The sequence below is a fragment of the Strongylocentrotus purpuratus genome, unplaced genomic scaffold (genome assembly GCF_000002235.5).
Source record: "Strongylocentrotus purpuratus isolate Spur 01 unplaced genomic scaffold, Spur_5.0 spur5_scaffold_10, whole genome shotgun sequence".
Taxonomy (NCBI): Eukaryota; Metazoa; Echinodermata; class Echinoidea; order Camarodonta; family Strongylocentrotidae; genus Strongylocentrotus; species Strongylocentrotus purpuratus.
In genome coordinates this window covers 21,262,678-21,323,447 of record NW_022145595.1, presented here as the reverse complement: position 1 = coordinate 21,323,447, position 60,770 = coordinate 21,262,678, and the positions used below count along the sequence as shown (strand labels likewise).

General features: G+C 37.9%; 1 protein-coding gene across 1 annotated transcript; it reads left to right on the top strand.

Moving 5' to 3' along the window:
* Nucleotides 1-3,476: 3,476 nt before the first annotated feature.
* Nucleotides 3,477-48,644, top strand: LOC581979 (calcium uniporter protein, mitochondrial). Its single transcript, XM_781956.5, has 8 exons — nucleotides 3,477-3,626; nucleotides 7,013-7,079; nucleotides 25,124-25,297; nucleotides 27,116-27,220; nucleotides 41,847-42,007; nucleotides 42,961-43,164; nucleotides 44,539-44,655; nucleotides 47,270-48,644. Exons 1-8 carry the CDS (start codon nucleotides 3,540-3,542, stop codon nucleotides 47,363-47,365), a joined length of 1,011 nt encoding a protein of 336 aa, XP_787049.3. The 5' UTR covers nucleotides 3,477-3,539; the 3' UTR covers nucleotides 47,366-48,644.
* Nucleotides 48,645-60,770: the final 12,126 nt, after the last annotated feature.

Below are 60,770 nucleotides of genomic sequence, written 5' to 3'. Positions count from 1 at the left end.
AAAATGACAAATTCCTAAATTTACAGCCAGGCAAGAAATATGATTCTTGAGATTCCTACATGTCAGTGCCCGAGGTACGGCGGGGATCGGGAGCACCGAGCTCCCCCCCCCCCCCCCCACACCCACTTTTTTGAAAAAGTATATTAAAGAGAAATAATATAGAATAAGAGCAAGAATGAAAGAATAGTTAACTGCCAGTGTTAAAAAATAATGAGGCATCAAAATATGCCCATCTGACCGTGATTAATGCCTAAAACCCCTAAGCCTCCGGGGGCTCTGCCCCCTGGATTCCACCTAGGGCCCTACGGCGGGCCCTTAGATGATCATCTGACGGTAATTTAATGCCTCAAATCCCTGATTTTTGGCGGCTCCGCCCCCTGGACCCCACGCCAAATAGTGACCTGCCAGTGTCACAAAATAATAAGGTATACAAAAAAAATGCTCATCTGACCTTAATTAAACGCCTAAAACCCCTGAGCTTCCAGTGCCGGCTCCGCCGCCTCGACCCCACCAGGGGCCCTAAGACGGGCCCCTGAATGCTTATCTGACCGCTTGCGGGGTTAGACAAAGTATCAAAATGTGTTTATCTAACCGCAGACGCGTAGCCAGGGGGGGGGGGGGAGGGGGGGGGGGGCGGTCCCCCCAAATCGGAAGAGGACGTAGGAAGAAAAAGGAGCAGACAAAGAACATCTTTGAAATTCAGACAAGGATTAACAGTATAGAGAACGGTACAACGCATCGGCTTCTTTCTCTAATAATTTAATGAAACGTCACAGCGTCGCGCAGGAGGGGAGGGGGGGGGGGGGACTGAATTCAGACAAGGATTAAAAATCGAGAACGGTACAACGAATCATCTTCTTTCTCTCATAATCTTATGAAACGCCAAAGCTTCCGCGCTTCGCGCGGGAGGGGGGAACCTGAATTCAGACGAGGATTCAGAGGCGAGAACGGTAATACGAATCTTAAATGGCTTAATGAAACGTAAAAGCTTCCGTGCTTCGCGCGGGGTGGAGGGGGAACTAAATTCCGATGAGGATTATTTTCGAGAACGGTACAACGAATCGTCTTCTTTCTGTAATGATTTAATGAAAATTAAAAGCTTCCGCGCTTCGCGCGAGAGGGGGGAACCTGAATCTAGACGAGAATTAAGAGTCGAGAACTGAACAATGAATCGTCTTCTTTCTTTAATAGTTTAATGAAGCGTCAAAGCTTCCGCGCTTCGCGCAAGAGGGGGAGGGGGGAGACTGAATTAAGACAAGGATTAAGAGTCGAGAACGGTACAACGAATCGTCTTCTTTCTCTAATGATTTAATGAATCGTAAAAGCTTCCACGCTTCGCGCAGAAGGGGGAAAACTGAATTCAGACGAGGATTAAGAGTCGAGAACTGTACAACGAATCGTCTTGTTTTTCTAATGATTTAATGAAACTTAAAAGCTTCCGCGCTTTGCGCGGGAGGAGGGGGGAGGGAGAATCTAAATTCAGATGAGGATTATTTTCGAAAACGGTACAACGAATCGTCTTCTTTCTCTAATGATTTAAGGAAATTTAAAAGCTTCCGCGCTTCGCGCGGGAGGGGGGGGGGGGGGGGGGGGGGGGGGGGGGGGGGAGGGGAAACCCAAATTCAGACGAGGATTAAGAGGCGAGAACGGTAATACGAATCTTTAATGGCTTAATGAAACGTAAAAGCTTCCGCGCTTCGCGCGGGATGGAGGGGGAACTAAATTCCGATGAGAATTATTTTCGAGAACGGTACAACGAATCGTCTTCTTTCTCTAATGATTTAAGGAAATTTAAAAGCTTCCGCGCTTCGCGCGGGAAGGGGGGGGGGGGGACCTAAATTTAGACGAGGATTAAGAGGCGAGAACGGTAATACGAATCTTTAATGGCTTAATGAAACGTAAAAGCTTCCGCGCTTCGCGCAAGAGGGGGAGGCGGGAGACTGAATTTAGACAAGGATTAAGAGTCGAGAACGGTACAACGAATCGTCTTCTTTCTCTAATGATTTAATGAATCGTAAAAGCTTCCACGCTTCACGAGGAAGGGGAAAAATTAAATTCAGACGAGAATTATTTTCGATAATGGTACAACGAATCGTCTTCTTTCTCTAATAATTTAATAAAACGTCAAAGCTTCCGCGTTTCGCGGAGGAGGGAGGGGGGAATCGCCCCTCCCTGCACCGACCCCCCCCCCCGCATTACGTCACTGTTGGTCACTATTACGTACCAATATTTGGCTCGCATAATTTCAAATTTGGGCCCCCCCCCCTAAGAAATCCTGGATCCGCGCCTGGAAGGAAGCGGGTAGATATGGAAAAGAATGAGAGAGGAAGTGAAAGAAAGTAAGAAAGAAAGAATATAAATAAGTTACAGTCATGCAGAAAAGGGAAGGAAGGGGATATATAGAGAGGAAGGATGAAAAATATAGCAGAAGGAGGTAGACTTCAAAAGCATGATATCCAGGAGCAGGTGGACGCCGTTTATTTAGAAATATTTGGCTTGATTATATTTGGGTGAAAACTGTAATAGAGAGCAGACAAACAGACATGAATCTCGGATCGGGGGGGGGGGGGGGGGGGGGAGGGATTCCCCTTCCCCTGCAACTTGAAACTTTGAATGTTAATTGCTCGACGGCTCTGCATTTTCATGACATGGCGTCATACATGTTTGGGCTGAGGGTATATTAGGTCGTGTTTTCAGTTGAAACAGTAATAGGCCTATACAGAAATCTATAGAGTGCCGACCTATTCATTAGAAAGCTGAATATATCGTTTGTACATTTCAAAATTCAAACTGTATTGAATATCATATTACTTTAAAGGGTAATGCAAAGTTTTGGGAAATTTTGAAAATTGAATGGATAGTAATTATTAATTTTTTGATATATTTGGATGTCTCTGTGGATGTATTATAAGCACTAAAAAAAATTTCCCTCTAAAACACTTCTGCTTTCGAGAAATTGAATAATCCAAAATTTACTGGTGCTCCCGGTAATTTTCAAATATTTCAAATAGCACCTTAGGTCATTCCATGGTAGCTGCGACCATGAAAATCTCGGAATATGCAGTTCTGATAATTTCTAAACGGGAATAGCAAATCGGTCTATTGATTTACAGCAAGTTAATTTCAAAATTATCATTTCATATAATTTTACGTTTTTTGTTTGTTTTTTGTATTTTTTATTAATTGTATAAACACCACTTTTAGGGTTAAAAAATCTGTGGCTTCAACCATGAATCTAATGCTTCAACCAAGGTCTCCTCGTCTTTCTTCATTCTACATTGTACTGTTATGATTAAATACTCTAGTCTATTATTTCATGAAGATATATAAAACTCGAAACTTATAAAAGTTTTTCATTCTTTATCTGACTTTTCGGCGACACCATAATTAGGTTATGCTTTTGTCATTAAATTGTGATGCGATGAAATTGGCAACAATAGTCAAATTTGACTAATAGCCATTATAATACCAAACGAACAACAACAACATCTGATATTTTGGCAAGGCTCCGACGACGCGACCAAAATTGTGTCAGAGAAATGGCGTTCAGAAGTTTAATTCGAGTGCAATTATGTCAGCATCAGAGAGGGATTTTACTCAGAGGAAAGGAATTTGGATCACAGAAGGTATTTATAATGTTTACTAATTATTGATGCCTGTTGATAAGCAGTATCAACGTAAAAAATAGGCCCTTTGTGTGGTCGGTCGGAAGTTGGGCGGAGTGGGAGCGGCAACGGCGGCAGCGGCTCTAGCCCTGCCCCAGAGCGGCTGCGTCCAGCGAGCCAGCTTATCTTGCCGGGCTCCGGCCCCGTCGTCTGTCTGCGACTCGCGCTCGGCGATCTTGCTTTGGTGGACGTGGGCGAGGCATTGAAACATAAATTGTTGTTGTCTTATTTTGTTATGCTTTTGTCATTAAATTGTGAATATTTATGCAAAGTGATGCTGGTGATGCTAGGCACTGTTTCTCGAAACTGTCATAATATTAATAACAACTCCATTGTCATATTATTAACTCTTAATAACTCTTTAGACTTTACTTGTTACTCATATAACATTAAGATTAGAAAAGTCAATCTCAATGAGTTAAAAGTTGTATTGTTTATTACCTGTTTCGTGTCAATTTTCTTGATATTTTTGGAGTATGTTTCGGAAAAACATTGATATTAGTAGGCCTAGACTATACACTTTTTCACAGGTTTCACAGCAAAGCGCTGCACAATGCATACCGATGGTGGGTTGCAGGCAGGTCCGCGCCTGTGCGAAGTTATCTACCGTAATGAGGATCTGAGACATTACTACAGTACCTTCACACAGAATTTTAACTCATGATCTTTATTTGGACATTTAATGAATATTTACTTCATTTTGGATATGTTTAGTAGGATATCGTATCTCCACGCGGGAGTTGTGGGTCAAATTTTTTATAGGTTCCTGAACAAGCGCCGAAAGATCATCATCATAGCTGGACTCCTGGAGGATTTCTTGTCCTTTAATATTAAATGACATGAGCTGGCACTGACCATCGACTTAAAAATGATGACAGAGATATGACAATGTCGGAAGCGTCATAACTCCTTAGTCAGGATGTTGTCCTTGATCTTAGTCTAAAGGGCTTCATGAAACTGATGTACATGTACGTAGCGGACAAGTGGCTTTCTATATTTTTAACACTGATTTAGTTTTATAAAGAAGTCAAGTAAAGTCTAAAGAGTTAATAATATGACAATGGAGTTGTTAATATTATGACAGTTTCGAGAAACCGTCCCTAGCATCACCAGCATCACTTTGCATAAATATTCACAATTAATGACAAAAGCATAACAAAAATAAAACAACAACAATTCATGTTTCAATGCCTCGCCCACGTCCACCAAAGCAAGATCGCCGAGCCGCAGACAGACGGGGCAAGAGCTGGGCAAGTAAAGCTGACTCGCTGGACGGGCTCCGGGGCAGGGCTGCTGCCGTTGCCGTTCTAACTCCGCCCAACTTCCGACCGTCCTCACACAAAAAACAAAACTAAATCACTGGTTACATGTATGAAATGAAATACTCATAATTATGATTCACAATTAATTCTATAGTATAATCTACACAAATTTTGAAGTATTTACACACTGTACATCTCTTACTTCGTGGTACTATTTTCAATCTTTTTTTTTTCCTACTTCGTTGAAATAATTGCAGTTTTCCTAAAATTACTTTTTTAAATTTTTTTTTGGTGGAATTGCGACTAAGGCTATGTCATGGGCTCCTTTTCTCCCTGATAGTATAGCTTTCATGAGATGTCTAGCTAGTTAAAGCTCTTTGTGAAATGGTTTAGGAAGATCAGAGACATCTTTAATAGTTGGCGGATAAAGTTACTGTATGTCTGTCCTGTCGTTGGTTTTGAGAAACAAGCCCAATGATACACATCTTCATAGTCATTAATTAATGAACATCTCATGAAGTTGAATTATAAAACCAGCAAATTTCATGATCATGAAATGATCTTGAATTTTGTGATTGGTTCAGCACTTCAGATTCATGACAACTCTCCTGACAAACTGACATTGTCTGACAACACTGTATTTTGGCAAATTTGCAGAAGTTTCTTGCCAAGAAATCACTCTATTTTTTATAAATTTGCAAAGTTTTATGTCTTGCAGGTTTCTGGGTATTGCGGATCGGGGAAGAATAACAAAAACAATGCTTCATGTACATGAACATGTAGTGCACATTAACACAAATTGGAGAAAATAGTGCTGGAATATTTAATATAAATCAGGAAGAAGAGCCGAGATTCAACTTTTCTTGGTCTAGTGCTTCTCCAATCTCCATTGTGGTTAATGACCCAATATGTATCATTGTTTTTATGCACTATTTCCCCCCATTTCTATTATACCTTGCAAATCGTACTTTGGATGTTTTTTTTTTTTCTTTACTGGAGATGTAGAAAATAAATTCCCATTCATCAATTTGGTTTCTTTTAATTATTATCTATATTTTTTTTAACTTGTGCATTTAGGGGGTAGATCGCAAGACCCTTTTTTGAGATTGCTAGAGCAACATGTATCTTAGAGTTTTCCAGAGCTAACTTGCTCATCACTCCCCATTTCATTGACATCCTACATCACGCTGTGACCTTATGGCTTCTGCTGGGGACAGCCCATCTACACGTAATGATGCTTGTAGCATTAAACTGAAGTGATTAGTCATGTGGTTAGAATGTGTAGTGCCCCGCAGACCAGATCTCATCGCTAATTTGATCAACCACATACTTGTCTCTTTCAATTAGATCAGCAACTATTTCTCTTCTCTTAATCAGTAAAAATAGACAATTTGCCCATCTACATGTATCAAGAAGCCATCTTTTCCAATTATCCCATTAAGTGTAATAACTTTTTACAAAACAGTTAAGCCACCTGGACAGTGAACAGCATGCAAACATCATCTGCTCCACTGAGAATCAGAAGGATCTTAAAGGGGAAGTCCTGCCTGATAAAAGCAGGAAAATGAGAGAAACAAATCAGTTAATGCACTGTCCTTTCAGGCTTATGGCTCTCAACAGGCATTATCTTGATTATTAAAATGTAATATTACGATTATTTCCACATTTGCACATTACATACTGGTACATGTAGTTGCAGCTCCTTTGCACAATTTGTCATCATCATGTTGATGATTATTTATTACACATAATGTACATTGTACATGTATAGTATTTTTGAAGAATTGTTTGTGTACCTGTAGTTCGGGAATGAAAGTGACTGCAATATCAAACCAATATTTTCATGTTGATACCTGATTAGTGTGACTCTGAAATCGGACGTACATTTGTAGACATAAATATATTGAAAAAACCTAAACTGAAAAAGAAAAGATCACTTCCATTCGTTACCTTAATGATATTGTTTTCCCTCCCATATCCAGCTCTAACCTGAATTAACCTTTTAAAAAACAAAGGTTATTCTTGTTGTGGACAGTATGATAATTTTGACCTTAATTCATTATTGTCTGACCTTGTCCTAAACAGGATGCAAGTGTGATATGCCCAGCATGGAGACAGAGTGCACTCATGTATTCTTCACTCAACGGAGCAGGTGAGTTTCACGTCGAAGGTGGTAAAATATATTTGCGGAGTCAAGGACCTCTAAACACGAAGGGCCATGGTTGAATTCTGGAAGTGAATTTGTAGAATTGTACAATTTTGAAGAAGATTTGTGGCAAACGATTCCTCTGACTCAAGCATGAATTCAGAGGAGTCTACACATATTCTACACTGTATGTACAGTACATGTACCTGTACTCCAAGCAGTTTGGGTCGTCAAAATTATTGTGTAAAAAAGAACAGGTTTCAATTCTACAACATAAATTATACAGATAATAGTCAGGCAAAAATCTTAAAAGTCCAGACTACCATGGTTGATTTATTTCAATCTTTAAACTCACAGGCCCGAATTCACAAAGGAGGTTTGTTGACAAACCTAGGTTTATGTACGTCATATGCGTTTTTACAAACCTTGGTTTATCGACAAACCTTGGTTTATTGACAAACCTCTTTTGTGAATTTGGGCCACAGTGTATAGTACAATGATCATACCGATACATATAACTTAGCATAAATTTACAATGACATAAAAACTAAAAAGGTGAAAATACATGTATACAACTGTACATGCTGTATGAACAAATATTTCAAAGCACAGGTAGCTTAAAATGACTTAGGATGAGATGCAAAAGGAATAAGATTCTGTCGAAGAAAACCTCAGTCTATACAATCATATTCTACGAATAAACCGGTACCACATGTACTTTTGTAATATTATCCAAGCTGCTTTAATAAGACGGGGTTCAATTATTGGGTACTCAAGCATTCAATTATCAGGCACTCAAGCATTTGAGGAAGTTCTTTCTGCTGGGTACCCATAAATACAAATTACCAAGATTTAGTGTTGCACTTTGTTGATATGTAGCATGTAAGGCTGAAGGAAGTTTGATTGATTTGATTTGATAAGGTTTTATTCGAATATTCAACAATACAGCTGGAGGCTGATACAAGTGAATTTACAAGGTAAAAATAATTCCATAGACATAAAAAATATAATTATATGCTTAAACACTTTTAAATGAATCCAGATATAAACAGTACATAGTAAATAAATCATAGATAATGAAAACAATAATAATATTGAGTTCGGTTTGCATACTTGGATATGAAATAAATAGAAATTCAAAGGGTGTAAGATCAGGTATACAGTTTGAGAGTCGGAGCAGGACATTTTGATAATGTATTAAGAGAAAAATTATTATCGATCATTAAAAAATTGAAATTAAATGATTAAACTGTAACATTTACATGAAGTATATATACAAAATAATTCGATAAAATACAATTATTAAATATTGTTATGTATCATCTTCATGAATACGTGATGTAAAACCCGGCTTGAAAACATAAAATTACATTTATTAAATTAAATTTATTAAAATAACATTAATAATTATTGCATTGATCAACTTGCATTTATCAAAGTTGAATTTAAAAAGTCAGATAATATACATTGTTCTTTTGAGTTGCATAGATTGGCAATGAAAATATCTTTTATAATAATTTATCGGATAAAAATTGCATTTAACTAAATTATATCTCTAAAAATTACATTTCTTTTCACAAAATCAAATTCTTAAAAAATGCATTTTATCAAAGTTCTATTTATTAAAATCATATTTATCACAACTATATTCATAAAACTAGATACAAATTCAGATAGAGGTTCAGGATTAAATAGCTAGACCTAAATGAGGAGGTCGGGATTCTTATTTAGTAAACGAACAATTGATGGGATACTAGAATTGTAATATCTTGTGGTCCTGCATTTTGGTTCATGGAGAAGATGTGAGTTCCGTAACTGCCTTCCAGACAGTGATCGTCGGGACTTTGGAAGAAAGTCACGATGGCGAGCTGACGTGAGAAGGTCACGTGCAAAAGAGAGGAGAAGACCTTCTCGTCGTGAGTGGAGAGAATCAAGACGGAGGTGATCCAAAGCACCGCGGTAGGAGTCATACCCACCAAGGATGACTCGACAGACTCTTTTCTGCACACGTTCAATGTCATTGGATTGAGCAGTGGTCAGTGACGAGGACCAGACAGGTGATGCGTATTCAAGTACAGGTCTGATGTACATAGCATAAATAGCAACCAAATCAGAGGTCGGAAGTCTACATTTTCTGAGGCGATATACAATGTAGAGACGTCTGCTAGCCTTCGAAACAATCGCTGAAACATTGGTGTCCCACTTTAAGTCGGCTTGAAGATGGACACCAAGTAGCGTGAGGTGGTCGACCACAGATAAGCTGGTATCAGCGACTTGGAGCTTAGGAAACTGCACTTGCTTTACGAACGAGATATTCATGACGCAACATTTAGTAGGGTTGGGCTTCATGTCATTCGACTCACACCACTGGACAAGACTATCAAGTTGAAGTTGGACAGTAGAGGGTTCATTCGCTCGGCGGATTTCTACTACACTGAGGTCATCCACATATTTCCATCTGTGGTTGAATTCACTCAGCGCATCATTAATCATGACAAGAAAAATCACGGGACCTAATTTTGTGCCCTGGGGGACTCCGCATGTAACTCCCAGATCACAGGATATGCTCGAACCAACTCTAACTGCCTGTTTGCGCTCATTCAAAAAACTACAAATCGCTGGAATCAGTGCAGGTTGTACTCCGTAGTTGATTAACTTTCCAATTACAACATTGTGATTCACGTTATCAAACGCCTTTGCGAAGTCGATCGCGCACAAAGATGCACAGTGGCCAGGTCTGTCTAGATTCTTTCCGATCGTGTCAAGAAGGCTGATGAGGTAATGTGACGTGGAGCTTCCAGCAACATTACCAAACTGCTTCTGGTCAATAACAGGTGACAGGTCGTGAGTAACCCATCTACAGATGAAGGTTTCCATCACGCGTGAGAATATTGCAGTGATGGAGATGGGCCGTAAGTCTGATAGTTGTGAAACTTGCTGTTTTTCGGAATAGGAGTGATAACTGCTCGTTTCCAACTCGAAGGGTAGTTCCCAGTGTGTAGAATGGCATTGAATATCACCGAGAGGGGTTCCGAGAGTTCCATTGCAAACTCCTTGATAAGTTTGATTGGAATATCGCCCGGTGCCGCTGCCTTGGATGCATTCAGCCGACGTAAGACGTTATACACTTGATGGGCATGAATAATCGGTGGTGGTAAGGGTGGAAGATAAGATGGTAGAGATGTCCAGTCCAGTGATGGGAGCTGGTTACAGATGTTAGCGAAGTGTTCATTAACCCTGGCAGCTTTCTGCGAGTCGTTATGCCCGAGGCAGGGTGGAAGGGTTAGCGAAGACTTGGTAACTCCAGCCATGCTACGAATTTGCCGATGCCATTGGGAAGGTTCACTTTGTTTCAACATTTGAACCTTCCGAGGGTAGAAAGATGCCTTGCTTTTTGCTATCTCTCGCTGGACTAGATTCCTTACGGCACGAAACCTGTCCAAGTTCCCGGAATCATACGCTCGTTGCCTATTCTCGATGAGGGCTCGGATGCGACGCGTGATCCATGGTTTGTCATATTTTGCTCGTTTAGAGTTGTATGAAGAAACGTACATGTATAAAGAAACGCATAAAGAAACGTCTAAAGCATCATCATTGTACAGTGTACATGTAGCTGTCAACCATTTCTATTTTGGAGGAATAAATTCCTACTTTTAGGTCCTCAAACTATTGCTATGAATCCCAGATTCCTCTCCATTTCTGAAAACTTCTGTGTAAAATGTATACAAAATGACTGTATTCCTAGTTTGGCCTTGAGGGATTCCTAATTTTTGCTTTAGAAGGTTGGCAGGTACAATAAAGGAGAATGAACGTACACACACAAAAAGGGGTATCGTATTTAAAGATGGTGTCTAGGAACTAGTGTTTCATAGGTCACGACAGCTAGCCGATCATCACTGCATGCTCACAATTCGTCCTGTCTAGTTATAAATGCATTTTTTGTATGATAACGTCTAGACAAGATCGGGTTACTTGATCTTTATAAAGTTTTCATTTGAAACACTTCTTATAAAGTGCATATATGCTATATCAAGTTTCACTTTACCTGTACTACGTTTGGTTATACGATATGCAGATCAGACAGATCAAATTAATCACTTATTGTATACATGTAGCTGTAGCTACATGTATGTAGGTCTAGATACATGTACAAATGTACTTATTTTAATAGAATGTACAAAATGGTTCCTCAATTTCCTTTGTGAAGTTGATGTTTATAAGCAATGGAAAAGAAGCGTTCGTCAAAAACTTTAATCTCAAAAATTTGTCTTGAAAATAAACTGTATTGTCTGTATACTATTTAAAGGGTTAGTACAAACATAATGTATGTACCGGCCTACATGTACTTACAGTGTACATGTACATGTAGGCCCTACGTTGTACACTGCTCTGCACAATTAGAAATGGCATTTCAAGTTGTATGAGAGATTGAGAGTTTAATAAGTTGGCCTACTTGTATGATGTCAAGTCCTCTGTAGGTACTCTCTACTGTAATTATGTCATTTGAAGAGCACAGGATATATTAATTGGTACGGGAGAGGCTAATTTGTATTTTCAGTAGTTGACTTTTTTTTCTCCAGACTGTTAGGCCAAATAAATAAAAATGAAGTGTCCCCCCCCCCCCCCCCGCCTCCATTTTGGCTGCTGCCTCTTTTTTTTAATACTACATGTATTTACTATTCAGAAAAAAAGCCCACCCCCCCCCAAAAAAAAAAAAAAAACCTGTGATATACACTTTGTTTAAATCGCTTGTAAAGTGATACCAATCATAACAGTGCATCAGCATACTCACATACATAGCACAACATCTGTGAAAAGTAGGCTTGGCCAGCTATACATGTAATTAGCATGGCAGCCGTCTTGGGGAAAAAATGGCAAAATAATAAATAGTAATGCCCTGCCTTCTCTTTTTTTTTTAAAGTCCAGACGAGAAACACGTTATTTTTGTTATTTGGCCTTGTTTACTATAGATCTGTACACAGGTCTGCTGTGTATTCTTATACAAAACATGTATATACATGTACATTGTACATCGTACGTACATGTACAGTGTAAATAAAAACAAGGTGCTGTTTCACTATTGAAGCAGGGAAGGAATGGGGGCAGTGTCACCACTCTTGCCCTTCACCTTTAAAGGTAAAGACCAGTTATGGTCAAGCGGTTGCATTGTGAAAGAAACGTGGAATCGATCAGAAAAGGTTGATCATCTAGCATCTACATGTAGCATCTGCAAGGTTCTGGAATCATCAAAATGATAAGAAATTTGGCCCATTCTTCGTAAAGTTACAAGCACTATACACAGAAAGATGTATATGGGACTACCCTATATCTCTCACAAACCATGAGAGAAACAAATTTACCAAATATATGAATTAGTAGGCGGTCAAAACATATTCTTTCACATGATTGGTAATGAGAGCTTCCATTTCATTTTTTGAAATTGGGGCGTTTCCAATACTGGTCTTTACCTTTAAAATAAATCTGTATTAAATTCCTTTTATTGGCAACATCTACATTTGCCACAGGTATTTAATGGGTACCTGTAGGAATGTTCCATGAATGCTGTGAGCACCAGAATCGATAGCCTAGCAGAGTCAGGTGATATTGGAGAGCCTTGAGCACTCACTTGGTGGAGATGTGCGCTATATACAGGTGTATCCATGACAGTATTAAAGTATACACCTGTACATGTACACAGCATCATGCGAACTGTGTAGTCCCATAGATGCCTGTGATTTCTACATGTACACTGTATGTGCATTCATTTGATCTTCACCAAGACTGACTTTTCATTTTGATCATCCCAATGAATAAAATATATAACAATTCTTGACTCGATCATTCCCAATAGACCGGAATATTCACAAATTTATGGATGTTTCTTTCCTGGCGACCTAGGGACGAGTTATTCCATTTAAACCTGTTATACAGTCCTAGGAATTCCTGCATACATTATTTATTGCTATGTCAGGCAAGTTTTCAGGTTGTCAAGAACAACCTTTGTTTAAAAAAAGTATGCATAAAATGCTATTAAACCGTTCTATTGCTTTAGTCTCTTGCACGATGTTATCTCATGGCCAGAACTCAACGTTCTCTTTAGCCATACATGAAAACATCAATTGAAAATACGCTGACTTGGAATCAATCATGTTACATGTACTTGGCATCAAAGCCATAGATGTACATGTAGGAAATGCCTTTGAAAAGGAAATTGTCTTTGATGGGTTTAAAGTGTAAATAAAATCTTGGGGGATGATATGTTGATGCACGAACTGAGAATAATAATTTCATAGTCCATTGCATTACAGATTATAATTACCTGGGGGATTCTACATGTACATTTGTACAGTACATTACAGTACATACATGTACAGTAGCCAGCAGACTGAATTATTTTCTTTTCTTTTTCAAAGGGAAATTACCTCTCTGGTATATCCGAGTGTTGCTAGAAGCACACAATGTACTGTATGTACATGTACAGTATGTATAGATCAGATTGGTGTATAGTTTTAGGAGAGTCTGATAAATGATGATGTCTGTCAAGGGTCATATACATACAACATGTAGCTATAACATACTCTTCTGGCTCAGAGTAGTCAGAGTAGATGATAACACAGTTATAGTTTTACATGTAATCACTTTAATAAGGAAATGACAAATTGGTAATTATATGACCAAGCGTCTTTGACATGATTGATGATGCAGCAAGGTGTAATACTAATACACAGTTTTACATGTACACTGTCACTTTAAGTAAATGACAAATTGGCAATTCTATGGATGTGTGTTTGATACGATTGATAATTATGCAGTGAGGTACTGGACACGCACACTGTAATCACTTTAATCAGCAAATGGTAAATTGGCTATAGATTGGCTATTCGTCTATGACCATGACCATGCGTCTTTGATATATGATTGATATTAAATAAGGTGTAACACTAGACACATTCACACATCTCTAGACTAAAGAGCGGCAGAGCCGAAAAACAAGCAGCTATGCTTCATAGCCCCTGCACGCTCTGTGTGTCTTTGGCAGGCTAGTCTGAAGAAACAGTGACAATATTACATGCAGTATTGATACTGAAAGTGATACACTGTCACAACATCTCAGGTCTACATTAGACGGTTGACAAGTTTCATCCTGCCTATAGGGTCCCCGCTCACAAGCTTAGCTTCTAAAGGGGTCCTAAAAATCATTCATTTTATCAAATTCTATGTTGATTATTGTACTACAGTACCATCAGTCTCTTTTCATGTAAAAGATTAACTCATGTTTTGTGTGGTTTTTAAATGAAATGAACTTGAACTTGCCTGGCTGATGTGTCTTATGAATGTCTGAGATTATGAAAATTTCATGGGAGCAATAAGAATTACGATCACACACTTTATTTACCTCCCCCCCTTCCCAACAACAACAATGATAATGAAATAAAGCAAACAAATATATGTACAATGTATATATTGAAATTGCTGTAAGAGGAAGTAAGACTTTATAAACAAAATATTTTTTTTTAAAGAGCTTGAACAGAAGTAATTTTTACACTAATCGCTGGTCAGTGCTTTCGACGTCCTGTACATAAAATTATGATTGAACTATACATGTATGTATTGAAAAGAATCAGGCTTACAATGTAAGTCTCTAAATTCATTTATTTATTTATTTATTTATTTATTATTTTTTTTTTTTGGGGGGGGGGGGGTGGAATAGTTGTCATATAATATCAATAAATATAATCGCTTTGATCGAAATCAGCATCATTTTTTGTTTTGCCAATTTAGATTGCTTGAAAGTCTAGCTCAACAGGTTAACGTACACATAAATCACAAATGAATTATTAACCCTGTTTTGCAGAAATTATTCTGATGCGGATTTGGAAAAGGAAGCTTTTGGAAATGTGTGGAAATATATATTTGGGTTGTCTGAGACACCGGAAGGTTCATGCACAGTTCACTGAGACAGACGTTATTATATTCAGGGATGCAGGCCTTCAGCTTAAAATATGATCAACTTAATAATTCAAAGTCTACATGTACCTGTGCTTGCAGAATACTAATAACACAATGAATAACATCTGATCTACCAGTACGTGTACGTGTACATGTAGGAAAACAGGAGAAACCCGTAAATGAAATGTATTAGATTGTATTTTTCCTTTTCTCCCCCCCCCCCCCCCCATAATACAGTTCATGGTTGATTACAATTTGTACATTTATGTACATGTAGTATACATAAATAGGCAAGCATTTACGACCTTGCTTCATGCTCATGACATTCATGTACACTGTACATGAATGTTCCAATTTTGATATACCCGTAGATCGATGTGAAATGGATTGGAATGCAATTAGTCTTCATGCCCTTGACTTCTCATGATTAACATGTTATATCAATCAACGGCCAACGACCAGAGAATCGTAATCAAACTGAGTCGCACTGGTAGATGATTTTCTGCTAGCAGAGACTGCTTGTAGCCTTATCATGCACTTATGAAGTTCATCATACATACATTTCTCTAATAATGTACATGTAAAATGATGAAGCTGTACAGTAACTAATGGTATGCAGATTTCAGAGAAATTATTTTCAAAATGATTGAAAAAGATACCCAATTTTTCTGCCGTAATTCTGTTACCGACACACTTTTGGTCCTGAGGTGCTCCGATTCTCCGAATGTAGATTTAAAAAAAAAAAAAAAAATTGATTTGCTAACAATCACGTGCACATACATGCCAACTGTTCAGATTAAAGAGGAACATTCCTCTTTTTGGGAGAAGATAATTATCATTTTAATGCAGGTGTTCCTCTTCCTGTACAAATTTGTCTGTAGTATTGAATAGGAGAGTTAGGATTGTTCCTCTTTTTTTTTAAATAGCATAATTTGTACAGATTTCTGATTTTCAAATGTTGGCATGTATGCGTGCATAATACAATGATTAAAAAAGATAAATAATCAGCTAGGTCTAACCACCTGTCTACAGTTTATAAAAATAGAGCCAAAATTTCATGTACATGTACATTTCAGTTAACAACTACATTATCTATGCCCAGTAATTCTGTAATTTTTTAAAGGTTGTGAAAACTGATTTGTCCAGATATATTTTGTGAGAATTCAACCAGTCCACCTCTCATTTTTAAGTTACAAAAAACACCCCCAAAAATATCAAATTTGAAAGGGGTATCAATAATTCAGTTGTGTACTTTTGGGCCTACATGTACCTGTACATAATTGTGGAGACACTTGAATAATACTCTGCAAAGTAAATGTTGGCACAGTACATGCAGCATGTATCCTTGCATGCAGTATTTGCATTTCAGCTTGTAAGTGATAATTGGTCTAGGTGCGAACGACTGAACGTTATATATGTAAATTGGCAAATTTGTTCGTGTCCGGAAATGCCATAGGTTACAGCACAGAGACTCCTTCACTTTAATAGTTTGCGCCCAGAAGCTTGACCTAGATTTACAGATTCATTACAACTAAATTGCAATTGGTGTCTTGTTCTCACATGACAAGGGGAAATGGGCTCCATTGTATTTTTGTTTGTTTATTTGTTTGTTTTGGTTCTTTTGGAAGTAAATAATTGGCTATAGGAAAGGACAACTGTACATGTGCACATGTACATGTATGTTGCAACCAGATCCTCCTGACTCCTCCGTGAATTTACTGTCTCAATTTTTGTGTTATTGCTTGCTGGGTGCCTTGTCTGTTCGAGACATTGGCGATCAAGGCCTTCTGCATATTACCAGTCAGCCCAGTGAACTCATCAATGCATTTGATGGGCTGTTTCCTTTGCTTCTCTTTCCCTCAATTTTTCCTGTCAGTATCCTTTTTTTGTGCCTTCTCATCTCTTACGTGTAATATGCCCAATTAACTGAAATTGTCTTTTCCTAATGAGGTTAAGAAGGGATCTCTTGACACATTCCTTATTGAGCACTTCTTTTTTTGATATCCTGTCAGTTCAGGGTATCCTAAGCAATATTCTGAAGGACCACTTTTCTGCTGCTTAAATTCTTCTGTTCAAGGAATTATTTATTTGTTTATTTATATATCTGTTATTTATGAAAAATGTGGAGCAAATCGTGCTTGTAAAATGTCATCACAAAAAATAACCACCACTGTTTACCCCATCTTATGTGAACGAACCTTTACAAGAGTGTACTTCCGACAAACATAGAGCTAATGTAGGCTGATATCTAAATGTAGTACCTCGATCGTGTCAATAATACCACAGCTTGCATGTAATTTGTTAAGTGCCACTTTTTTCAAAATTCTATTCACAACACGCCCTCAACCCTGGCTCTCCTCTCCACTCAAGAGACAAGTGAATGTCATAATCAAACATACTTGTGTCACTTTACTTTTCTACAATGCTACAAAGTAAGGCTGCGACGGGTAGTCGAATGCTCGAGTACCCGCACGGTTGATAACTACTCGGGTACGATTTCTCGTACCCGAATATTCGGCCGCAAAAAAAAAAAATTAAAAAAAAAAAAAAGGTCCAGGCCCACGCTTACCCGTGCCAGGGAGAGCGGCGAATGCTGGCATGGTACCGTCAGGAAAAATGTTTCCCAACTCAAGCACTGTCAAACTCACCTTTCAGAAACTGGGACCAAATGTCCAGATTTCTGTTTGGACGTTTGGAAAATGGATTATTCTGCCATCTTTGGTTTTTAAAACAGCATTGTTTACTGTTATTATTCTTATTAAATCGGCGCCTTCAACTGCAACTCACAGTAAAATTGCATGCGTTTTCGGCGAGGGACCTGGGAAACTGCCGAGTGGTATGGTAGTGGCAAAAAAATAAAAAAAAATAAAAAAATCAAAATATTTAAAAAAAAATCAAAAAAATTCAAAAAAATTCAAAAAAATTCAAAAAAATTCAAAAAAATTATAAAAAAACATGGCGTCCGAATATTCGAGTATTCGCTTGTGAGCCTAGGAGTGTACTCGAGTACCTCATTACACTGTTGTGCACAGCCTTACTACAAAGGAATGGTTTGTTTGCTAAAGCAGCTTTTTGCTCAGTGTTCAGGGAGGGAGGGGGGGGGGGGAATCCCATAACTGTACTGGTCTTGTCTTTCATTTATTTGCAGTGCTCCCAGTGGTTTTTTTTCTTTTCATAGTGTATAAGTTTTTAGAATATTATTTCTTTTCCTGATCTTATTCTTAATCATTATTTGAATAAGATTATAACAAATAAGGAGTTAGTACACTTTTTATGCCTCCGCCACCGAAGGTGGTGCCGGAGGCATCATGTTTTCGGGTTGTCCGTCCGTACGTCCGTACGTCCGTCCGTACGTCCGTACGTCCGTCCGTACGTCCGTACGTCCGTCCCGTTTGACCGTTATCACAATATCTCAAGAACCATTTAAGATTTAAACTTAAGACTCGGGAATAGTATTTATCACCATAGGAAGACGATCTGATTAGATTTTGGAGTACGTAGGTCAAAGGTCACAGGTCACAGAGGTCAACTTATGAAATTCCTTGTATTGAGTTTGTTAGCGCGATATCTCAAGAACCATTTGAGATTTAAACTTCAAACTTAAGGATAGTATGTATCACCATAGGAAGACGATCTGATTAGATTTTGGAGCACGTATGTCAAAGGTCAAGGGTCACAGAGGTCAACTTATGAAATTCCATACATTGAGATTGTTATCATAATATCTCAAGAACCACTGGAGATTTAAACTTCAAACTTAATGATAGTGTGTATCACCATAGGAAGACAATCTGATTAGATTTTGGAGCACGTAGGTCAAAGGTCAAGGGTCACAGAGGTCAACTTATGAAATTCCATACATTGAGATTGTTATCATGATATCTCAAGAACCACTGGAGATTTAAACTCCAAACTTGTTTAAATTGCTCTATGGCGGAGGCATCATTTTCGACTGCGCGCAGTCAAAATTCCATCTAGTTTGTCCATTTTTTTTCTTCAAGATTAATAGTACAAGATTGCCCAAAGAAGAAATGAACAAAGTTTTGCCAATTCATACATTTTCATTGTAATAAGAAGGAAAAAAAAATTACATTCCAGGTTCATAGAACTGTGCATTACTTCATCGTACAATAGGCAACACAGATATAAAACTTCCAAGCATAACATTTTTTTTTTTTTTTTTTTAAGGAGACAAATCTTTCTAAAGTCAACATAATCCAACTCTAAACCAGGTTTCTTGAGCCGAGAGAAATGTGATTTCATGCTTGTTCGAATTTGAAAAGTCTCTACAACATACATGTAGCAATGTTTTATTATGAACATGTTTCATACATGTAAGTGCTACTGGGGGAAAAAATCATGATAAAAGTGTAGAATAGAAGAAAACAATTCCCGGTATCCAAGGATTCCCACATCCCCCATTTGAATTGTAAATCTTGTGTAATTGTAGATGCGCAGTCTCCATTGGGACCATCGCTTGTAATTTGATCTTGCATTTGCGTGCATATCACCAGTGTGTGAATTATGACAGCTACAGTGTAAGATGGCAAGCTCTTGCCCTCTCATCTCCTTTATCTATTTTTCTCTCCCTCGAAGCCCGATACCTGGTGATCTGATAATTTTCACTGTAGACTATCTGCATGTACAGTATGTGCATAACACCAGAGCATGAATTATGACAGCTAAGGCGGCAAAATCTTCCCCTCTCTTTTTCCTCTCCATCAACGAGGGATTCCTTGCGATCCAATAATTTTCACTTTCTTGCATGTACTGTATTGTACCTGCATTATTAACACCTGTGTGAATTGTGGCAAGTACGGTAATGCAAGTCGATCCTCCCTCGAGTTCTATCTTTCTCTCCATCTTTCTATTCTTTCTTTGCCTCTTTCTCTCCATCTATCTTTTCCTCTTCCTTTTCCTCTTCCTTTTTCTTGCTCTCTTTCTCTCCCTTTTTCTTGCTCTTTCTCTCCCTCTTTCTCTCCCTCTTTCTCTCCCTCTTTCTCTCCCTTTTTCTCTTCCTCTTTATCTCCCTCTTTCTCTCCCTCTTTCTCTCCCTCTTTCTCTCCCTCTTTCTCTCCCTCTTTCTCTTCCTCTTTCTCTTCCTCTTTCTCTCCCTCTTTCTCTCCCTTTTTCTCTCCCCTTTTCTCTCCCTCTTTCTCTCCCTCTTTCTCTCCCTCTTTCTCTCCCTCTTTCTCTCCCTCTTTCTCTCCCTCTTTCTCTCCCTCTTTCTCTCCCTCTTTCTCTCCCTCTTTCCCTCCCTCTTTCTCTCCCTCTTTCTCTCCCTCTTTCTCTCCCTCTTTCTCTCCCTCTTTCCCTCCCTCTTTCTCTCCCTCTTTCTCTCCCTCTTTCTCTTCCTCTTTCTCTTCCTCTTTCTCTCCCTCTTTCTCTCCCTCTTTCTCTCCCTCTTTCTCTCCCTCTTTCTCTCCCTCTTTCCCTCCCTCTTTCTCTCCCTCTTTCCCTCCCTCTTTCCCTCCCTCTTTCTCTCCCTCTTTCTCTTCCTCTTTCTCTTCCTCTTTCTCTCCCTCTTTCTCTCCCTCTTTCTCTCCCTCTTTCTCTCCCTCTTTCTCTCCCTCTTTCTCTCCCTCTTTCCCTCCCTCTTTCCCTCCCTCTTTCTCTCCCTCTTTCTCTCCCTCTTTCTCTCCCTCTTTCTCTCCCTCTTTCCCTCCCTCTTTCCCTCCCTCTTTCTCTCCCTCTTTCTCTCCCTCTTTCTCTCCCTCTTTCTCTCCCTTTTTCCCTCCCTCTTTCTCTCCCTCTTTCTCTCCCTCTTTCTCTCCCTCTTTCTCTCCCTCTTTCCCTCCCTCTTTCTCTCCCTCTTTCCCTCCCTCTTTCCCTCCCTCTTTCTCTTCCTCTTTCTCTCCCTCTTTCTCTCCCTCTTTCTCTTCCTCTTTCTCTCCCTCTTTCTCTCCCTCTTTCTCTCCCTCTTTCTCTCCCTCTTTCTCTCCCTCTTTCTCTCCCTCTTTCCCTCCCTCTTTCTCTCCCTCTTTCTCTTCCTCTTTCTCTCCCTCTTTCTCTCCCTCTTTCTCTCCCTCTTTCCCTCCCTCTTTTCCCCTTCTTTCTCCCTTCTTTCTCTCCCTCTTTCTCTCACCCAACACCCTATCCCTGATGGTTTTAATATGCAATTGCACTTATAATGATGTATGATCATAAAACACTGCATGGAGCAAGTTGGGTGCCAAACATTGTAAGCTATCTCTTGATCTCTTTTTTTCTTTTTCAGAGGAACATTCACTCTCCCGTTTTCATCCTCATGTACCTCTAGCTTCATCTCTCCCACCTCTCTCAATTTGTTCAGCCCATGGCCCTCTCTCTCTCTCTCTCTCTCTCTCTCTCTCTCTCTCTCTCGCTCACTCTCTTTCTCTCTTTCTATTCTGCCACTCCCTCTCTCTTTCCTCCAATTGCGGTGGTCTAGATTGCATCCTTGAAATGAGCAAAGTCCAATTTCATATCTTGAACATTGATCTTGTGTCTTGAGAGTTAGAAAGAGGAGGAGAGAGAGAGAGAGAAGAGGAGACTTTGACATTTAGGAGCCCTTCATTACAATCTATTGTGATTGAATCTTGCGACAGGGCAAGGGTAAGATGAGAGTTGCTCCAACAAAATCTCGCCAATTGCCGAGGTCTAACTAGATTGCCTGTACATCCTAATAATGAGCAGAGTCCAATGTCATGTCTGGAAGATGATCTTTGTGTCTTGCAAGAAGGAGGCTTCTTTCATATTTTGACATTTAAAAACCTGTGACATGTATTAGAGTATAGAGATCTATTGCAAATAAGGACATTGAATCTCACAACAGGGCAAGATGAGAGTTGCTCCAATAATATTTCATCAATTGCCCAGGTCTAACCAGATTGCCTGGTACTCCTCAAAACGAGCAGAGTCCAATGTCATGTCTGGAGGATGGTCTTTGGTTTCTGGAAGGATTATCTTTGTGTCTTGAAATATGGAGGCTTCTTTCATATTCTGATATATATAACCTGGTTATTATAATAAGATATATTGCAAGAAAGGGTATTGAATCTTGTAACAGGGCAAGACGAGATTTTCTCAAATGATATACATGTATCATCAATTCCCTGGGTCTAGATTGCCTGTACTCTTGAAAATGAACAGAGTTCAAGTCATGTCTGGAAGATGATCTTTGAGTCTTGAAAGATATATGTTCCTACAATGACGTTTAGAAACTAGTCATTAAAATGAGATCTATTGCAAACAAAGTGTATTAAATCTTGCATCAGGGCAAGACAAAAAATTTCTCCAATAATATTTCATCGATTTCCTCGATCTAGATTGCAGTTCGTCCTTAAAGGTAAAGACCAGTATTGGAAACGCCCCAATTTCAAAAAATGAAATGGAAGCTCTCCTTACCAATCATGTGAAAGAATATGTTTTGACTAATACATGATGATAAAAAATTTGCCAGGAAACCACCTACTAATTCATTTATTTGGTAAATTTGTTTCTCTCATGGTCTGTGAGAGATATAGGGTAGTCCCGTATACATCTTTCTGTGTATAGTGCTTGTAACTTTACGAAAAATGGGCCAAATTTCTTATCATTTTGATGATTCCAGAACCTTGCAGATGCTAGATGCTAGATGATCAACCTTTTCTGATCGATTCCACAACGTTTCTTTCACAATGCAATCGCATGACCATAACTGGTCTTTACCTTTAATATGAGCAGAGTTCAAGTCATGTCTAGAACATGATCTTTGTTACCTCTATAAAGATATACATGTACTTCTTTCCCACTGTGAGATTTAAAAACTGGTCTCTAGATTAAGATCTATTGCAAAAAAAAGCGTGTTGAATCCTGCAACATTGCAAGACGAACAATTTCTCCAATGATATATCATCAATTTCCTCGGTCTAGATTGCCTGTAGACTGTAGTCCTTAAAATGAGCGGAAGATGATCTTTGTTTCCTCAAAGATAGACTCCTTTCCCACTTTGACATTTAGTGGAGGCGCGATAGCTCAGTCAGTAGAGCAGTGGTCTCATAATCCAGTGACCCGTTCGAAACCAAGTCGATGCGCTAGTGCAAGGAATTAATCCTCATTACCGGGTCCCTCGGAGAGGACCTAAAGCCATCGGTCTTCTGGTTGCTTACTTACAAGCATTTATTGCTTTCTTAGCTGTCAGGTAAAATAACCACCATTATACAACACCTACGTTTATCCTTGTCATTTGATTGGAGGATTGTTGGTCACATGATATTCAATAGATGTTATATTGCACGGGCGTGCATTTTTGGTTATATGCAGAGTGCGTACCTCTCTGCCGTGCGCGTATCCCTGCGTGTATCTGACACGAAGGCAATCTGAATGTAATCGAGAAGGCTTGACTCCGACTTTAATTTATCTTTAATATAAGGAGTAAAGCATAATTTGTTGATTAACGTTCTATAGTATTTCTTCTTTGATGTTGTATAAAACAAATAATGAATGTTTTTCATTCGGTCAATGGTGCAAATATTTTCATTCGTTGAAAGATTAACGTTAATTCTATTCAACTCATGAAAATATTCGCACTATTGAACTCATAACCATTCATTATTTGAATACTATAAAAAAATATACAAATCTAAAAACTGGTCATTAAACTAAGATATATTGCAAAAAAAGCGTATTGAATCCTGCAACAGGGCAAGACGAAAAAAATTTCCAATCATATTTCTTCAATTGCCTCGGTCTAGATTGCTGTACAGCCTCAAAATCAGTAGACTTTAATTCATGTCTCAGGGCTTAAATTAATCCAAGGCCACCAAGGCCATGGCCATGGATGCCCCTTTGATTGGCCTCAATGCCCCTCTCATTGGCCTTGGAGATCTTTTGTGCCCTTTCCAATTCTTCCTATTTGTGCTGTAATATAGGAATGTGCCCTACAAAAAAGTGGCCTTGTCCTAAAAATATTGAAATTCAAGGCCTGATGTCTGGGAGATGATCTGGTATCTTAAAAGATACAGACTTCTATCATCCTCTGACATTTATAAACCAGTTATTAGAACACCATCTATTTCAAGGAATGGTATTGAATCTTGCAACAGGGCATAACCACAAAAAAAATCCAATAATATTTCATCAATTTCCTTGGTCTAGATTGCTGTACAGCCTCAAAATGAGCCTATAGTCCAAGTCATGTTTTGAACATGATCTCTTAGTGTCTTGAAATATTGAGGACCTTCATATTCTGACATCTGAAATGTAATCATTAGAATATGATCTATAGCAAGGAAGCGTATTGGATCTGGCTGGAGGGGAGCACTTCTCTGATGACAGCTAAAGGGAAAGTGTAAACAGGGTCGAAGAGAAGTTTGTTGTTACAGGCACACTCTTCACAGGTTTTACGGCGATGATGTAGTTTTCATTTCATGCTTACCCATTGTTCTAGTTGATCAAAACATTCATATGGGATTTGATCATCATTCACCGTCCGTACGTGCACCTCACTTCTCCGTGGCAAGGAGATGTGATGTGAAAAATATTTGGACAGGTGAAATACTGGCCACCAGACGAATGTCCTAATTTCTATCACATCATGAAAAGAGGGTGCCTGAAATAAAGGAAGAAGTTGCTCGTGAAAGAGCACCAGTGTTATTTTCATGATGTCTTCAAATATTTTTTCTTTTACTCACCAAGCCCCAAAAGTGCATCAAGCAAATATGTTTATAAACACATAACAAGTTTATATGTTTATATGATCATCTGCAACCTGTAAGAATCAGGAGGCTGTTAAAAATATAATCTACAGGTTTGTTTGTTTTAATTCAAATGTATGTAGGTTTACAGTATTTCAGTAAAAATTATTAAGTACCGTATATTTTAATACGATTTCATGTATTTTTTTCCTCCCGCTTATGATACTGGGTAGTCTTTATTGATATTTATATGGACTTCACATGACTCTTTCTCCCATGCATACATGTATACCGGTATGCACAACATCATGATACATTGTACAGAGTGATCTTTTGAATTGTGTGTATATATTTAAAGTTCTTGTTGAACAGTCAATCTTTTAAAACACAGTTTCATGTTTTTTATAATGAAAGGTAAGATTGCCTAAATAACTTGTTTTCTCTCTCTTCTTCTTCCTGGTACAGATGGCGTAGTGTGTGACTACCAGAACGGGCTCCCCACCCTCCTGGTACCCCTCCCTTCCAGGAGAGAGAGGTGTCAGTTTACCCTCAAACCGGTCACAGAGACGGTGGGTGACTTCCTCCGGCATCTCAAGAATGAAGATGGGGGGATCGAGACCGTCGCAATCTACAATGATGGTATGTTACGTGAGCGGGGCACTCTCTGCCTGTTTGCACTCAGTGTGCATAGTGTTGTAATACAGACGAGACCCATTATGTACTCTATGGTGTGTGACTTGCAATAAAACATACTGTAACATCTGTGGTTCTAGTATGAATTGAATTGCATTTCAAGACTACACTGTAACTGGCTGACAGTGATATTTTTGATTGCTTTTCACAGGAGATTGCTTAATATTTAGACCAAAAATAAATAAATTGAAGTCCACATTCATATTGGATATCACATTAACTGAAAATCACAACAACTCATGTACTTGTCATTACAGTGTATATGGTTCTAGGTTATGCCACTACAGATGTACATACATGTACATTGATATTCACACAGTTTCGCTCAGTAATATATGGATTCTAATTAAGGCTTACATTTTTTTCTTGTCATTATTATGTGTTCTTAATCTTCTGCTTTAATAAAAGATGTCAGTAATGTCGATTTTTGTTAAAGTTAGATACTCATTAAGCTGTATTCAGCTTCTCCTGTCAAGTGACATTCTTAGCATTCAAGCTCAAAAGATTTTTTTTTTTAACAATGCTTTTAATAAGGCAATACTGTACCACAATGGGCTAGACATTGTCATAAAGCCTCATGCATGTATACAAAATTGATTTCTAATGTATACAGTGAGATTACTTGATGAATTCTTAACATAGGGTAATCATTTGCGTGGATGGTATAGTATGTCTGGCAACGCTCTAACGTTCAAACCAAAGTACAATACCATCTGGCACGAAGGTCATGGTAACTCGTTGATGAATAATGTGATCAGGCATCTGCTCAGGCGACATCTCTAGGCTTTATTTCATCAGAGATACAGAATAAGGTTTAGAAGACTTTTTGTGATGGAGCTTAGGTTTAGGTGTTTAGTGTTTTATAGTCCAAGGTTTAAGTTCAGAATTTGGTTCGTGTTTATAATTGACCCCAGAGTAATCGCTGGATCTTACATATATGTCAAAAACTGAAACCACCCTTATTCTGTATATCTTTACAATAAGCTTAATACTGACATGAGTAGTAATATTCTTTAAAAATATTATCAATATTCATACATACATGTACATGAATGTGCTATCTGAGCATCACACTTTTACGAGTGATTTCTTTCATTTGTAGAGTAATTACCATGTTCATATCTTATTGGGATGTTATCTACATGTATACATTGCATTTTTTTACATTTGATTTGAATATGAGTGAGTCTTTTAAGTTTGAAAAGGGAATGTACATATATTAGGTTCATGTCTTATGTGATTGTTATGTAGGATTGTAGGTAATACTGTTTTACATTCTAATTTTATTATGTAGGTTAATGCTTAAAATATATGGTACATGTATGTTCTTTAATACCTTATTTTTGTTATATAGGTCTTAACATTTTTACAGTGAATCTGTTACAGGTACTTTTCTAAACAAACCTGTTCATATCTTATTTAGATATGATTTTTGAATATGTCTTTAGTGCATACAAATTTATTTCAGCTGGGCCTGGCAAAACATCATTTAATACCAAAGTTGATATTATTTACACTCTTCGTTGCAAACTTTGATATAGCAATAAACGATGGTATTGTTGCATTTATGTAGAAAGAAGTCTTTCTCTCTCTTACTTTCTCTCTCACTCTCACTCTCTCTCTGTATCTATCTATACTTCTTCTTTATTTGTTTCTCTCTCTCCCTCTCTCTCTCTCTCTCTCTCTCTCTCTTCTCCCATCTCCTTGTTGTACAATTTATATGCCTTTCAATATATTTCCTTCTCATTTTCTCTCTATCTTCAGATGATGTAAAGGTGGCCAGATCAACAAGTATAGATGTATTGATGAGGAATCCATTTTCCCTCCGGATAAACGAAGATACTTACAGGGTAGACCCGCCAGAACTAGGTAAGTGTCTAGATGGTCATCTGGGCCCTGTTTCATGAAACTTGTCATCAATATCAAGTTACTGTAACCGTTAAAAGCTACTGAAATCATGGCATTTGATTGGCTGAGAGCAAATTTGGCATAGATATTCAGCATTTGTTTATTGATAACAAGTTTTATAAAACAGGGCCCAGGGCAGCGTTTCATGAAACCTACATAATTTCAAGTTCACTGAGGTGCCATTGACGTGTGTGTATGTTAAATAACACATCTTTCAATGGGATCTCGTTGAACTGGCGACATTTGCTCTCACCTTTATTTCATCGAATATGAAAGGGTTAGGACTTGATATTTGATTTGTTTTAGGTAGGCAGTGCTCGATGCTGTAATGAAGGTCAAGTGAAACTATTTTCTGATATTTTCTCTGGCGACGTATGCCCTATTAACATTATTTTGTGAAGTAGAAGGGATTAGGAGTTGATATTTGATTTTGTTTTAGGTAGGCAGTACTGGATGCTAACGGGTCCAGACCGTTTTGTACTCATAAACCCCCAAATATTGGCTCCAGTCTCCAGACCCCCCCCCCCCCCCCAATTTTAAAATTTAAAGAGGAGCCTTCGGTTATGTATAATATTGGGTACAATGTAAGAAATAGACAGTCAGTTTGACCACATAGCAATTTAAGTTGTAGCAGGTATCATACAATCGTCTTTATAGTTGAATCAGAGGACTATGACTACGTTGAGCGTGCTCGCACTGATTTGAAAAGTGTTATCCATTCAATTCTATTCTCCTTGCAATCGTAAGTACTCTGTTAAAGGCTAAATCACATTTGATATTTCACTTTCAGACACAACGATTAATGCCCTTTTTTTGTACTGTATTAGTAAAAGGCCATCTAATTATGGACATTAACATGACTACATTTGATAATCACCCCCATGTATGTATGGATGATATAATCTCCTAGCGCTTCCATTCTCCCCTCTTCTCTCGAATGTACCTAATTTACGAGAGAGCGCTCATATGACGACACCCCTATTCATCAAGCCCAGTTTGATTACGCTCTGTCGCTCATACGCAAAAAACAGGAAAACCCACTCTCGCTTTCGGCTCATTGTCTCCTCATTCTCTTGCTTTTCTCGTCCCATTCTCCGCTTGTTCTCTCGCCCGATGGCTCTGGCTAGAAGAAATTATGATTGAGGAGAGGCTGACGAAACTAATTCATTTTTGATCAGCCCTACTGCTCATGATTTATTACTGTGGATTCTGTGTGCTGAGCAAAAAGGCAATCCTGGAATTAGACAATTTACTCTCATCGATTTGGGCCTCAAAAGTGAAGGGAAAATGATGGGTTTCTGATCGCTTTTTGATTCAGCAATTTACATCTTATTACCCAAGGTACACGTACATGTATCTTAATCCTTGCCTTTGCATTGAATTGAATGGTTTATTATCTATTTTGTCTTAGCCAGTGGCTGAATTGAGCAAGAAATACAATAATGTTCAAATGTTATAAATGTACAAATACACATGTACATACAAACCATTATAAGGATATAACATCAAAATGATAAATGAACTTTATACATACATGTACATGTACATGAAGAACATGTGTATTTTATGCATATATTTACTTGTAATGAATTTAAGAATTATCCTAATCAAGAAATTCAGCACATGCTTTAATGCATGAGGTGCATAAAATGTAGGTGAACTTTGACAATGCTGCTATTTTCAAATCATTCATAGTCCAATAGAGTAGGGATCAGATGTATGTCCCTGGTAGTGTAGTGTCCTATATTTACATTTAGCATAGAATATACAAACATGTGCTCTTTGGTGGTGCTAAAAATAGATGATGAATGTTCATTTCCGCATGACAATCACAACAACAATATATGCTGGTACTAATACATCAGCTACTGTACTTCTGTGATGAGCATTTTTATCAGCATCAAATGTTGATTTTGCTTAATTATTCTTCAACAACATTTTATGATATTAATTTTGAATGATAGATCATATTTTCCTCATACATGTACACACAATGTATATACCTCATATTTACTGTTCATCAAAAGGATTGTTGTTGCAGGACATTTACATTAATCAATATATAAATAACCACTTTTCATATACATGTATTTTGTATACAGTTAACAAGTATGTAAAATATTGATATATCCCAATTTATATTTCTTGAGAATGTGACGTGTTACAGCTTACATCTAAAAGTACTCAACAAAGGCCCTAATTCAACCAGTCCACCTTTCATTATTCAGTTTATACAAAAAAGCAAAGAAAAGCAAAAAAAAAAAAAATCAATTTACAAATGGTATGAATAATTTAGTTGTTGACTGTATATTAATATAATATATACAAGTACAGGCTGTATATTATTTTCCTCATCATGTACATAATAATAATAATAATAATAATAAATTTATATAGCGCAGCTTTTATACAAAATATATTCAGCTGCGCTGGTTAAGAGCTCCTTTTTACTACATGTAAATTCAGTTGAACAAATAAGTTTTTAAATTGGATTTGAAAACATTGAGAGATGGAGTGCTTCGTATTTCTATTGACAAGCTATGTAGTAAGCAGCTTGATAGTCTCTTATAAGAATTCATTGAAGGCAGAAATGTCATTCTAAAAAAAAATCATCTGGTATTCACACCAGGGCCCACAATTCCAGTTCATTCGGTTCATTAGTCAACTCTAGATAATTTCTCTCTGGATAATTAGTATTGATTGCATTGGCAAGCCATGCATGCAGAAAAATGAAAATGATACGGTAATTGCAATCGCAAATTCTCCTGGGTTTGTTCTCTCCAAGATAGCAAACAAAATTGCTTCATCATATCGTGTGTACATGTACATGTATCTAGCTGCACAGTGTATTCTTACAGTGCACAGGAAATTCCAAACGTTCCTCATATATATATCTCTTTAAAATATATTTTTCCGACTTTTGGTCTCATTATTTTCTACATGGATTTTATAGGGCATTTAGAAGGTCAAATAGAATCAGGTATATTTTGCATTTATAAGTAAATTGGTAATTATTTATTATTACCATCACCACTTCTTTTATAATTTTTATTTTCTTCCTGTTTACCTTTTACCCTAAAACTAAAGCTAAACACCACTTAAAACCCTAACCCTAATTCTTTGATAAAATGAAGCCTGAAGTAATGGTTGTTGGAGTTTGTGTTGGAGCGCCCATGGGTCACACACTGCTTCCGTACTTCTCTGCAGTGCATGTGCTTGCAAGGAGTTATTCGGAAGACTTTTGAGATGCTGCAACCGCATGCAGTGATGGCTTCAGTGTTTTCCTTGATAAGCATCTCTGCATCTGTACTCCAGGGCTTAAGCATCTAGGGTTTCTGAGCTGGGAAAAACACACACCGAGGTGGTGAATTTACTTGAGCAGGCAGCCACGAAATTGAGTCAGGGTGCCAGATTTAAATGTAATAAGGTTCAGGACTTTGCCTCACAGCATTAATATATCCCGAGGCATGAATATCTGTATGTGTGTTTATTCTTTGTCTGGCTGCACTGAACAAATATCCTGTGAGAATTGATTTTCTTCTCTTTAAATCTATGTGACTTCAAATGTAATCTACATTGTAGGATGATCTCAAGCAATGAGAAGGGAGGTTTAAATGTAATAAGGTTCAGGACTTTGCCTCACAGCATTAATATATCCCGAGGCATGAATATCTGTATGTGTTTTTATTCTTTGTCTGGCTGCACTGAGCAAATATCCTGTTAGTAATCAATTTTTTTTTTTCCTTCTCCCTCTTTAAATCTTTGTGACTTCAAGTGTGATCTAGGATAATCTCAAGCAGTGACAATGGAAGGGGAAGAATGAAAAGAAAATACATGAAGGATCACAACTTTCTTTATTTGCAGACACCTGTCTGCAGCAGCCGACTGGAAAATTACTTTCAGAAAATGACTATGTTGCAAATTTACAGAGACCACTTAACACTAAATTGAATGAACTCTACCAAATGAATATGAAAGAAAATGTGTAATTACTTTTAGCTGAGGAATAAGAAAGGAAATTCAAAGGTACATTTCACCATCCTTTAGGACAATGATACTGATAGTCTGATACATGTAGTTATTCTATAGGCAGTGTTACACAGAAAAATCCCTTAAAAAATCCTTTCAAGGGAGAATTTTCTTGCTTCGTTAGAGGATTTTTAATGGGATAATTGATGACAGACAGCAATTAAGAGGATAACTAAAATCTGGATAACTAAAATCCAGACTTTTGGCCTCTGTGTGACACCGCCTCATATGTGGCTACTTGTGGTGCTTTTCAGTCAATATGGTTTTTGTAGATGTGTTTACTAAATAATTTTTGAACAATGCCTCAAATTACCTGCTGAGAGTCAGGCACCTCTCATTCCTGAATTGTTTGAGAGAGCTAAAGGACAATCCAACCCTTAAAATCACTTCAATTGAATGGAAGTAGAATTAAAATAGAGAAACCGAATGGCAAAAGCTTCAAATAAATCAGACTGATAGTAAGATGGTTATGAATGCTTAAAATGTCAGATCACTACAGCTACATGTATGCGAACCTCAAATTGACAATTTTGTTAGTGGATTGCGACGTAGTGACGGATTACTCTCCCATTTGTCGTGAACAAATATATCACTTCTTTCTGCTTTTCTCCTGAGTGCCTTCACTCTTGGGGCACTGCTCAAAATATATTATGGAATAGCATTGTCTAGATAGACGGCGCTATACAAATGACTATTATTATTATTATTATTATATTACCAAAGGTCCTCTTAAAGGGATCCGGTAACTTTGTCTCAGATTCTGACTCAAAATTCAGGATTTAGCTCATGATGCAATGATAATTATAAACCTTTAGGTCAGTCAGGAACCCCATGACTTTTACAAGCCGATCGCCTGTCTGATTATCAAGATATTTATGATTGGAATTACAAATTTTGAAAACCGTTCGCCTGACGGTTTTCATAACACTACAGTCTATTGGGGAAAACGAGTATGGTAAAACCGGCCACTCAAGGATTTTTATTTTTTTGAGGCACTTCTTGATCATTTTGAAGCGCAATTTTTTTTAGGGCTTCAATATTACACCATATCACAGACACTGTTAACACGTAGGGCCGTGTATCTCAGATTTAACATTGTTAAACGATCCCTTTAAAAGAAAAGACCTTCCCGAGACATACATTTTCGGGGATATTTGTTTTTTTGTCATTTTGTGTGTTGAAACGAATAGAAAAGTTTTCTTCCACAACATCAGAGAGACATTATTGACTCAGTCCATTTGAAGAGGCCATACCTACAGTGTACATATACATTGTAGTGATTGCCAATTTTTTTTTATTTTAACTTTCTTCTTTTTGTCCAATTTTATTCAAATTTTCACCAGTATGCTTCTATGATTTTCCTGCTTTCTTCAAGAGAAGTTTGCTGTCAAGGTTGAATGTCCATTTAATGCCTTTCAACCCAACTGTTGTCAGACAGTATGAGGATTCTTTTATATAACAATCTACATCATCATCATCAGTTGAGAGCAAATTTTTGACAGTGTCCCTTGATCAACTCTACCTTTAAACCTGTCCTGTGCTGTTGGACGCCACATTGCATTGTCAATACCCACGGCGCACGACTGCCAGGCACCGTTGGCTTGGAAAGGCACACACATTAAACTGCCTGATGAGATAATGTTTCATATGAAGACAGTAAGAGGATTCTTATATATAAGTAATCTACATGATCATCATCAGTAGAGCACATTTTTGACAGTGTCCCTTAATCAACTCTACCTTTAAAGGGATATTTGAGTTTTTGGTCCTAATACAGCACTAGAAATGTCATGAATAAGAAAAAGAGCAATAACCATGCACTTTGAAGGCATTTGCGGTGTGAAACAAGAACTCAACTATCCTTTTAAACCTGCCAAGCTGCCTTTCGACGCCACATTGCTTTGTCAATACCCACGGCGCACGACTGCCAGGCACGGTTGGCTTGGAGAGGCACACGTATTAAACTGCCTGATGAGATAATGTTTCATATGAATAATAGTCTCAACGACACCGTCATTTGAGACAGAGAAGATGATGGAATTATTCAAGAGCCATTATTGTTGATGGAAGCTAGAAGTCCATTATGGTGATGGCCTTTAATCTGCAAGGAGAGCCAGAAGGACGTTATTCCTATCATTTTGATTTGAGTTTTTGAGTTAATGCCTTTTCGATTCTCAGGTGATAGAAGTAGAATCCATTATGTAGGACCTAGATGATGGCTGTCTTATCAGTTCTGTTGGAAGTCGCAAGGGGGTAATTTAAAATGGTTTGGCATCTAGGTAGTGCGCTTCTTGCAGACTTGCTTGTAGTTGATGAAAGTCCTGTCCATTTTGATTCCATTATATATACATTGTAGACGTCTGATTTATCATATATGCCTAGAGCCCGACAGATGTACACTCATAACATTTGCATCGAGTTGAGGCGCTTAGAGGCTGTTCACACCGGCAGAGATAGCGTGCGCTAGACCGCGCTATCTCTGCGGTTTGGAAGGTACAACGTCGTTTCGGTCCGCCCAACAGCGAGCCACGGCGAGCCAAAACGGCGTGCCACTGGAGCACCTCTTGGGGGTGGTCCACGAGAGATAGCGCGGTCTAGCGCGCGCTAGAAAAAAGGGGGTGCTACGATAGACCGCGCTCATCTCATTGCGGTGTGAACAGCCTCCAATTCTAGGTTGATGGAGGAAAGTCCATTATACAATGTCCATTTATATATGTCTGCACATATCAGTTCTGCCGAGACTTACAAACTAAGGCATTATTTATACCATATTCCACCTATTTTAAGAAGTGCAGTGCATTATGTATACAATATACACTGTAGATGGCTGTTTTGAATCAGATCAGCTGATAGCAAGAAGGGAACTATTCATATAATATTGAATAGATTTTATGTCCTTTTGGCTTTCATTTAATGGTCCTTTCAGTCCATTATATCGATGGATGCTTTGTCAGATCTGCTGGGGGCGACAAGGGCATTATTGATCATATCATTTCGCATACGTGTGATAGATTTGAGACCGTTCCGAGTCTTTTGATAGAAGTGCATTCCATTATGACTGCCGTGAAGAAGGGCATTAACTCATTTCTTAATATGGCTCTCTCTTAAAGGTACTATGTCCCTTTTGCAGCCAACCTCAAATTCTGTAGAACTTTGCAGGAATTATGACTATGTCATGTATGTCCTATCTGTGAAATTTAAACGTTAGCAGTGTCCTCATATTCAAATTATGCAAGGAAACCTGTTTACTTGCTAGACTTGACTGTCAGACACTATTGAGTGACTGACTGGCTTTTTTTCTTCTTTGGTAATAACATATATACATGAAAAGAGTTGTAAAGGGTACATGAGCATTTGTCTACATCAATTACCCACTTCTTGTGATGGCCAAGATTAAACTGATTGAATCTTTGCGCAGCATAAAACGTATGACCATTTGGTACAATTGTCTGAAAATCAAGACTATTACTTTTGGGCTCTATAGCCCTAAAGTCGATTTGACAACTAATAGTCGTTATTTTCCCACTTGAAGACATTTTCAAGCCCCACCTTTTTTAGGGAAGTTCTAAATTAGTATTATCTTTCAAATGCAGTTGAAATTTAACTTTTTCATTTTTTTGGCCTGCAAATGGGACATAGTACCTTTAAGCCCCACTGTACTACTTTTAGCTACAAGTACTTGCTCCCTCTATATAGAAAACATTGCCTAATCGGTGCCTATTAGTCCCCCATGATCCTCTTTTTCTTATATTAATTGAGAGCTGAGTTGATGAGATAGCCACCTGTCAGTGACCACACTGGGTGGTCTAATCCCTCCTGACCAAACTAGTACAGACCGGCTTTAAATGAAGGTTCAGTCCATTAAATATGTATGTGTAGATCTGCTGAGAGCCAGAAGGGCATTGATTCACACATCACTTTAAATAGAGTTGATGAAGCGCTAGCTTTCGTTTGATGGAAGTTCAGACTTCAGCTCGTATGTCGTTGTAGATACATGTGTACCTGTAGATGTTTTATCAGATCTGTTACATGAACAACATGTAAAAGCAAGAAGGACATACAGTCTTGTCATTTTTATAGAGTTAGTGCCCTTATGGCTGTCACCTGGATAGGCTTCCATGTCCTTGTCTGGAAACGACTGAGTGGATTCCCACCACTAATGTGCCTGTAGCCGCCATTAGGACTCTGGCAACATCTTGGAATTGGGAAATGGATTCGAGGGCAGCCCACTTAGGAAATTTGTTACGGTTGCATCATTTCTTTGACAGAGGAGAGTGAAGGTTTTGTCATGTAGTACTTATCAGTACATGTACATTTATGTACATGTCATGTAACCTTAATCATCTCCTTAATGGGAGCATTGGAATTTTATATCGGGAAATTTCATGGTGCTCTTGTCGTTGTACAGTAACAAAGAGTGAAGCTTTTGTTTAATATGTATTACTTGTCAGTATCCATATAGCTTTCATCATTTCCCTAATGTGTGCTTGTCATTTCAGATCAGGAAATTTGTGCGGTCATTTTATTTCGAGATTGGAGAGAGTGAAGGCTTGTTTCGTAGAACTTATCATCAACCTTTACTCATCTTCTGAGAGCTTGTCATTTCTTTTGAATTTATTCCCTGATTTGTTGCTCAAAACAGAAATGAGATATCTCCGCAATTTTCAACCCCACTCCCTTTAGAAGATTTGGGAAAATGGACAAATTAATGCACACATATTATAGTAAGGCAGAACCTAGCTTTGATGGCAATGCATAGGAGAGTAGACTTTGATCATCTCTTTAATGTGAACATGTCATTTTTAATATATGAAGTTATTACCTCCTTGTTTGCTCAAACAGGAATATCAACATTTCCTGAAATTCAACCCTACACACCTTTTGAAGACCTGAGAAGCAAGCCAGATAAAGTGCTTACATTACATGTATACATTAATTGCATTTACACTGCAACTAAAACCCATCATTTTGTCCACATTCTGCAATTTTGCCGGCAGTTGCTAGGCAATTTCCCATAAACACACAAAAAAACCTGAATTGAATAACCCGCTGGTTTTTGCAGAATTAATGCTTGCTCTCAAAACATCGATGAATTAGTGTGGTTTTTGCTGATGTGACTCTCCTTGCTTTCGCATGCAAAGCAGTGACAAGTCGTGCATTTGCACAACTCACCTCAAAATCAGAATTAGCAAACACCAATGGACTTTGGGGTTTCTCCAGTAGTGAACATGGTGGTTCTCATTTATTTTATTTTATTCAAATGTTTCTTTTTTCTGCAATGTAAATGGGCCAATTTGAAGAACCTTTTATAGCAAAGAAAGTCTGCATACCGGTACTTCAGTCATAGTTTGTCCCATGACTTTCTGCGTTGTTCAACCCTTGCACGGGCCTAGGACACATGTACCCCCAAAATCTAGGTCCAGACCCCCTCCCCCCCCCCCCCCCCCCCCCACAAAAAAATAAATAATAACTAGACATATAATACTTGTTTGGAACAAGTATAGGTGGGCTGGTCAAACTGAACTTTGAGACAAAATAGAGCAAAAATAAGCGAGATACTGCTAAAAAAACAATGTCATGTAGATTAAAGATGTACGAAATTCACCTTCAATAGGCATAACACGCTACTTAGGACATTTCTGATATGTGCCCTTTAATCGTAATTTTCACTATGATGACGTCATCAAAATGAAAAATGGTGATGACTGAGCTTGTAGAAAATTGTCTAAGCTACATCATATCGAAATTTGGAAGAAAATCGATAAATATTTACAGAGATACAATCAATTTTACATAAATATGCTGACTTCATAATATGCAAATTCGTATTTTGAGATCCAAGGCCATTATGATGATGTCACGATACACTTAATGGCCAAATGAGACATGGAATCATATCTTCGACTCACACTCTATCTAAATATGAAAAAAATTGAAGGTCACGGTTCATTCCAAAGAGCTATAATGGATTTTGTATATAGGCATGTTTTTGCCCATATATGCTATGTATTAAAAGAGCTCGCGCGCACGGGCATTTTTCTTGAATTGACGCTCATCTTGTTGTTAATGGACATAAAGAGATAAACATGGTATCAAATTCCTCGAAAAAATATGAGAAATATCATGAAAGAAAAAAAAATGGCGATTCTATGTTGTGTAATGGTGTAACGTGCGAAAACGCGCGCGCATGCTTGTGCGCGCGATTTTTTATAAAATGCTTAAAATGACCTGAAACGTATGCAAAAAAAATTTAAGACGATTTCGAGCATTTAAAATTTTTGCGCGCGTAATGACGCGCGGACGTACGCGCACGCGCGCGTTTTTTGACCTGAATTTGACCGGACTGATATTGACCTTGATCATGATAAATATGAATGAGATATTACTTTTGGTTATGAAGATATGATCATAAGTTGATTTTCAAAATTTTTCACAAAATGGCGCCTAGATGACGTCATCAGTCAAGGTCAAGGTCGAAAAATTTGCTGTGTTTTGTGAATATGCCTATACATATGTGTGTTAAATTTTAAGATATTTGATTGAGCCATTTTCAAATTATCTTGAACACAAAAAAGTGGGTCGAAATAAGAAAAATAAATAATAAATAAATAATAATAATAATAAAGGCAGTTTTAACAAAATTATAAGGTGGTCTGTATTAGATACAGCCCACCTAATAATAATAATAATAAAATAAATAAATAAATAAAAATCAAATCAAATATTTACATAGGGATCTTCTTCTTCTTCTTCTTCTTCTTCTTCTTCTTCTTCTTCTTCTTCTTCTTCTTCTTCTTCTTCTTCTTCTTCTTCTTCTTCTTCTTCTTCCTCTTCCTCTTCTTCTTCTTCTTCTTCTTCTTCTTCTTCTTCTTCTTCTTCTTCTTCTTCTTCTTCTTCTTCTTCTTCTTCCTTTTGAGTACAGACCTCTTTACAGAGTATTATCGTATTATACTGGGGGTGTGTGCAGGGAGACCACTACACTGGGGTTTCCCCCTACTCTTGCAAACAGATTCATAAAATCTCAAGCTATACCCCCTTTCACATGAAGTTAGTGTGGAGTCTTGCTCTCTGCCTTCTAACTTTATCTAAGGCAATTTGTTCAGATATATTTACAAATCCAATATGCAGTATGCTCTATGCTGATTCTGCTAATAGGCCATTTTCATAATGTAATCAAATTTAATGCATAAATCTTTGTTAAAATGTAAGTGCCTCATTACAAATTATTTCGTTTATTTGTTACAAATGATTGTATTACGATGGCGAGAATGCGAATTGCATACAATGTACATGGCATGTTGTTAGATAGCGCAAGCCATCATTTATGTCCTTCCTAGCAGCAACTAATGCAATTTGTATTCTGACTACCGGTATTGAAATACATTTTATGTAACAGGTAAATGAAATCATTTGTAAAAATGAGGGCACTTAACAAAGACTTAAGTGCATTAAATTTGATTATATTTCAAAAATGGCCTATTGTTAATTGATGTGAAGTTATCAGTCATCACTATACTACAATGTGTCCCCCAAAAAACTATACACTTTTGAAATGGCTGCCAAATAAAAAAATATATGATTCTGGGGGAAAAGTTTTATATGTTTGGAAAGCTCATAAACTCAACTTTCATATGACACCAAAAAGTCTGAACATAATTCATGCTTGGTGAGCACTGCTCACTTTGGTAAAGGGTATGAAAATTAGGTTGCACAGGAATTAGCCTTCCAATTTGTGAGAGGTAAATCCTTTGGAGCTTACGGAATTGAGAGTGATATTTTTTGGGGGACGCACTGTATACAGTGTAGCTCTGAACGTGGGCAATGAAGAATCACTCCTCCATAGCTAGGCCTATGCCATTCCATACATATCTGTGGGTAGTCAACCCAGGAATCATGCATGCAGACCCTATTTTGTTCCTTTTATTCACTATAATAAAAAAAAAAAACATCAAAAGATTCCCCCCCCCCTTCTCCCTCCACTGTCCCTCTTCGTCATCTTTTATTGCACTAGAGAGGTTAATAGACCGAGGGTTATCTGGGTTTTGTTGTTGTTGTTTTTTTCTTCACGATGTTGTCTTGTATTACAAAATTGCTGAAAAAAGCATTGGATAACTGACAAATTACGAAAAACGATTATATGTAGTTTGCTTCATATATGTACATGTATGTATAAAGCCTTAGATGCGTTTTAAAATAGATCTGACTAAATTAAACCAAATCTTAACGTTATGAAGCTATCAATATGGTTTGTTTGCATTTTCTGTAGAATACAGTGCTGGGAGCAATGTAAAAAATATAAAATGATTTATACAATACATTTATGAGGAAATACATTGGAAACAGAAATCATGCCAAGATATAGGAGCTAGGCAAGGAGACCTGTGTGATTACCTGATTAGGAAAATTGGGTCATTTCCTTAACTCACAATTCTTGGAAATATGTGCTAATTAAAACTGGAATATTTTACTTGCTTCCTTATTAGTCATCTGTAATTTCGTAGACCTTATAAATGCATATCACAACATCACCAATAGGAAATATGCATGGTACTTTTATAGACAGGCAGACATTACTTTTTGCCAATACCTGGAGCATTGTCTGAAAAATACCACTAAATAAAATATAAACCAAATAAACAAACAAAAACAAACAAAAAGAGCATTCACACCACATAGTAAATAGAGCTGTCAAAATAGTTTGTTATGACTTTTCAGTCATGGAATGTGCATTACTTCTGCTGGTATAGTTGGGTTGTGCATTCTTCTTCCTTTGAAGACTGTGGGGCTGCTATACCTGCTTTGCATAACAATACCAGTGGTTGCCAGTGCATTTTACAACTTTTCACTTATGGCCCTGCCCCTTATTCTGATGTTCTGCTCACTCAATGGCTGCAAAATCATAACAAATATGGCATATTTTAAAGAGAAATGAATATACCTTATAATGATACTAATTACAAAACAAAGCGATAAAAATCCCATGACAAGTGATATATACTTGATCAAACCTGAGTTACCATACTTATTTTGAGGGGTTTAGAAAGGAAATCAGTCTACAAACAAGGAGATAGTTGATAGGACAGTGTCATATATATTATATTCTCTCCTATCACACCACAAGGTATTATGAAAACAGTGTGGTCATTTGTCGCCAGTCAATCATTACAAATGGGCTCCTTGCATTCTGTGTGGTTTTCCAAACCAGAGAACCCTGATTTGCAGGTGGCAAGGGAGACTATTTGACTTTGTGTTTTCTCATTTCTACATCTCCCCCTTCATCTTAACAGTAAGTCTAAGATGTATCACTGTTTTCATCCTTTTAGAGGAGGATAAAAGCCTAATCTTTAAAAACCCCTTCATTAAATTAAATTTATAGGGTTACAGACCTGTTGCATCGCAATCTTTAAATATAAATCATTTAAAGTTACTCATGCATGGGTATATAGAGGGCAGCACAATGAGCATACTAGTGTCCTTTTATGCGTACGTCCGTATGGGAGAGTAATACTCGTTGGCTTAGTGTTCGCCAAGTGCCTACTTCACGAATGACTATACCCATGCATGAACATCTTTATTTAAATGATGTGCCTCATTGAGCTTTGCCTATCGCTTTCAACGTATTACACCTGTTTTCATTTCCCAGGTAAACTCATATTTTTAAAACCCTATAGTCCATGATCTACCAGCTCTACTAAAAGCCTACTATGTAATGGAACTTTGGGGTTCCAGACTATTAGTGTTGAGTTTCCTTTGAATTGGAATCATTAAAATGATCAATTGTCTCCTAACTCTTTGTAAATCACTTTCAATGTGGACTAGTGGATAAGTCACCCGACTGCAGATCACAAGGCACGGGGTTCATTCCCGCGGCGGCACTAATGTCCTTTGGCAAGACGTTAATCTACATTTGCCACTCTCCACCCAAGTGTAACAGCGTGTCCACACACAAAACAATTTATCCCGAAACTCTATAACGAAAAGTCGTATAAAGAATCATAGTATAAATTTCAATAAAGAATCATAGTATAAATTTCAAAGAGTCCACACACAAGAAACGTCATATAAATAATCATCGTAAAAATTCAAGGATGTCCATAAACAGCAGAAAGTAATCCTGAAACTCTACAGTCTGGTCTACTTTCGCTCGAGGTCACGTTAAGCCCCGCCCAGTTAGTTACACTAGTTACACTCCCCCTGTCCACACACAACATTTTCCGTGATTAGGCGTGATTTTTTATTGAGTTTCAGTTCGAAACGATGCCCAAACCTGCGTTTCGTTATACGACGTATCGTTAGTGAGCGTCCACACACACAATTTCATCATAAAACTATCGCGAAACGGTATCACTATTGCGAAACGGTATAGCTAATCACGGAAAATGTTGTGTGTGGACAGGGGGTTAATGGGTACCGGTACCTGATATGCTTGAGCGCTAGTTACTTTGGCAGCTCGGCTACGACCAGGGTAATACATGTATAGCGCCATGAGCATCAGAACCTGACAGATACCGGCACTATATAAATAACCATATTATTATCATTTATTTTCATTGTCCAGATAAACTCATAAGTGAGGATGCCAAGACTCTGGATGATGTCAAATCCATGATCTACCAGCTCTACTCCACCCTCCATGTGGAGGAGCATCAGCTGGAGAAGGAGAAGGTCTTGAGAGGCAAGCTGGAGCTACTCCAGGAAGAGCTGGATCCTTTAGAACGGGTAAGAAGAAAGAAAAAAGGAGAAGAGTTGTGAACCTTACACAGCCTCGAGTTTGAGCTGAAAGGAGACTGATCACCCCAAAATAAAGAGATGAAATTAAAAATTGTATTTAATGGTCTATCCTCTTTGGGTTATCTATCAATGCAGTACTCCAGGAAGAGCTGGATCCTTTAGAATGGGTAAGATAGAAAGAAATAGGGAGAAGAGCTGTGAGCCTTTAACAGAGCCCGGAGTTTGAGCTTAAGTCTGCACTAGTTTGGCCAGGAGGGATTAGACCACACAGCATGGTCACTGACAGGTGGCTATCTCATCAAATCAGCTCTCAATTAACATAAGAAAAAGGGGATCATGGGGGACCAACAGGTACCGCTTAGGCATCGTTTTCTATATAGAGGGAGCAAGTAGCTACAAGTAGTGCAGACAGGCTTTAAAGGGTACTGATCACTAAATAAAAATAGATTGAATTAAAAAAATTGCATCGTATGGTCTACATTGTGGATCCTCTTGGGGTTAATCTGTCAATGCAGTAACCTTTTATGTGGATCCCAGAATTTAAAACATTTTTTTTTCCCCTTAAAATTATTCATTTGACATCTTCTGTGCCTGAGAGGGATAAGCGAACTTAGCTCTCTAGTCTCTGCCAGTGTAACTGATAAGGATATGCAGGTGTATCACTGCAATGGGGTTCAACCCCCCCCCCCCCCCCTCCCCTCAATGTGAAAGCCAAAGTTTTACAATGTATTGGAATACCAATTGAAATTTGAATGATAGAATTTCATAATAAATATGAGCACAAGGAAAGACAAGTGTTGGGGGTTGCATGAGAAGATTAATATAATGGCATATAAGAAAACACTTTTTGCATACATACACTGTCCAAGTAATTAAAGATGCAACAGATGATCTAGAAACCTTCTGCTGTTAAAAATTATATCAAATTTTTTAAATTCCAGCTGAAAATGGACCTTGATATGAAAGCCAAGAAGAACACCAATGCTTATGTCTGGGGTGGTCTTGGTTTCATGGCCGTCCAGTTTGGACTTCTCGCCCGCCTGACATGGTGGGAGTACTCCTGGGATATCGTAGAACCTATCACCTACTTCGTCACCTACGGAACGGCAATCGCTGCCTACTCCTACTACGTAGTTACCCGTCAAGTGAGTATGCCATTTAATCCCTAACTAATATCCCCAGTTTTGAGCCAGAAAGATTTTAACCCATACACTTTTACCAATGATTAATGCTTCTTTGGGCTGTCAGTGTTAGCTACGCCTACTACATGTACATGTATATAGTTAGTAGTGAAGTAAGTATACAATTTAACCCATCACTTTACCCAAGGCTCAGCATTAACAATCGCCGGGACACATGGGCGCCCACATCTAAGTCTGGATGCCCAAAATTTGAACATTTTCATATAGGGCACATGTATACCAACTCATAAAAGATCACTCCAGACCCCCTTTAAAAAAGAGTAGATGTGGATCCCTGCTTAACCATGTAAGCAAGGGTAATTTTAACAAGGGTTTTACTTTCATTAATTTTTGTTGTAAGGTTATTAATTCAACAACGCTTAAAAAAATGAGCTGGTATCACGTATATGCAACCGGGTATTCTAAATGACCTGTGTTAAGTATTGCGATATCAACATCTCATGGAAATAACTGTGTCCCTGTCGTCTGCGGAATTGCAATAGCTGCTGACACCTACTACATACATTTAGTCAATTTTCAAGTGGTTTTTTTAAGTGGCAATTAAAGCTCTAGGGGGGAACCCACTATTTTCCAGGGCGTTGTGATACTTCAGTTATTGGCTTATTAATTATCCCAGGAGCTAGAATTATATCGCAAAGTGACACACACAAAAATGGGAATCCACCCACGTTTTCAATGTAAATGTGTTATAAGGAATCCATACGCACTAATATTAAGAAAAATAAAAACCACAGGGAATACATGCACCTGTATGTCTACACAAGTTTTTGACAGATAAACTCTGTTTGCCTTTAAAAAACTAGGTTTATTGGCGATTTACTGAGTTTATCACTTTATTTGGCATTGGGTTTGCAATACACGGGAGTCACCTTAGACTTCACAGTCAGACTGAAGAAAACCCACCAGACGCAAAGGGCAAGTGAGCATGAACCAAAACTTTAAGCTGTCAGGCATTTAACAGAGGAACTTAATAACCGGAATCTATGAATGAGCCTACTTTGTGAAAGGTTCCTCTGTATTTCTGAATGACATTATTCCCCTGTTGTTCTTTTGTTCATCTCCTCCTTTCTTCTCCTCATTAAAATTTGATTAACACCATGCTGTTGTGATAAACCTGTGAGCCCTGTGATGACACTTTCTCCGAGCTTCATTTCGTCAAAGGTACCTGCATACAAGTTAGGCTAGCAATTAGGGTAGCAATTAGGAATTTGGTTAGTGTTACATAATGACTGTGGAGCAACTGCTGGAGGGTGTGTCGTAGAAACAGATCAGCATACATCTACATGTACATGATGTCCATTCATATTTCAAATACAGGAATTCCTCTATCCCGATGCGAAGGATCGCAAGTACCTAGTCCTGTTTCACAAGTTCTCCAAGAGGAAAAGCCTGGATCTAGAGAAGTACAACCAGCTCAAACACGACGTTGCTCAGGTAAATGCCCAAAGATATTTCGACTTCTGGTACTGATTAAAACAAAATACTACTAACAGAACCCGGCACGTATCCCCAAATCTTCAGAAGTGTAAATTGATAGAATCTGCCAAGTGATTCTCAAATACAGTCAAGCCTGGTTAAGCAACCACCTGTCTACAAAGACCACATTTTTTGTTTTCCTTGAAAATAGTTTCTCGTAGAAACATGTACTAAAGGAACCTGTACATAAAGACAACCTGTCTGTAAAGACCACTTTTCTTGTCTCCCTTTGGTGATCTTTATAGCTAGGTTTCACAGTACCGGTACAATGTTTTAAGTAATAAGCAAAATATCACAAATTCCATGAAAATGCTTCTCTCTGCCATGTTGTCTCCATGTACACAATTTCAGGGGATTCCCCCAAAATTTCCCAGACAACTTGTGAAGCACTATATCATTCTTAACAGATTTTTTGTTAATGCTGTGCATAGGATGTTATTACAACCACTCTGAAATTGAACAGATTTTCTTCTATGTCACATTGCAAACATTAAAGGGTGCATAAACTCTAATAAACCACAATTCTAACCATAATTAGTCTGGCAATGCGAGGAAGTTCGAGCCAACCCCCATAACGTCTTCGCAACCTTTCATCAGCAATGATATCTGATGAACGCCTGTCCGTGGCAGTGAGACACAATGTGGCTAGTAAATTTAATTATCTCTCCTGATGACTTGGCCAAGGCTGGAACAATCAATAGTGCAATTCGGGCAATTGACAGCTTGCGGTGTGTGGGGGAACTCCTGTTCACACTTTCAGATCTCGCAGTTGCTCCAAGATTTTTCTCCAGATGATCTTCACAATGCAAAGAAGAATTCTGATTTGAACATATTTCAAGTGAATTTTAAAGCCTTTCTGCACTTGTTTGGTCAGGAGGGATTAGACCTCCCTGCATGGTCACTGACAGGTGGTTTTCAGATCTCGCAGTTGCTCCAAGATTTTTCTCCAGATGATCTTCACAATGCAAAGAAGAATTCTGATTTGAACATATTTCAAGTGAATTTTAAAGCCTTTCTGCACTTGTTTGGTCGGGAGGGATTAGACCTCCCTGCATGGTCACTGACAGGTGGTTATCTCATCAACTCAGCTCTCAATTAACATAAGAAAAAGGGGACCATAGGGGATCAATGGTCACCGCTTAGGCATTGTTTGCTATAAAGAGGGCAAGTAGCTATATGTAGTGCAGTGGGGTTTTAAAGGGTGTTGCTCTTGTGTGATTGGCATCAGCAGCATAGATTTGTCAATTTCAAATTCATCTGGATATTTCTGTTATAGAAGGATATGGAAAGTACAAATCATTGGGATGATGACTTCTGGACGATTCAGAGAATAGCTCATTATTTAAAGAAGCTTTGGGAAAAGTGCAAATTGTTTGGAAGATAATGTTCTTAATGTTTGGAGAAAGAGCTCAACATATACATGTAATCATGATGTTCAAGAAAGATGATGATGATAATGTTCCCCGAAATTTTTGAGAAATAAAAGAAATAACATTGATAGTAATATTCTATAATCTTTGAGGAAATCCAAATCATACAGATAATAATGTTCTCAAAAGTTTGGGAAAGTGCAGATTATCTGGATGATAATTTTTCTGAAAGACTTAGGATGTGCTAATCATGTAGTTAGATGATGATATTCTGGAAAGTTTTGGGAAAGGCAATACCACCCACCTCTAATGATAATTATGATAGACATTCTCTTTTTTATCTCTCAGCACCCATCAAACTGTGAAGGCCTGGCCCTGCTAATTATTTATGGCATCAATCAAATTCCAAGTATCTTGTGTTGGTTTTGAGTTATGCAAGCAAATCAATGCATCGTAAACTGATCTAATTGCTTGGTATGCCAAAGAGCACCAAATGAATCAATTCCTGCAATGGAACCAAAACAGAGACACTTCCCCCGTAATATCGTTTCAGGTTTTATAGAAAAGATTTTGCACAAGAAAGAGAGGATAACCAGATATTTAATGCAATTGATGCTTGCATTGTTGATTGATTCCACATTATACAGTAGAACCAGGCTCAGTTAAAGTACATATGACAGACATACCTTACACTTGTGTTTGCTTGATAGGAGTGTCTCCTTCTTTAATATATTTGTTAATATGCTCTTCAAAATTATGTCATTTAATATGTATTCATTACTGGCATATTACTTAAAGCTCATCAGTACTAGTAAACAGGAGGGATTAGACCACGCTGCAAGGTCACTGGACAGGTGGTTATCTCATCAACTCAGATCTCAATTAACATAAGAAAAAGAGGATCATGGGGGACCAATGGTCACCGATTATGCATTGTTTGTTATATAGAGGCGCGAGTAGCTAGTGCAGTGGGCCTTTAAGTAATTTGTTGATATTGTCATTACATTTAAGTGCTCATTAGACCAATAGATAAGTAGGCGAAATGATTATTAGACTATGTGGAAAGTAGACGGTTCTGGGTGTAGACCAAAGGCAATTTACCGATACAAGAAGGAATACAGGTAAGTGTGTCTTGACTCTCAAATTTCGAGCATTGAAGTTTTAACCTTGCATCTTGAATTATTGTTTTTTTTTAACTCCAGGTGAATGCTGACCTCCAGCGGCTACGTGATCCTTTGACCATCAACCTTCCCATCCCTCCTCCTCCCAGGGAAAAGGCAGAAGAAGAGGACTTTTGAGTTACCATGGAAACGCACAAGTTAATCGTACCCTAGACCAAAATTATGTATATCATATAAATATCTACATACGATTCTCCAGCCTGTTGATTTGAAATACTGCTCCAGAGAATATTAGTTTCATGGTGGGGGAAATAGTAAGGATACCGCCCTGTTTGTCTCTATAGTTTCATATATTACATGTAGATGTTTTACGTTAATAATTTGGAAATAATCACAAGCTAGCTCTAATTGTGTGGGAAAAGCTTTGGTGATCGTCTTGTTTTGGGCTCATGATATAACTAACTTTATGTAATAATGTGTGTTTGGTAAAGATTGGGAAAAGATAATCAGTAGACCAACTGAATTTTATTGAATAAAGTATTCATTTTTTTAAGTTCAGAGCACTTCAGATATGAAAATGGCATGTATTGGTTGTTTGTAAATTTAGCGGAGAGTTGAAAAAGGCAAACGAGCTTGTCAGTTTTCCTGTAAAATCAAAAAAATTAGACAAATTATGAAAAATGCTGCTAGAGTGGTATTGAATATGCCCTGTAGTATTTGCTTTAATTGTAAATATTTGGCTTTTTGAAATTAAAGAGTTAATTTAAATTTATAAGCATAATTTCAGCTGCCTTTTTATTTCATGAGTACTCACATATTGTTAGGAAATCGTTTTAGTTGTTTACAAAAGACATGTGGGTGGTTTATGAAACCAATGTTACAGTCAGGGAACGATTTGTGTATTTGTATGATTTATATTTTAGATTAAGCAAAGGATAGAAAAAAATTGTGTACTACCTCCCATGGCAGTTTCTACTTAGAGAACAAATTATAGAGGCATTTTTGTTTTCATATGTAATCTGATTTTAGAAGTTTTTTGTTGATTTATAGCAGCTTTCCTTTCAGCCAATTCAGATTTTGTTGTTGTTGTCTTCTCTTTTAACTGAAGTATTCCTATTTGCCTGTCAGTCTTGATAAAGCTATCCATAGATAACAGTCACCCAGCTCATATGTTGCTATGTCCGGCCAATGTTCAGGCAAGCTTATGATTCGGGACAAGTGTCGTGTGGAAAAGATGTATTTCTGATTGCCAGCATGAATCTATAGATAACAAACACTTAACTTATTTGTTGCTATGTCCAGCTAGTCTTCAGGCAGGCATCCAGGACAAGTTTTGTGTAGAAAGGATTTATTTCTGATTACAGGCATGCATGCAGAGCCCTTGAGTTACACAATGAAATGCATGTTTTGGAAATGTACATAGGAAAATAGGGTTTGTAATTAATTTGTATAAAATGAAAAAAAATTCTTTGTATGGAAAGAACAGAGTGAGTAGAAATCTAATTGCTGCTGATGAAATTATTGTTACATATGTATAATCTATTAGCAGGTATATATATAGAATATGTCAGATTTAATAAATTGCCTAAATTTCATTTAAAGATGGTGCAAGGAGATGGCTGCAGGAATCTTACAACTCTACGTGTAGATTTTCAATCTGTGGATTTACATTCTTGTGAAACTTTTTAAAGCAATACGATATTGATATTTCAGAACAGGTACTATCGACTATTCAACAGAAAAATGGAAGATGACGCATGATGGAATCTTCAACTGCTTGACAAACATATCAGACATTTTCTTTGAAATTCCTTATTTGTTTTGTTGAAGGAGAATACACCTCCTCCATATCTAGTTTTCCAAGTGAGTTTAACAAACTTATCTTGTATTTCAAACAAAATACCAATCATCATTTTGATATTCACTTCTCTACTGTTACCGTCTATTCCTGCATGCTTTTAATAGGTTTTTGTCAAACTTTTCTTCTTTAAGCCTCCACTATTGATAAATTGTACCTTTAAGAATATATTTTTGACCGTGTCCATATTGAACCAGCTCAAAGTAAGCTTGGAGGGTAAGGCATCTATTGACCAATGGCTCGTACAAGGCCAAAAGACCAGTGACCCTTGAGATCTGCAGTTGTGGACTTGTGGTCTCTCTGACCGTCCAATGATTCATCTGAGGGTTCAAAAGTCAAATAGACCAGGTGGATGTTTCACAAAGATCCTAAGTTGGACTTAATAATTATGGAAAGCTATTAGCATCTTTGAAAATATTTGGTAAAAGTTATTTTAAAAGGCATAAAATGTTGATTCAAAGCATTCATATTTTCTATCATCTTGGGAGATTTCATGTTCTTGATGTGGAATTTATGAAAGTCTAAAATACTTAAATTTTTGCTTTTGAATATGTTTTATTTTAAGGCTACAAATGGCTCTCCATAATTTTTAAGTCCAACTTAGAGTTAAGTTTGACTTATATCTTTGTGAAACACCCCCCCCCCCCCCCAGGAGGCTTTGGTCTTGTCAATTATTCTGAAAGTTTATCAATATTTTTGGTCTTGTGGGTCTGACGGTCTCATGGGCTAACGGCCAACTGGGATTGCGCAAGTCTGATGGGCTGTATAGACCGAGGGGATAAGTAGTGATTACGAGAAGGAAACAAAAAATAATAATTAAGAAGAAAAACAAGTCGGAAAACAAGTAGTACAGTGTCTTTCTGCACGTAACACTGCACATACCTTTAATACAAGGTATGTCTGTATATAATTCATTATGTACATGTAGATGGATAGAAAGTGAATGACAACGACTCGTATTTATGATGAGAGTAGAAATAATTTTCTTCATGTCTTTTATATCAAATGACTGAATATAAACCATTTTATATCAAATTAATAAATACCAACTAAGTTGCATGCATCATAAATTCTCTTTTCTGACTGATTTATGAAAACTTTCCTAACAAGGATGAATATTTTGATGCTACTACCGGGTAAACAAAAGTAACGGGAAATATACATTGAAAATTTCAACAAAATCTTTTATTAACAAAAACATTAATTTTATGTGATGTTATGTTTTGTTGTAATTGGTTGGGGAGGGAGAAATCATTTATTTAATTAAATTTCTTTTTGCAGACAGCTTCTACCAGTACTAACAAATGATTTACACTTAGGCATCTGTTTAAGCCTATATAGATCTAAGAGAAAGGCCGATTTCTAACGATTTTAACCTGCTAGGTTAAAGCATGGTTAAGAGTCAAGTTTAAACAAAGGAAATTAGATTCAGGTGTAAGCTATTTTTTTGCTAAACATTTCTGCTTCCCAGCATTGGTTTTAATTTAATAACTATATTACCTGCATGAAGTTCTGGTTATTGACATGCTGTATATAGATTTAAACAAGAGAGGGCACCATACAGTTCAGCGAAAAATGGTTGACAATTTTTTGAATTGATTTATTACTGTTATTAAAGTTGTCTAGACATGCTAAACGATGTAACGGCAAGGATCGGCTATTGGATTGGATTGATATACATTATAGAATTTCCCCTTTTTTTCCTTCATATCACATGTATTCGATAAACCAGCACAATAATAGTAATTCTTTAGTAGTTGGTGCCATTTAAATGATGTGAAGCTTTAGTGGTAGTATTTAACTATTTAAATGAATGTTAAACGTCTAAAAAGGTGAAAGTAAGAAGATACGGGTGGTGAAATTCAAAGAGATTTCTGTGAAAATATTTTATCTATAAGGATAGCTATTATTTCAAAGTTATGCATAGTATCATATGATGTGAATAAAATTCATATTTTTGTTCAAACTTCCTTAAACTGTTAAACTTTCTGGGATGTATAATCTTCCATTGCAACTACGTTCAAAACCTCTTCAAAATTTTAAACATTCTATTTCAAGATGATTGTCATATCTTTTGACAAGTATTGACGATGCCAATTTCTTGGTTATCAGTCTTCCTATAGTAGACAATATTATTTGATGAATCAACCCCTTTTGTCTATCTCTCCCTCTCTGTCTCTCTTTCCGTATGTCTTTCTCTCTGTCTCTCACTATCTCTGTCTGTCTCCCTCTCCCTCTCTTTTACTCTCATTCTCTCTCTCTCTCTCTCTCTCCCTCGCTCTCTCATCCAGTCCCGTTTCCCCTCCTCTCTCCCCCGTCCCTTCTCTCCCTCTTTATCTTGGTGTCAAGACATTGAACTCTTCCTTGCAAGTATTAAAGAAAGGTACTAATATTGCACTGGTTGTTTGTTTTCCTCCCTGTTCCTGAAGAACTATCTTTTGAAAAGTACTGATTGTATTATTTGTATGTCACCTATATGTTAGAGTACTTTTAATTCTATTATTCAACTTGATTCACTTTGTTGATGTTACTTTGAACTATTTAACTTTTCATCAATTAGTTCACTTCAGAATATAGTTTATGGAATAGCTGATATCATGGAAACACATTATCATATCGATAGAAAGTGTTGTTATAGGGATTAAATAGTAAATTATTCAATTATCATATTATTTAGAGGATGCAGGATTTGTATGCATGTGTTCTAAATGCCTTTATTTTTAGTCATGTGGGAAAATAACAATAGTGAATATTAATTTCATATCACTATCTTCAGTTGGTTCATGTTGTTGTACTACTTTTTGAAAACCATAATATTGACATATAATTATAATAACTTTACAGTAAACTTGAGGATTTAACCCAGTGAGTCTCATCCCAGTAGTGATTTTTTTTTGTGAAACAAATATAAAATTCTAGAATAACAATATACCGTTTGCCTTTCATAAAGCAAGATCTGCATGTGTGTTTGCTTGCAGTTGATGCAACTACTCTTATTTCTGCTTTGAACATATATTTGCATGTGCCTTATGTTGACTTCTTTAGTATGCTTACATGTTCATCTTTTTTCACATGACTTTGTCAATAATTTAAAGTTTTGTTGCACTTTTATTGCCGAGACTTAACTAGACAATATTTGTATAGGCCTACCCTAGGGAGCTTCCTCAACTCCTCTTTATTTACTGCTTGTTGACGCCTTTTGCAAGGTTTAGCTTCATATTTGTTATTCATGTTCACCATAGTTCTGTGCTTGTTTACTTTGTCTTTTGGTTTGTCTGATCAATATGTTTATGTCCGAAATCTAAGAATTAGGAGATGAGATAAAGAATATGATAGATTTTTTTTCTCATCTTGTATACATTTCTGATTGAAATTAATTAAACTATATGTGTATATGAACAGTATATGATATTGAATAGCTTGAGGTGTTTATTTAGAAGAATATAATGATACAATACATTTTTTCTAGGCTACCTTATGTACAGTATATAAGATTGCAAAGCTAATTCTTTTGCTTAAGTTATATGTTTAAAAGGAAGGTAGAATTGTGGGAAAGGTTAACATAATTTGTTAGCATTTTCATTCATAATATGTTACAGTGGAAGAATACTGTAGAAGAAAATTTCCCTTGAAAAGGATGGCTCTTCAGATTGCCCTCATATTCAAAATATGACAAGAAATAACCAGAGTGTTTGAATCAAACTAAGTTCATGCTGCCTGTTTGTGTAGTCCCATACACACACGTCTGTGTCCAGAGCTTGTGACTGGGTCAATTTTCTATCATTTTGATGATTCCAAAACCTCACAGAATACACCAATACTTAGGTGCTACATGTACATTATCAACCTTTTCTTTCTCAATGCAACCTCATGACTCCACTTTATCTTTAGGGGAACTGTATTGGACTGAGTAGCGTTCAATGTTCAATGACCTTAATCTTAACCCGTTTACTACTGAATTGTATAGGTCCCATAGGCTTAACACAGGGACCACCAGGTTCCTGTAAGCAAAGGGTTAAAATAACCAGCTTGTGAAATCACACTGAGAAATGAACGATTCATTACTAATTGTGGACCCAATATTTGAGTCCACTTCAGGTACTTTGGACCAAGATTGGTCACTTAATACAAATATCTGAACCTCTATTGATCATTGTAACTTGTATCATATATTAAAAATATTGACACAATGGTATGAAGGCATTGTATAGGTGTCGTAGGTCAGTGACTTTACTATGGGATTAGAAAAGTGAAGGTCATCGGATTGAGGCCAGGCAATGCACTTGTATCCTTCAGCAAGGCATTTTATATACTTTGCCTCTATCCATCCAGGAGTATAAATTGGTACCCATAGGATGCAAGTCTCTTGTGAGTTATACATCTGTAACATTGGTAACTGGGGCTGATTACTCCCCTGGGAGTGGAGAATGTGCATACATTGTGTTTGCACAAGCCTCAATCTGATACCGGTAACTAATGTAAAAACCTATTTCTAAAGCATACCGTAAACTTAGAGACATGCATCATGCAATAAGCACTTTATGAAGTCATGTCATTGCTATCACTATTATTAATAACACGACCATGTTTTAAAAGTTAGTCTTGGAAGTACCAATAATAATCATATGATTGGCCATATAATTCAGTGCTTGTCAGTGTAATCCTGATTTGTACCTTGTAGAACACACCATAGAATAGCAGTTCATGAGAGCACCTGTTTAGAGACAGAAGGATGTTACTTTATATATCTTAACACAGAGTGACGCCCTTCTGGACCTAAGCCGAACATAATTTGCATGACACATGATGGATTTTGTAAGCATCGCCAAATTCTAAAGCACTAAAATATACATCTGCTTCATGGATGACTGTCCCATATTTTATCCCATTTTTATTAGGTAATTATTACATTATATATATCATGGACAGTGTTTTCTTATGGGATTTAGCATAAGCCACGAGCACCGAAAGGTGGACCTGTGCTTTATACAAGTAGCCACTATTATCTTTATTATTTTAAGGGTTTGTAAAGATTTGTATTTTGTATCACTGTCTGTATTTAATGAAACATAGTATTCCAACCATCATTAATAAGCATGTATTCTCCTTTTTCTGAAACTCCTTTCTTTTCTTTTTCTACCGTACTTTTAGGTCCATTAAGTTGCTCTGAGTGACATTAACTGATGATAGTACTATATGCGTTAAAAGTCACAAGATGTAAACGAGACTTGCTTTCATCTGGTAGACTTGTTTATAAGTTATTTTGCTTGTTCAAATTATGATTGAATTTTTATGAATAAACCAGCTTTTATCAAAATATTTCCAGGTGTGTTGAGATTGATTGTTCAGAGTCCTGTTTCATAACACTTGCTATCAATAACAAGTAATCGTGACTGTTATAAGCAACTGTAATGGACTAATGGTGGCATTCGATTGGCTGAGAGCAAATTTTTCATAGAAATTAAGCACTTGTTATTGATACAGTAATTACATCTTTGAGATACGCAGGTGCTTAACTGCTCTTTTGAAGGAGTGCACGGTCGATATATTTCGAATTTCAGTAGGTAGAGAATTCCAAACATCAGCGCCATTATATGTATAATAGCTTTATGAGCCAACAACATACGAGGATTTGATAGATGTTGCTTGTGGGATAAGGTATGAATATCATTATTATTGATAAACGTAGAAGAAAAGGAGGCAGGTAACATTAAAGCGATACATAAAAAGGGCAGTTCGAAGAAAATGAATATCAATAACAGTCGGGCGCTGCAGCTCATATAGAGCGTGTGTGATGATCATGGAACCCAGCTCCATCACATATAGAAATGGCTTTCTTTTGTAACAACAGTATTGTGCCGTGGCACTCCTTCACGTTGCCCAGAGGACATTGTAATATGATATGTAAGGTAAAATAAGTGTATTGCACAACATGTATAATATCTTACCAGATACAAGATATTTCGCGCTATATAATACAGTGGCGGATCCAAGGGGGCCCGCCCCCCCCCCCTCCCCCTGGGGAAAAAACGTGTAAAAACACGTGATTTTTACCTTTTTGGGGGATGGCCCCCCCCCCCCTGGCGCCTAGGAGGGGGGGGGGGGGGGGGGGGGGGGGGGGTGGGGGGTACACATTTTAAAATTTCGAGGGTGAAAAAAAAATGTGCTCACTACCCCCCCCCCCCCCCAACCACCACTGAGCGACTTTTCGGCTGGCTCGATTATCAAATGTTTAGGAGCAAAAAAATAAGATAGTGCTCACTACCCCCCCCCCCCCCCCCCCCCCCTGTCGAGTGAGACCTGCGAAATCCAAACTGGTTAAGGTTAAGAATTTTGTTGCTGTCAAGATTGTTTATTAGCCTATTATATACAGTTCTCTCCAATACTTTTTTTAAACTAGGCAATTTCGAGATAGGGCTATAGTTAAAAATGACAGAGGTGCTATTCCTTTTATAAACCGGAATAAGCTTAGCTAGTTTTAAGGAAGAAGAAAACACACCAGATGATATATGGACAGATTACGTATAAGAGGTGTTTAGATTGAACCAATGATTTGATTTGGCAGCGTTGAACTAATTTCATCATGTCCAGAAGACCTCCTGTTTTCAGGGGATTAGACAATATTTAATATCTCAAGATAATCAGTTGGCCTCAGGAAAAGAGGAAATTGAAACTTCTATTTCTTTGCTTGGTCAGGGCCTATGTTTAATAGCAAAGAAGCCATTAAATGCGTTAGCAATATCATCTGCAGATTGAAGTTAACTCATTACCTTCATGGATGAATTTTTGAGCAGCTTCATACTTACTTTGCTTACATATTATCATGTCTTTGACAATTTTCCAAGTTGAGGACATAATTATGACCTCTGACATTTTAAGAAATTTTAATAATTTGAGCGCTATATTTAAAGTCAAAGCTCAGTGTTATAGTTTAGGGTACGCATATGCATATTCCCTCTTTTTGAAAACACCCCCTTAGTCCGGTGTGTAAAGTAAATACGGGCCGGATCTTTATCGGACATTTTGGTAACACGCATGGTATCCCTCCGTTCACGGAGTGGGAGGGGGGGGGGGGGGCTCAAACGCTTACAGGGATAAAGTTTGAAAGAATCTGCGGGGGGGGGGGGAATTTAAAAAGGAGGATACACACGCACGCACTTGAAGACCAGCAGAGAGAGTTTTAGAGAAACAGGAAAACGAGGGGATATAGATATAGGAGAGAGAAACAGACAGAAAGATAGAGAAAGAGAAAGAGAGGATGAATTCAAAAATTTGGAAAGGAAAATAAAAAAGAATAAGGGGCATCAATCTGACGTAATGATGCGCCGTGGAATCGTTAATATATCTAGGCTGGTGTCGCTTTTGGTCTTAACTGGCGTTAGGGTTGAGACATGCGCAAAACCACGGGAGGGGGAGGGGGCGTGGTGGCCCGAACGGCCCGGCCCCAACCCCTGACCAAAAAAGAGGTCACAAAAAAGATGGTAATGTTAATTTTACTTTTTTTTAAACAAAAAAAATGAAAATGCCCCCCCCCCCCAATATGGAAACGTTGTATCATCCGCTCAATCTGACTTGCGTGCATAGAACAAATAAGCATTTTTCCATGAAAAAGTGAAGTTTTCTAAAATGTACGTTTCTTTCCAGCATTGGGGCGCCCGGATGTCGCTCGGGTAACATTTCATAAAGTATAATATTAAAAAAAACATATGCAAATTTTTTGTACTTTTGTCGGAAAAAATACATTTATCCAGCACAATGTCGTCTCTTTTTGCGTTGGAGAAGAGCAAATAGCGAGTTTCAATCACACTTTGGGCGCTCTCGCAAGCTCTCACTCGTTTCACTGTGGTCAAGAGACTTTGGGGCAAGCGGTTAATGAAAATACTAATCGTATAGCTTTCTTCTGGTATCAAACTTGTTTTGATTGATTGTATAATTTTGTCGGAATAAAGGAAACAAAAAGGCTCGACAAATAACTTATCAGCGTCTGAATTGACCTTTTGACCTTGAATTCCCTGATGCAAGCGCACTAATGACATCATCTTCGCTAAATCGGTGTCTTTAACGTAAAATGCGACACTTTCACAATGTTTATACATCTTTTTTTTAATTATTAGTAAGATATAACATATTTTTTCTGATATCATTGAAGTTTTGGATTTTATATAATGAGTAATTTTAAATAAGAGCCACTTTACTGTTTTAATTTACTGGATCGTACCATTAAAGTCGCAGGGTAGAAAGATGCACTTTCCAACCGCGCCAAATTTAATTTACGTTCCGACATTCTGTTAAATGGGTTCGTGTTGTTAAGAATCCACTGCTTTCTGCTCCAAACAAACGTCCACATGCGGAGTCGTTTATCAACTAAATTATTCAAATTTATGGATGCTTCCTAGCTTCCCAGGTGTTTGTGTTGCTGTTGAAGCATTTCATTCACCTGCTATCATTCTTTGTACTCCAATTGCCAGAACGCAAAATGCATTTTGGTTTAGTTTCATGCAATAAGTAAGTCAATAAAAGAGTATGTTCTGCACAATAAAAACAATGTGTGTCCCTATTGTACAATGTAATGTGTCTCCTCATTTTGTAATAGTTAATTTACCCATTCACATAATGGAACTACCTGCCCGATGAAGCCAGTGGCCTGTGACCCCTGAGCACTCAACACCGTGTGAGAGTCAGTTCGAGGTCAAATTCTTTTATGAGGCAAATACAAACAAACGTTTCCATATGGCCCCCCCCCCAAAAAAAAAGGTATATAGTCGGATCACCAGGCGCGTAGCCACGGGGGGGGGGGGGGGGGGGGGGGGCACGGGGGGCACGTGCCCCCCCTAAAATTTCCAGGATCGGTTGAAATTTTGTAGACCCCTTTTTTGACCTCGATCGATTACATGTATGTGCCCCCCCCCCCCAAACATCAAACTCTGGCTACGCGCCTGCGGATCACCCCAAAGCATATTTAGATGATCGTTTAATGTACCTCTTACAACATATTATATTGAAGACTTATCATGCTGTCACCCCGCATTACTGGTACTATAATATTTGAAGAGCACGAGAAAAAGCAACATTTTTACTGGCACTATGTTATACAGTATACACCTTTCTTCTGCACACCTGCAGGGCATCCCTATGTCGATACCAGTGGCGGATCCAGGGGGGGGGGGCAAGGCCCCTGCGGACAAAACGTGTAAAAACACGTTAATTTTACCTTTTTTGGTGATGTCCCGCGCGCTCCCCCCCCCCCCTGGCGAGCGCCAGGGGGGGGGGGGGGGGTCGCCACACACATGCACTAAGATATCTGCAAGAATCTTCAGCAGTGAAGGAGGCAGATATTATCCTGAAGGAAAAGAAGAAGAGATGAAACTTACTCAGAAGGTACAGAACTAGAAAAATGCGATCGCAAAAGCTTTCAAAACCGAACTAGAGATTTACCCCCCCCCCCGATTCCTCTATCAACAAGCGTCCTTATTTGGGCATATTCGAACTTTGGAACGAACAATATTAATGTGCTAAACATATACAAAGAGTCTGCAATAAAAGATGTGCGTGAAATGCAAACTGCTGACTTGACGGATAAGCGATCGATGCAAGTGGAGGGGCGATTTTTGACCACCGCTTCTGCAATATTATTCTACGATACAGTGATTTCAAAGACTAGGTAATTAAAGTACATTTTTGTTGTTGTTAATTGTGTGATGTGAGTGGTGGATTAACATGGACAAAATACACTTGTTTACATGATCGCATCATCTCTTATTCGATCTAGTTCCAATATTTTCTGACTGTTTTCAAGACGATGTCATATTTTTATGCCTCCGCTAGTTCCCATAGGAAAGAAATGAGCCTGCCGCATACTCCTGCGGCAGACTTGCCGCAGATCTGCAGCAGACCTGCCGCAGACAGTCATCTTTTTCACATGCAAATTAGTTTTGCCGCAGACTTGCCGCAGACTTGCCGCATACTCTTTCAGTATGATGAAGAGTCTGCGGCAGGTCTGCCGCAGACTTGCTGCAGACCTGCCGCATACTCTTTCAGTATGATGAAGAGTCTGCGGCAGGTCTGCCGCAGACTTGCCGCATACTCTTTCAGTATGATGAAGAGTCTGCGGCAGACTTGCTGCAGACTTGCCGCATACTCTTTCAGTATGATGAAGAGTCTGCGGCAGGTCTGCCGCAGACTTGCTGCAGACCTGCCGCAGACTCTTCGTCATGAATATTCATATCTCATATAGACTTGCTGCAGACCTGCCGCATACTCTTTTATATCCAGTACGTGGCAATAAAGTATGCATGTAGAAGAACCAGTGATAAACTGATTGATACTTCATAATCGATATTGGCAATATCGATGTTACCAATTAGATAATACCAATATATATCGATATTACCAATTAGGTATATTCTATTCTCAATTGTATTAATTTCATCACATTGATCATTTGAAGTGTATTCAAGAGTAACATTTAAAGTGACACAGGCTCGTACACATATATATACTAAATATGTATATTGTTTCTTGGTTAGTAATCATAGTTTCTTGGTTAGTAATCAATATATCTATTGCTTAAACGTGAATGTAATTGTAACATGATTAGACAAAATAATCTATTGGTTAATAATGGCAAAAGGAGAATAGAAATCACAAAAATGATGTGCATTGTCTTAATTTGCTTAACAAATCATGATAAATGTATTTTTCTGCCACACGTGTAAAGTAATAATGAATATGCATGAGATGATTGGTTTCAATTGGCCCTATTAGACTTTAATGGGATTTCCTGTGGCAGACCTGCCGCAGACTGTTCCTGTGGCGTACTGGTATGCGGGAAGTCTGGAGCAAAGTTTCGCCCTGCAGCAGATCTGCCGCAGACTGTTCCTGTGGCATACTAGTATGCGGCAAGTCTGGAGCAAAGTTTCATCCTGCCGCAGATCTGCCGCAGACTGTTCCTGTGGCATACTAGTATGCGGCAAGTCTGCAGCAAAATTTCATCCTGCCGCAGATCTGCTGCAGACTGTTCCTGTGGCATACTAGTATGCGGCAAGTCTGCAGCAAAATTTCATCCTGCCGCAGATCTGCCGCAGACTGTTCCTGTGGCATACTAGTATGCGGCAAGTCTGCAGCAAAGTTTCATCCTGCCGCAGATCTGCCGCAGACTGTTCCTGTGGCATACTAGTATGCGGCAAGTCTGCAGCAAAATTTCATCCTGCCGCAGATCTGCCGCAGAGTGTTCCTGTGGCATACTGGTATGCGGCAAGTCTGCAGCAAAATTTCTTTCTGCCGCATACTTCGGCATACTCTTTGCCGCAGACTTTTAGTCTGCGGCAGGTCTGCGGCATACTTTTCACTTTCCTATGGGTTAGCATTCTGTTTTCGGGTTGTCCGTCCGTCCGTCGAACGTCCCGTTCTCGTGATCGCGTTATCTCAAGAACCGATTGATGGATTCCCGCCAAACTTTGATCATGTATGTATCTTAATTGCAGAGCCAATGAACTGATTAGATTTTGGGGTCGCGAGATCCAAGGTCAAAGGTCACAGGGCTCATTATGTATTCAAAAATAGCTCGTGATCGCGTTATCTCAAGAACCCATTAGTGGATTCCCGCCAAACTTGGGTCATGTATGTATCTTGCAGAGCCAATGAACTGATTAGATTTTGGGGTCGCGAGATCCAAGGTCAAAGGTCACAGGACTCATTATGTATGCAAAAATAGCTTGCTTCTGT

Coding starts and splice junctions, on each gene's coding strand:
- LOC581979 (XM_781956.5), top strand. CDS start 3,540: ATGGCGTTCAGAAGTTTAATTCGAGTGCAATTATGTCAGCATCAGAGA. Junction 3,627..7,012: donor AGGAATTTGGATCACAGAAG/GTATTTATAATG, acceptor TGTCCTAAACAG/GATGCAAGTGTGATATGCCC. Junction 25,298..27,115: donor CGTCGCAATCTACAATGATG/GTATGTTACGTG, acceptor CTCTATCTTCAG/ATGATGTAAAGGTGGCCAGA.